Here is a 72,089-nt window from a genome sequence, read left to right as displayed (position 1 = left end):
ACACTTAGATATGAGTCTAGAAGAGCAGGGTTCCAGCAGTAACAACTGTGTGATGTGAATGCTTTGGTTCACCTACATGAGATTGCACAGGACAAACAAAAATGTCATCACTTTGATTTGTTGCTGCATGAGTTACCTTCAAAAGAAAAGTCAAATCACAAGAGAAAATTAAACATTTGTCAAGGAAATGAAGAATCTGGGCCACTAGGATGAATTGGCTGATGATTATTCTTAGAGTTCAGTTCTGAACTAGGTATTGTTGACCCGCTTGCAGACTTGAACAGAAACAGATCATGCTGCTTTATGAGGGTTTCACACTCGCATCTAAAAAGTTGTCTTTACACCCAAGAAGAAGTTCAAACTGACCATAAGCATGCCATATCCTTTATTCTGCTTGCTGTCATCCTACCTGTTACTGTGGACCAAGAAAAATACTCAGCCCTATCTCAGGACAGGGACCTCACTAGGAAACAAAATTTGGCTGTGCCCAAACTTATGGTGGCTGAACAATGACCAAATGTCTGATGTGATGAGCAGGCAGCTATGCCCCCCAAAAAAATGCAGTTATAACATGACCTCAGTTTATTTTTTATATTTTAAAAAAAATCATATTGTTCAAACAAACATAAAGCCATTCAGAAACTGTCTAAATTTGGCTTCCAGACTGTTTCAAATTTTGAATGTCTTGTCACTGCTTCTGAGTGACGTCTAATGGAAATATAAAGGTCAGTGCTATTAGCACTTTGAAAACATTTCCATCCACATCTCCTTCCTAAGATGTTGCATGGGTGACATATCAGCAGGCAACATGTGTCATGAGTATTATCTATGTGTGTCAGAAAACAGTCCCCTGATCAGAAAAAGCAGCTACACTGAGGTTATAGGTATGCATGCACCATTTGTTAAAGGCCAGTCTGGAGCTCAGACACCTCCAACAAATGTGGGGACAACACTGAGTTGGTCTGGGTGCCCAAGTGATAAGCACTTACCTTTTGAGCATCTGGTGGATGGTTACTCCATCAGGCATTCCACATCCCACCCAGGCCTGAGTGCCTGAGCCTCCCTGGCCCTGCTGCTATCGTGAAGAAATCTTGTCATCTTGTTCACAAGACAGCAATGTAGATGGACCATGGGAACTTGCCATGCTTACAGCTGTGGTTTTTGTCCCGTTGTAAGCAAAGCTTCTCAAAGGCAGACAGAAAGTTTCCACAGCACATGTTTATTCTTGCTAGGACTCTAAACTAATCTGCAACTCCCGAAAATCAAAATTTCAGGTGTGGATTAAGATTGAATATTTTTGGCAAGAATATCTAACCTTTGTCAGTCTTTCTCCAGAAGTCATTGGTCATAGCACAATTGTAGCAATAAAGCTGTAAGTTAGGGTGAAGCCAGAGAAAGAAAATTCAAGAAGCTTTGAGACATTTAGATTGTCTTTGAGAAATATCTATCATTTTTTTCAGAATATTAATGAGAATGGGAAGGCTAGAAGTAGCCGTTGGTATAGAGAGAGGGTCAGTGGCCAGGGATGGTTTCTGACAGTAAGAGCAGACATATACTTTCTTAAGGTGCTTGGTACTACTGCATCCTGAAAGATGGAATAAAAAATATTCACCACAAAAGTATCATAGTACTCACCCGCAGGTCTGTCCCAGTGAGGAAACATGTTAGTCCAAATCAAAACTCCTTCCTACATTTCCACACAATGGAACGATGAACATGAACACAGGTCTCTGCTCTAGCAGAAAAATCTGCAAAATCTTACTTTGTGACCAAACATGCAGGCTGTTCAATTTAATTCTGACTAGTTCTTTCCACAAAACTACAAAAAATTTCCCTGCAGGAAGAAGTGCTTGAGTCAGCTTCACAGAGAACAGAACTTTATCCTATTCACTAAGTGGGATGAATCTTCTATTGAGATGCTAAATATTGTTTCATTGCCTTCCATACAGCCCTTCCATAAGATCTAAAGAACTTTTTATGTCACACATATTCACTGTAAGCCTTTTGCCCCGGCTCTCCAGCTGTTTCCTTGCTTACATCCTGAGGCAATAACTGCTGAACTTGGGGAGCAGGAAGACTGAATTATTGGCAGGGATGGTCTACAGAAAATTTTAGAGAGTGTGTACATCTCAGAATTGGTTATGCAGATCTTCCAGGAAAAGGAACAAATCTCAAGAACAGAAGTAATAACCAGCACAGACTGAGAGAACACAGAGAAGTTAAAAGGACCTTTAAAGTGTGAAAGGGCAAGAAACAGGCATAATAGACATTGAGATTTTAATGGTAGATAGCAATGAAGGGTACTGAAGTGAGAACACGAGTCTGGATGCTAGTTAGTGAAGAAAAAAGGAAATTCCTGAAGAAAAGGTGAATGGCTACAGTGATACAATCTTGGAAGTATGGAATAGGAGAGTAGGACACTGAAAAGTAAAGTTTGGGGCAGAGGGAGGCTTTTTGCTATGGAAATGGAAAGGAGAGAGGGATTTTAGAGCTCAGAAAAATGAACAGTATTTTGCAACAGATGAGATGATAAGTGAAGGAGAGAGGAGGCGATGGTGACTGGTTTAAAAGGTTGGGAACAAAGTGATTTGAAAGATTATGGTAAAGAGCAGAGAGGAAAATTTGGAGAGGAGATAAAGACATTTTCTCTCTATCCAATGAATTTAAATTGCCAGTGCAACATCAAGGAGAAGAAAGCCATTCACCAGTGGGTGAGAGGCTGAAAAGAGCAAGATCTCACCAACAGTAAACTGACTACATGGGTGCCAGTGTAGACTTAAGGTACAAGGGGAACATGTTGTGGGAAAAAGAAATCCAGCATTAAAGAGCTAGAAAAAGAAGCAGGAGATTCCGAAGAATTTTATAGTAAGGACTGAGGGGAATGGAAGAAAGGTATTATAGTAACTTTTCAAAATAAAAGCTGATTTGTAATAGCTTTTGATTATTAGAAGATGTTTGTAGCATCTGAGGAATTCAGTCTTTATAAGGAGATGTTTGTTCAGCCTGAGTATTAAGAATGGTATTACTCAAGTCCTGCTTTTAAAAAAAGTGTTAAAAATTAAAATAATTCCTTTATGTACAATAAATAATGACATATGAACAACACCAGAACAACAAAAACAACCCCACAAAAACCAGGTTCAGTCTTCCTTTGCTATCTGCAACTAGAATTTCCTCCTGAGGCACTCAAAACTATGTGCCATTCAACTAAATTTCCTTGATCTGGACATAACAGGAGATCAGAACTAACAATTAGATAACAATTCTATTCCCTCTCCTCCTTTCTGATCCTACACCACACTCAAAATAAGAAAGCTCTGGCTAAGTAAGAGCAGACAACCTTCTTGAATAGAAAGGAGATCAACTTTTCCAAAGCTGTGCTTTCTTTGGATCTGGAGTTCTGCACATGAAGAGAAAGAAGGCAGACAACTTTTGATAGCAATAAAACCTCATGTCATTCCTAGATTTGCTTTATGTGTCAAATCTACTGGAGGGCTTTCTTATCCACAGCATGCTTTCTATTACAGGAGTAAGGTACTAAGGAAAAAGTTACTATTGACCCAACTGCAAGTCTCCAGAAGATTTTATTGCTGTTAGAAATAACTAAAAATTTCATTGTATCCTGAATGTACCCTTAACATTTAAAAACTGATTTTGTTTCATTGCTTTTAAAAAAGCCATTTTCCACCATCCAAAATTTCCCTAATACTATTTTTCATCAATTCTGTTTATGGAAGATGCATATTACAGTAATATTACAGTATTATATAATAGTATAAATAATACAGTAGTATAGTTATTGGCAACACTGGTGTCCTGAGTGCCAGCCCTCTGGTAAACAGAAAGTGGCCTTTTCAGTAATGTCTGAATATACATTCTGGGATCAAATCTAAGATCTCCATATTTTTAGGGATAGAGTCATTGCTAATTGTTATTCTTTTTGAGGGAAACGTAGTTTTTAGACAGAAGAGAAATAAAAAACTTAATTTAAACATTTCCTACAGCTCCATTTTACATGCAGCCTTCCAGGATGAGGTATTTGTGCATAGGTTGAACTGGCCTAGCATAGAGATAGGCAAAGAAGAGTTTATCTTCTTTACTCAAGCTGGGATGGCAGTAGCTGCTGTATGCACCTTGGCCCCAATCTGCTACAGAGATTAGGCATCAGACTAGGATTTAGTTGGCTTTCAGCCCTCTGTACCTAAGAACCCACAATATCCCATTCCCCTCACATCCTTAGGTACCAAATTTCCCCAGTCAAGTGCCTTGAGTACCTATTACTCATGCTTGAAACTGCTTCCAGCTAAGTCACAACCAGCTCTCATCAGGACATGTTTTCTGCCTGAGCTCCCAGAGGAGCTTGGTCCAGGAGACATGCTGAGAGTGTGCTTCTCATTTCCTAAAAGAGTTGAGCTCATCACAAAACACAAAACACAAACGAACTGTCATTCCAAAACACAGCCAGAGAAGGAGGCTAGTCAGAAGTAAGTTTTGTGGTTGTTTCGTCCCTTCTGCCCTCACCAAAACTGTTGCCATTTTCTCAATTTTTCTTTCATAAAATAAAGCAGGAGGGACAGCTCTGGCCAGGATGCCAGACACCTGGGTTCATCGCATGTGAATCTGAGGGAGTTCAGACCTTCCCTTCGCCACCACAAGAAGCCTGCCCTAATTACCAGTTTTGTGTCCTTAAGATATTCAAAGGGACAAATGGTCTCCACTATTCCCGTTGACACTATGCTGCATTGCAGAAAAAACCCAACCCAAACCCCCATCAAACAAGTAAAGAGTAATTAACCAGAGAGGCAGCAAAGTACCCACCATTACAATGTTCACCTGGGAGCAGGAATACCTTGATTTCTGCCCTGTTCTAAGCACTAAAGAGTGCAGGAGCCACATTGTTTAATCCTTGCAATATTGAATAAAAGCAAGAAAGCACATCCACAGTTTCCTTTTTCAAAGCATATCCTAGTCCTTGATGTGTTTTTAAAAGGGATGACTCGGGGTCCTAAATCTAGGAGAGGGCCGTGACTGCAAATCTCAGTCATTCTGCAGTTCAGACTGGGTTTCTCAGTCCTGACAAGGGACGGGGTAAAGCACTCCCTTGGTTGCCAGTCCTCCACTCCTGGATGTGCAGCAGCTTAAGCCAGGCTAAGCCAGAACTGCTGCTCCTCTCTCCGTGCCACATGTAAGTGACCACAGTGAACCAGTTCAGAGAGTTAATCCACCTGACAACCAATCATTTGTTTCCACAGAGTTAGTTTTCTGCCACACCACCTACTTGATTTGGGTTACCATATGGTAGAAATACATCACCAGAAAGCAGGAGTTGAAGGAGCAATGGCTTGGACTTAAGTTGACCAAAGCTGCCAAGGAGCCTCATACTTGGGGTGCTGCCTTTGGGAATTCATTCTGAGGTGTCTCATCCTGTCAAGGTATTGCAGATGCCCAGATATTTTACACAAGACTGTTCCCTTTTAAGAGGGGGGGGGGGGGCGGGGCGGAAATTCCAAACCCCAAACCCCAACCAACCAACCAAACCTCTAAAAGCAAATGGCTCATTGCCTCTTTGTAGTCAGAGTTGTCTGGTCTGGTACCTGCAAGCCAGCTGAGCAGGTCCAGCTCTGGGGAACCCATAGCTGCCCACAGTCCATCAGAAGCCAAAGGAGTATCAGGCTGGCTTTCTCATTTTCTTGTCTTGGTAATAGTGCCCATGTGAATGATGTGATATTTTCTTCTGCTGTTCTAGTTTTATTGGACTCCAGTTCTAACTTTTGGGGTTATGCTTTTGTTTAATATTTTTTGTTATCTTACAAAAATATGATCATGTGCAATAGGACTAATATATAACCAATAACTGAATCAAAAGCTAAAAAAGGTGGTTCAACTTATGAACTGTTATTCAAACAAATGGAAAAATGTAATTAGGGAGCATGTTAAAACCAACAAAGTCTGGGTGCCTACCTGGGACAAAGACTAAACCTACAGTAAATGTTACATGCAACAAATAGCCTGACAAGTTCTCTTCAAAGATCTGCAATTATTATTAAGTGGATGTTCAACCTGGCCGGACATCGTAAAAGGTATTTATACTTGCATAGAAGTTCTGCAGCAATGTGGTTATCTGAAATCCATAACTAGCAAATTAATTTCTTCTCTGCCCCATAGTTTCTCTCTTTTTTTCTATTTATACTATAATATCAAGTCTCCTGAAGCTTCACCTGGGTGAAGATATTGACCAAACCTGGATGGAGAGTACACTGAAGGCAGATCTTTTCTAAGCATTTTTTTCTGATACAGCATTTTGTCTGGGTGCAGATAAGCTCCTCTGGGAGTTGTGTCAGACAATTTTTAAATTGTTGCTTTCTGAAAACAGACCATTTGGTTTTAATCTTTCAAATGCCATGAGGACATCAAACAAGGCTGTAAGAAAATTACTTCCTAGGGTCAGGACCCATGCTGATGGAAGCAGAATGCGGATGGATTTGGGAAACTCCACTTAGCATTTCTGAGTTATCTGTCAGTCCCTGCTCCAGAGACCCATGGAAGAGACAAGAGGCTGTATGTTCCCCTAGTCTGTGAAATTATTAGTATGACAGAAGTCATATATGGGAGATGAAATCTGTTGTTTAAAAGTGATCGTAGGACTGAAACAAATAATGTACAACACTACACCACCTTTGGTAATTCCAGACAAGGTTCCCCTAATACAGACAGGTCCACTATTGTGGCCCCGCACAGTAGCTTAGAGAAATGCAAATAGCAAATTTTTACAAGTTAAAGTTTTTCTGTGGTTATCTACATTTCTTATGTATCTCTCATTACCATGTTGTCCAAGTGCCTCAGAATCTTAAAAATCTATGTCTCGAGTTGTGGTTTAGCCCCAGCCAGCAACTAAGCACCACGCAGCCGCTCGCTCACTCCCCCTACCCTGATGGGATGGGGGAGAGAATCGGAGGAGTAAGAGTGAGAAAACTCCTGGGTTGAGATAAGAACAGTTTAATAATTGAAATAAAGTAAAATAGCAATGATAATAATAACAATATCATAATGATAATAATAATAACAATATACAAAGCAAGTGATGCACGATGCAATTGCTTACCACCCGCCGACCGATACCCAGACAGCTCCCGAGCAGCGATCGCTGCTCCCTGGCCAACCCCCCCCCAGTTTCTATACTGAGCATGACATCATATGGTATGGAATAGCCCTTTGGTCAGTTTGGATCAACTCTTCTGGCTGTGCCCTCTCCCAGTTTCTTGTGCACCTGGCAGAGCATGGGAAGCTGAAAAGTCCTTGACTAGCATAAGCAGTACGTAGCAACTGAAAACATCAGCGTGTTATCAACATTCTTCTCCTACTAAATCCAAAACACAGCACTATGCCTGCTACTAGGAAGAAAATTAACTCTGTCCCAGCCGAAACCAGGACACGAGTCTAAGCTTGACTTTTTGACTGTCTAGTCAAAAAGAAAAGACTCCTTTCTGTTCATCCAATAGTCAATCACTTGTTCTTCCACCTGGATTTAGAAAGCAAGGTTTAAGTTCATGATGAGCAGAAAAGGGACTTATACCTGCATCTCTTGCATCCCCTAGCTTTGTATCTGCTAACAGTTACATCCCCTTTGATGCAACCTACACACAAGTGAGAAGTCTGGAGTCATTCAGAATTGCAAACATTTTAAAATCATGGATATGTTTCATGAAATGGAAAAATTATTTTGTGCATGAATAACTGAAATACATCATTTCACAACCTGTTGTCTCCAACTCCTATTGAAATAAGTAACTTACTAAAAGACAATAAACAACAATTTAGTCAGGCTTCTTAACTTTTAGGATAGCCCTCAGCTACTGGATCATCTTTCCTCTCCAGTTTGTTGACTATCTCTGATCAATTGGGTATGGTGCCTGACTTGGGCACAAGTGGAACTTCCTTTATTAACTATTTATTAAAGTTGTGGTCAATGGCTGTTATAGAAAGTTTAAAGCTATGTACTTCAGTGGAATCTGAACACATACGCTTAAAATGCCTCTGGCTCATCTACTGACACACTGCCAGATGTGAATCATAGCAGGATTGCCTGCTGCCTTCTATGTGGAGTTGGATACACTGAGAAAGTGTCCTCATTTTCATCACCAGATTTTCTAATTAGTTAATGTAAACATTAACTCTGCACTGCTGTTTTTTCCTGAAAGGAATGTCTTGCTTATACACTGTCAGATTTTAGGATATGAGAGAGCAGTGAAGATGAACACTGAAAGACAAATCAAATAAAGAATCAGTGTGGTCTGTTAGGGGAATACAATGGCTTACTGTAAGTGAACACTGTTAAAACCAAAATGCGATAAGAGAGAGGTTTTTATGCTAAATTAAACTTTAATTATCAGGATTGCACCTGGAGCACAGAACTCATTTCTTCAGTTAAAAAGCATGCAGGTGTCTTTCTGTGAGACTAACAGACTGACCAACTTTTTTAGGCCTCCCATGAAAGTGACACAAATGCACAGGAACAGGAATAAATGAATAAATGGGGAAGCAACATTTCTATCCATTCCTGCAATAACTTAGATGGAAAAGGACACACCATTAAAAGAGAAAGGGTGATAAAAGCATATCACTAGACTGCTAAGTTTGCCTTGTACTTTGCTGTAAAAGCTAGGGATCATCAGGCTGAGTGTTCTGAAAGCTTCTCCATTCAGCAGGACTCAAAAACCCCAATTCCTACATTTTGTTATGAGTCAAGCCAGCAAGATGTTTTTAATGGGCTTTCAGGCTTGATTTTGGAAATATCATAGTGTCACTTATGGTAAAACTAGAACAAATAATAGCATCTGTCTTGAATATAGCCATCTCAGCCCCATTACACCATAGCAATGCCATTAGAAGCAAACCAGTTTTCCTGTGCTGTCTGTCTATTAAGTTATCTTCCAAAGTGATAGCATTCTTACCAGGAAAATTTGCCAAGCATGTCTAAAGAATGATTAACTATTTATATATTAATTCAATTTTCCATCTATTGCAGTTTCTGATTTCCTTCGGTTTATGTTTTGAGTATCACAGCAAAAAAAGTAATTTATTGCCCCCATTTGATAAAAATAGCCTTTGTATCTGAAGGAAGCTCATGTTTAGTTTGCATCTAGGTTAGTGTAATGGTAGTTGGGAGATTATAGATTAGTTACTCCAGATTTAGAGAAATTCAGCTTTTCAAGAAGCTGTGGTATGTGAGGTTGGTTGCTGGATTTGGGGTTGGGTTTTTGGTGTGGTTTTTTTTTTAAACATTGTCCTGCTACCTTTCCCAAAGCAAGCATACCAAAGTAACATATGTGAACTGCAAGTATGCTCACAGGGTGATTAATGTCAGCTGTCACTGAAGAAAATGTTCAAGCAAGCAATGGTGTACACCATTTAGCTTGGGATGGAAAACTTTGAATCTCTTTCGTATCCTTTTGGTGACAGAATCTGAGTTGGTGCTGAAGACCAAAGCAGTATTCTCTTGACTGCAGTTTAGCTTCCACAAACTTACTTGAGCTAATGGACTTTCACAGCTAAGCTACTGGAAAGGCATAGCTACAGCAGGAAACCAGACTGAGATTATTCCTGAGATCTGAGGTCAGTCTGTTAAAACTACATGGTTTCTGAATCTCACTGACTCAAATCACAGTTTCCTGACATGATGATAGAGCATAAACCATCTTTCTTTTTGCCAAGTGGCTACAAACTGCCACTAGAGCCCTACAGTAGATATCTCTGCGCTGAAGCATAAGCACTCACTGAGTAGCAGTGAAGCAGTGTAAGAGGGGATGGAGTACAGAGAAAGGGAGCAGAAAAAGCTGAAACAGCTGACAGAACTGCTTTTCTAAGGGAAAACAAGGTGAGCACCTGCAAACTCTTGCATCATGGCATATGTCATCCTCTTGAGCAAGGAGTAGAGAGTAGACCGTCCTCTGCATTTGCCCAGGAGTCATCCTGACTCATTTAGGAAACACAGTGTATCCAAGCTATTGCTTGGCTTTTGATAGAAATAGTCACTTTGCATCTGCTTGTTCTATGGCAATTTGACATCTCAGTCCTCAGTGTCAAGTTTCTTGACTATCAAGCAAATAAGGCAAAAATCTGAGTCCTATACCATTCCCTCAGTTTTCATAGGAGTAAAAAAATGCAAGGGCTATCCATTCTGTGTTAAGAACTTTTTCCCTCATTCCTCCCATCATAACAAGAAAAGAAAAGAGGAAAAAAAAAACAAAGAAAAAAAAGTAGCACTTTAACTGTATCTAATATGAAATGTATACAATTCAAACTGGGGACATCTGAGGGATTCAAGAAAACTTTGTGCTCTAGATCCTCACTTGGTGGTTTCCTGTATAACTCTGCAAAAAATTCCACCAAACCCTTATGCACTTGCTTTTGTGTTTATGTGAGCAGTTTTAGGAAACCAAACTCATCTTCCTTTTCAGGGTTATTTGGGAACATGATTCGTATCTCAGGTGCTTGGAGGCTGATAGAAATTCTATGCAAGTGCATAAAGCTTCTTTCTTTCCAAACAAACTGTGGTTTTACAACAGCTAAGATGGAGTTAAACCAGAAATACATCTAGGCAGATTTATTGGATCACTGGTTAAAATGATTACTCTTTGATGTACACTACAGCTGCTCTTTAAATTATGGGTCTTCTCCAACAGCTCATGTAAAGCTTACTGCTCACTATTCACTTTCTCATTTTAAAATACCAGTTTATATAGCTTTTCCAGTATAAGAGTAAAGGGATGGTAAATGGTGACTAATAATTCCTAGTTGTATTTATGATTCAATGCCCCTAGAAAGCAGCTATGCAAATAATAGATACCTGTCTTGTGAAAGATGTACTAGGGAAATTTCTTAATCTTTGAAGCAGAACTTTTCAGGCAGCAGTCACTGTGTATGACTCAGTTTTGCATCCATGACCCATTCAGTTGTCCAGACATGAAACCTCCCAGACAGTTCATGTGCTGAGGTGCAATCAGGACTAAATACCTTAGTATAATATTCAGTAAACTTGATTGTGGTCACTCAATCTCTGTAGGCATGGGCAAGAGTAATTACATGACAACTTATTGTTCTCACATATAAGATTTTTTTTTGCACAGGTTTACCTTAAACCTCAGGTATTATAATTATTATAATATCAGATACTATAATATTATAATATTGTAATTCTCTGCATACTCTTTGACTATCTGACACTACTTGACTGAGCGAAGCTCTATCCTTTCTTCCCCATTATGCCCAGAGGATCCCATTCCTTCATTTCAATCATCTGCTTGTCTACTGGTGTACTCAAAAGGGGATGAGCTAATTAGGAGAGGTAGCCTAGATGACTGTAACAGAAGAGATTAAATTTTCTAAATTTTTTTTTTTCTTCTCATTGTCAGATACTTAGAATAACCAAGTTGCTTCTAGCTACTATGTATTTGCTTTAGAAAAAAGAGTACAACCCAAAGCCTTTGTATGTACTATTTGACATTTAAGTATAATTGTTTTATTAAGTGGAAAAGCTCTGGCAACCTAAAAAGCTTTTGTTAGTATTTATTTTAAGTTAAATACATATCTTGCTACGAGGGAACATTGTTTTCTGCTGTAAAATAACCAGGTATACCCTACTCAATCAGTAGCAATCAGTTAATTAGAGCCAAATTTAAGGTATTTGTTCACATTGTAAAAAGCAAACAAACATGGTTTGGGTACAAGAAGAACTCTCAATGTATTCTCTAAATATTGGTTTGGTTTTTTCCCAACCAACTATTTGCAAATTCTATAACTTGAGCTCTGATTTCTCCTCTGAATTGTTTTCCCATTTTTAGTCATACCACAGCAGTTTTCCCTATTCATGTGGAAGCAGTCAGGGTTTTTTCAGCACAACTGCTTGAAAACAAGGTAAATTGTATTCCAGAGGAGAATACAACTCTTAAGTCTAGGAAATTAGTGGTTTATAGGCAAGTGCGAAATTGATATTGTCATAAAAGGATTGTATTCTACTTTTAACTTGCTGGGGTCTCTAGGAATGGGTTGACACAGAGTCATGAACAGTTCCAGTCTAGAGGCAGAGACAGAAAGATTTGTCCTGTCCCATGAGCTTCTCTAACATTTTCAAAAATGTTCCTGCCCTGGATAGTGAAAAACAGTCTCTTAAACAGAATAACCCTTCCTAAATAGAAAATGTGGAAATTTGGTTGGATTAATAAAACATTGGGGGTTTGGAATTTCTTTATTTCAATTCCCAATATAAATTGATTAATTTCAAACCAAAGGTTTCTTTAAATGAAAAACCAGCCTCCATTAATACAAAACAAAACAAACCAAAATAAAGCAAAAACAAAACACTTCAGTGAGATACTTTGGCAACTTCCAAACTTTCTTTAAAAGACATTTTTTTTTAAGAGGACATCTGTCAAAAACAATTGCTTCAGCAGTCAGTTTCGGTTTTGACAAACATAGACTTTTCTAATTAATGTTTAATTGAAAAATTCCTGACCAGGCCTATTCTAGACTGACATGGGAATTGGCTAGCAGTTAGACACTGTGTAAAAGAAATATGATATTTACCCAGCCCAACGAAGAAAAGCAAGCTGGGGAGTGAGGGCATAAAATTAAGGTGATGTTATATAAGACGGCTTCTTTCCCAGAAAAATCTCATAGTGAGCAGAAAGCGTTACTGATTTTGTTTGCTGTGACAGCAAGGGGAACTACCATGGCCAAATTGGGATTGCTTCATGCCCTGGCTATGGAAAGCATCTGCACTTATTAATACATCCTCTGCAGGACATAGCAGTAGTATATCAACTGCACAGTGCCAGTGGTTAAAAAGTTGAAATTTCACAGGAAGTGGGAGTCATCAGTATCTCATTTTGATGAAAAAAAGACTAAAATCTAGATTTCCCTTTACTCCTTGAAATAGCCTTTGTGATGGTGATGCCCACTAAACAGCTTATGTTCTGGTAATTGCAGGGCTACAAAAAACTATGTACATGCACACAGTTGCAGAGCTTCATGCTCCTGTTGAAATACCTTAACAGAATGATTACTTTTCCAATTACAAATTAGCCCTGCTTATAAAGCATCTCCACATTTTTAGGCTAAATTTTCAAGAAAAAAAAATGGGGGTGTTCTTTGCTGCTGCCACACGTCCCACCACCGTTGTTACTGCTGCTACTACCACAGCTGCCTTACTAGCAGAGGAGGTGGTAAAGTGCACTGAGACAGCAGTGGTACTGCAATGATAAGAGCAGTATCAAAAGAGTCGGGTACATGTAGGATGAGTGGGAATTTCTGCACTTCTAGGGAGAGGAAATGAGATGCTGGAGAGATTTCAAAACCTTTTTATTCCTCCAAATCAAATCCTCTTTTTTTTTCTGCTAGAGACAACAGGACAATAGTGTTTACAGTCTCCCTGTGCAAGTCCAGCTTTCTAGCCACAGCTATTTTGGGGGCAAATATAATTAATCTTTTCCTCATGCACTTGAGAATGCATCAGGATACTCTCCAAGTCACAGACACCTTTGTTCCCCAGGGGGGATTTATTCACTGCTACAAATCACTCACTTTGAACATCCTAATCGATATGTTTCAAGAGAGTTTGAATAAATGATGTTTGGAAGCTGTGGTGAATAATTCTTCATTTAGAAGAAAACAAACGCTCCTTCAGAGGGAATGCACCATGTATAATTCTGGAGCAGAACTCACAAAATGGACAGAGACCCCCTAGATACCTAATTCACTAAAGCAGCCAGTCTTCAGTGGGAATTTTAGAGAACAATAAAACATAAAAATAGAAGATACTCAGTTTTTTAGTGTAGTGGCAGAAGTTCTTCTTTCAACCATAACAATAAAAATAGTCTCCTCTGCATAGACCTCACTGACATTAAAGCCCTAGACATGCCGAGGACAACAGATCAGTCTCAGCCTCAATAGGTAAATGAGCACTCTGGGTGTTACTACCCTCCTTTCCTGAGGACTTGAGGACGGAAAAAGCACATGAATGTCACTGTTACAGGAATCCCTTGTAATGCCCATAAATTGATTAAAATTCTTCTTTACTTCATCTTGTGTGTATATGTGCCAGTAAGAATAGGGAGGGGAAGGAAGAACACAGGGAGTGTAGTGGCGATAAATTACTTGTCCCAGCTCCAGCTTGATTTACTTCAGCCTACCAAAAGGCTGACTGAAATGGAGACTGTGATCTTGACCTGCTGAATGAGAAGTAGGTAGGCACAGAGAAGGAGTCTTTAGAAGTGCCAGAGTGGCTGGCATTCCTGATTTGTGCAAGAAAACCCAGGCTCACTGACAGCTCTGCAAAGGAAGAACACCTGCAATGGAGTCAATGGAGTAGTCACATTTACCACTAAGTAGGGAGATCAGAATTTGGCCTTTTGTCACTAAAGTGGCAATTCATGAAAACAAATAATTATTTCAATATAGGCAATTAAAATAAGTGATGTGAGTAGGAAAGGACCTAGTCCAGCAAAATTGTTCTTCTGAATTAATTTGAATTTGAAAAGACCACAGAGCTGACAGAAGTGCCAATGGAGTTTTTCAGCCCTTCTTCTGGCTCTAAGACAGAAATTAATGGGCAAAAATGAGAATATCAGTCCCGTGGAAATCTGTCTTAAATATTTGTGTTCATCTCAGATTGAAATAACTGCAAAACTTCTGAACTTTGATTTAGAAATACCAGAACATCATTTGAACAACTCTGATCAAAGTAGTTTAGGCATTAATTGCAGAATAGCACCTTTCTGTTGCATCAAGATCTTTACCCACCATTTTCCATGATGCACTTCCAGTGATGGAACTTCAGTGATACATTATGGGATGTAGGCAGCGAGGGGAAAACAGAGCATTATAGGAGATAAATCTAGCGAATGCTCCCAGCATTTGGGAAATTGATGAATCGTGGCATCAGTGGCAGAAACAGTCTAATGTTGAACTGAACAAATCTGAAAGGGGAGGGCAGGTCCCCCAACCAGAAACCTAGGACATAACCAGCAAAATCTTTCCACAACTACCACACCTCTAAAGCCTGTAATGTTGCAAAAATGCCGTTTTCCAGCAGTCACAGGGAAACTTCGATTAGCCCTTGGCAGAACCAGATTAAATGTTGTTCAGTAATTTGCAGCAAGACACAACTGTTTGTTTCTGCGGAATCTTTTGCATTTTTTAAACTATGTAACTTGAAAATATCTCTGAAGATGTTTGTCTACTATCTGCTATCATCAGCAGCATTTAATTTGAGTATTTTTCTGGGAAAAAAGTGCAATCATAGTTGTGAATATTATTGACTAATTCACAAGCGTTTCAGGATAGAGCAGGTTATTTGGAAGTTTTTTTAATGGATAAATAAATCACAAGTAGGATACCTAGTGACTTCATGAAAGCCTGAACAAGAGTGGCCAGCTACATCACCTGCATAATTTTTCATAAGCCATGTTTTGGTTCAGCTGAATTAGCTTTCATGTTGGAGCACATGGTATCAATGGAGTACACAACTTCTAGGTTCTCATCACTTTCATTAACTACATTCAGATTATCTGTAATGATTAATCAACTTGAAAAAAATTGCCTGGCAACATGCCTTTAACTACTTCCTGCTTGTCTGTCCTTAAAAGCACTGCCTTTACATGGGAGGGAAGGGTGGCAGATGTATTTACATACAAATAGAAAAAACAAATCTCCCTCATGTTGCCATGTTCCTCCTGCAGTAAGAATTGCTTATGGAGTTACCTCAGCCCATACTAGGAGACCTTATTCTTGGGGTTCCCTCTGTAGATCTGCATCCTTAGGAGGGCTGGGGCCAGGGATGGGGCTGCGCGTTCAGCTTGGGGGAGGCAGGTCACGCAGAAGCCTAGGGAGAGATGCCAACCACAGCCAGGCACTGGTTCAGAGCAGCCAAAGTAGTAATGGAAACTGTTACCCCAGCTTCAGGGGAAGAAAGGAGCAGATCATCTTCCACTGAGAGCTGAAACTCTGGAAATGGGGAAGGCTAATGGAGAAGTTTCAGACATTCCTTCATTTTGGCAGGTGTTGGTGCTATCCGAAAATAAAGACAGGCAGAAACATTCATGTTTCTGAAAGTAGATGGTACTGAAGAATCTGTTGGATTTCATTGTTTTTGCTAACTCAAGTAGAGATGGTTAACCACCAGGCTATGTTCAAAATATGAGCAAGGCACAAAAAATGAGCCCCAGAAACAACATGGCTTTTAACAAGATATTACATGCAAGTAAAAATGGAGTTAATGACTGGTCTAGCTCTCAAAGGTAATTTTGGGAAGGTGAGTTACAATACAAAACCAGACTAGGACTGCAATTTGAGGCAAAGCCCTTGGCCTACTGAAAGATCTGGAATTAACTCCTAGCAGTATGTTTATTGATGGGCAAAGGAAGTGCCCCTGCCTGAAGTTTTGAATGATAAACAGGACTTTGATACTGTGGAAAATGAGGACAAACATAAAACACATTTAAAATTAGACCTGAAGTAGAATGGCATTCAGAACTCAAAGTCCACCATAGGCAGCGTCCTGCAAACACCACAAGTATGGCTGCCCAGTGTGGAAAAACTGAAGGCACTGTGTTGGAATATGCCCTTAGGAAGACTCTTCAAACTTCAGGAAAGTCGATGAACAGAGCAATGCTTCCTAACAGTCCAAGACAGCCCTGGAATAAAAGATGACTGGATTATTAACTGCAAATATGTGGAGTGCTCAGTTATCGAATGTTGAATGCTGATGCACAAGTTAGTATAGTGCTGGAAGTGCTGACATTATCTCAGAAAGAAAAGCAACAGACAGTAACAGGTAACCAGGAATAGGGTTTTCAAGGTGACTTTCCCCCCATGAGAGGACAGCTAAATAACAAGTGGAAAAGATAACACCTGCAGCGCTGCTGGGGAAATGTATTCCTGTTAGGGCTAATATCTGTTTATCTTTTCTTCTTCTCTGTAAGCTGTCCTCCCTTCAGAAGAGGCTTCAGATGGCCTCCAGTGGAATGGTAGTACCGAGACCCCCACCCCCACGTGCTCTGTGGGTGCCACGGGTGCCTGCCACATCAGCTTCATTTGTTCCACATCTGTGAGCTCCTCTGTGCAGCACAGGCAATTCTTCTCCATCAGTTGTCTCCAAGCATAACTGAGTAACTCTGCTGAGATTTTTTATTCTTCTTGTCTATAATGTGGAATGAAGCCACTTCAAGAGATGTTTATTAGAACTAGCAAGGTCTGGCAGACTGGCATTAGGCATGCTGATTTGTGTCAAGAGTGCTGGGAAGAAATGCTGAGTTTTGCTTTTTCAGTTGTGCATTCGCTGAATGTGCCAGAACTTTGCAAGAGGCATGAGTCAAATATAAAACATAACATGAAAACATCATTTAGTTTGAGAGCTCTTGAAACAAAGCAGTGGTCTCTTTTATTGAGAAATATTGTGTTTAATGTCCCTCTGTGAAGCCTCTGTTCTTATTTATCATTGCGCTTAGTTGCACACCATTCAGGTATCAACAAGGAAAGACACAGTAGATCTCTGAGGCTGAACAGTTGTGTTAAATATTCATCTTTTGCCTCAAAGGGTAAGAATTTATTTAGCTGTAGCAAGTGTAATGTTTTTTCCTTCATGAAAGAACTAGAATGTCAGAGGAATCTCTGAGTGTGAAAGAGCTGGAATGTCAGAGGAATCTCTGATCCACATCATGCAACCTTAGAAACCACTCATATGAAGCAACCTTATGTCTAATACTTAAAGCACAGGTTTACAGTAAATAAAATTAATTCCATGCAGTTTTCTGTGATTTATGCATTTTTTTAAAGATTCTGTCCCCCAAATCTTTTCTACCTAAGAAGGTTTTAAGAGTAAAAATGTTTCAGAGATGTTCCCCTTCTTCAGAGTGAGAGCTTCATCTTCACTTTGCTTCAAATTAGAGAAGTTTTTAAGAGTTGGTTCAGTGGATGAAGCATATTACAGCCACTGGATGTTTTTGAAGGTCCTATCATACAGAACATGTTGTATTTTTCATAAGAGGAAAGATATGTCTTGGTCCGTAACAAGCTCTGCTTGCTACTAGTATTATGCCCTAATTTCCAGCTTACTCACTCAGAAAGGCTTTATTATTCTTCTGTTGTAAAGGGTTTTGGAAGAAAAGATACTATAAATAACTAGTGTAGAGATTTTAAAGCAACTGATTCAATATTTATTTCTAATAACATATAAGTATTATAGAATGACATACTCTACCCTTTGCCTCAATAGAATCAACTGGGGCAAATAAAAACAGAACATAAAAATTTTGACCTGAAATGGGAGCTAGGTAAGGCCCTTTGGCTGGAATATTTTGAATTTTTATGTCTTATGGGACTAAAAGAAAATGGTCTAAAGAAACCTTCTTTCTAATTGTTGCCTTTTTAAAAAAGAGACTGAAGTAATTTCTAATATGGAACCTCCTCCTTAGCCTGCTACGAAACTTGGTAGCTTCAATCATATTTTCTAGTTTTATTGCATAACATTTTTCCCCTCCTCAAAGCATGTGATAAAGCTGCACAATTGGTGTGACTGGATCTAGCCTAAATACTCCTGATACACAAAATAAAACCACGGTGGGGTCTGGCTTTGCTTTACTCAATATAGCTGGAGTAGAGCGTGAGTACTGCTCTTCTCCTTCTGCACCCTTCCCCAACAACACCCTTCACCCTTTGCCTCAATGACTGAAGATAGCTCCTGGATCACAGCTGTGGCTGGGTGAATGGGAATTTATTATTCAGTGGTGGGCTATTCCAGGCCATATTGCTCAAAGCTCTTCACATTCATCTGGTTTCTGACTTTTTGTTTTGGTTTCCTAAGCTGATGATGCTTGTGACACCTTGCTGTACCTGCCTGTCTGTCCCTCTCCACTAACTTCATATATGTCATCTAATTTCAACCAAACAACAGGTCAAACTTTCAAAGATAATCTCAAAGACAGAAAATTAACCCAAGTGCATGGGAAAAAAACTGGCAGCCAAGTGAAGGAGAGAGGTCCTACTAAAGCTCTTGTGGAGAGAAGGTTTGGTCTGCAAGCTTAACCTTTACTGGCCAACACAGACTTCATATAAACTTTTGCTGCTGGAAGAGTTGCTGTGACAGCTCGCTGAGAAGGTCCTCAGAGAGAATCGGTGTGTGACATCTCAGTACAATTTGGCCTTGTACCCAAGCTTGTTCCCAAGCTTCCCTTGTTCTCCATCCTCTTACAGATCTCACAGCAAGGTCCTACTTTCAAAGAGAGTTTGGGGCAGAAGTCAATGCCCAAGTCACGATACAGTTGAATGGCTGGGAGAGGGCAAATTGTGGGGAATGTGGAGCTGCAGATAGCTGGTTGGACCAGCTGTGCCATGCCCATAGTTCTTTTTAACAGTCAACAGCCTGCCCAGAGCTCTTGTACAGTTCTTTTAAATTAAAAGATTACTGTGCCCTCTTATCATTTTAGACATAATTTTTCTGAAATTCAGCAAGAAAACTACCTAAGTATATTTCAGTGGCTAGAGGAAATATAGCTCTTCATGCAAAGTGCTCTAATTTTTTTTAACATTATGAAATACCGGACAAAAGGATGCTGATGAACTTCCCTCATGGAGCCTATAGTCTGTGTGGCAGTAAACAAGGACATCAGACAGGCTGTGCTGCCAGTGAGCAGAGCGTTTATGGGAAGAGGGGTGATAGAGCAGACATTCACATCAAGCTTCACTCAGTAATCTGTGAAGACAGTGTTCCAAGAGGTCTTGTCTGCTGATCTGCAGGGATCTATTTATCTAAATTAAATCGGTTCACTCTATCCCATTGCATACTCAAGTGGAAGAGCTACTTTAATACCTTGCTATACAGTAATAGAGCTGCTGATTGTAAATCTGTGCTAATGCTCAGCATAAGAGTAGAGAGCTTGTAAATGTACAGATCTGGCTAGACGCAACACTTTCATACCAAAATTTGCATGTTTCCAGAGTTTGCAAAGCTTTCAAGTTTTCACAGCATGTTTTCAGTCCCTTGTGTCTTAGCGGTAGAATTTTTAATATTGATACAATAAATAGACTTGGATTATGAAAAATCATGAAATTTATGTTATGAGGGAGTAGTTTCAAGTTCCATCCTTTAAACTTTATAAAAACGAGGTGTTAAAAATAGACGTTTTATGTAAGACTTTTTTGTAATTCACTTGTAAGTGGTCTTCAAAAGGTTTTTCTGTGTTTGAATGTATTTTGCTCTTTTCTGGGCAGAAAATTTTTGCAATTCTTTCTCTCTTCTTAAGCTTTGAAAAATATGCAATAGCACCACAGCCTTCCCTAAGCATATACTGCTTCAAGTATACCATCATACAAAGAAAACGGGGAACAAATTAACTTCTGGAATATCACTTACTATTGGTGCCTGTCCTCCAAAGTAAAATATCCTTTCCCAGGAGGAAAAATGGTGGATTCTTTCTATGCAAATTTGTATTTGGCATTTGTAGAAATGCTGAAAGAGTTAACTCACGTGCTTGATAGGGTTAAAAAGGAAAAAAAAAGGAAGAAAAACTGCTATATTGTTTTTTAATATGTAAGTTTTCTATAGTGCAATAGCTGTCAGATTCTGCAGGAAGACATATTTTATTCTTTTCTGTTGGTGAATACGAAAGAATACATGTACAGCTCGCTATAAAAATTTGTTTCCTGGGATGGTTGGAAATCTGTATTTTCAAAACTGACACATTAAAAAAATGACCATGGGAGGAGAAAGGAGAAGAAATCATAATTGGTTTTGTTCTCTTTCTCTGAACCTCCATACATCCCTTCCAACACACAACACGCTAACTAGCTTTAGGGACTCACACTAGTTTCAAAACATCTGAAGCCCTCTGCCTCAGTGTGGTATTTTGGGAATCTCTGTGAACTTAGAGATACCACTTTGACTGTTAGGTGTTTTCGGTATAATTCAGACATTTTTGGCTTTCTTTTGCTGCACACTTGCACCATACCTCTATGTTTAGGGGAGAGGGACTGTGCTACAGTTGTCCACTACCTGATGTTATAGTACCAACAGCCACATAAATTTGTGGTAGTTGGAAAGTGACCTGTGAGCAGCTCTGGAGAGACCCGTTCTTCCAGGCAAGCTAACAAACAAGACGCTACTGAGGATTCAGACAGCTGAGGTGGATGCTCAAGTGATGAGGTACACAGAGGAGGCTGCAGCTTTCTACATGGGAATCCTCCCAGCAAGGGAAGGGATAAAACAAGGACAAGGGAAAGGAAAGAAAACCTGCTTTCTCTCACTGAAAAGACAGTGATTAAGTTCTAGAAAACTCTTGTAATGGCAAGGGGATTTAACCTGGAAATCTGATTTTTCTTTTTCTCCACAAATCTCTTTCCTGTGTTGCCTAGTGGCTTTGACAGATGAGTTGTAGCGAGTCTTGCTGCAGCAGCGTTAGACACACATCTGCCTGCCGTATTGCTCTGCAGGTTATCGGTTTCACAGCAGAGCTGACAGACATCTTGGCCAGGAAAAGCCAGTGACCTCAGGAGTGGGAAGGAAAGGACACTGGTGCAAATCTGGAGGAGGCAGATGGTCCCATGAAAATCTGTCACTGGTATCGGCTGAGTGCATTCTGTACCACTGCACTGGGTTGTTGCAGGTGAATGCAAATCAAAGCTCCAAGAGCACAGTGTCATAATTTTTAAAAACTCTGTGATGCTTTTTTCTGCTGTCGGGGAATCTTAGAAGAAAACAGCTTCAGGGTCTAGACCAGTGGCTTCTACTGCCCAGAGATGTGTTAGGCGTGGGGCATGCCTTGACTTTTCCGTGAGATCTAGGTAGAATTTTTATATTTTTGACCAAAATAAATGTTGGTGCTGAAATGTTTACTTCGTTAACATATAAATATGTATAGTTCAAGGCACCCAGGAATTGAAAGCTGTGTGTCTATTCTTCTATATCTCAAAAAAGGCTCCCATTAAAATTTTGAAGCTTTTCAAGCCACATAGCTTGTCACCTCTCTGACATCCACTTCAATTTCTTGCTCCAAAATGGTTAGAACCCAAGATAGTCAGGTAAATCCATGTCTTCTGTCTTCCATATTTGTTTGTTTTCTTCCCATTTTCCCACTGTTTTCAACTGCCCTTTTTATTTCATGCCTGTTATTCCTGGTAACTTGCTGAATAGCAGAAAGGGATAAAAGAGCCCTTGACAGTTCCTTTCTATACTGTCCTGTGCTTGTGGCTGTGATCAGTGACTCCCACCTCTCTCCACACTGGTGAAGCCCCAGCCAGGTCTCAAAACCATCGGTGAGGAACATGGAGCCTGGGGGAGCACCAATTACGGGGATGTGATGAAGCCTTGAGGAAGCATGTGGCCACAGTGCTCACTACAGCACCTCCACAAATCATTCTGCTACTAGAGAAAAAGGTCATGTTCATTTCATAAGTGGGGAACCCTCTCATGTGTCACAGCATGGAGGACATGAAGCTTGGTAGCAGCAGATGGAAAAGTGAGAGTCGCTACATGGGACATGTAACTAACAGGTAGACAAAGCAGCGTCTAACACAGAACAAACAAGTATGACGAGAGAGTCATACCAGTGGAAATGTGGGATTTCAGACAACAAACCTTCTCCAAGCATGGGAACAATAGCTGCTTCTGTAAAAAGAGATGAGGAAATGAAGGTACAGCTTTGTTATGATGAGGGGAGGACAAAGGGGAGATGGAAAGAGACCAAGACATTGATGTCAGGAATAGTGCCTGAAACAGAGAAACAGCAGATACTGAACAGCAGTGCCAGAAAAAAAAGGAAGAGGTTTATTTTGTCTTACTTCTTTTTTGACCTAACATCTAGGAGCACAGAGGGAACAGACTTACACAACAAGACGACTGGCATGAGAACTAATGAGAACCGTGGTAATTTTGGAAATTACTCAAGATTCCATAGTTTAAAAACACACAACTAGGGAACATTTGATTACAATCTGTAGCAAAGATTTGGGTGGGGATAGTAGATTTCATCCTAAAGCTACAGTCTAAAATGTTCATGGCAGCAGAACCACCCAGGAAATTATTAATATATCTACCTAAAGTGAAAATTAATGATCTGTATAGCCCTGATAAAAACATAGCAATTAAATAGAAAGACATACTAAGGAAACTGCAAACCTGGAAGAAGTCAAGAACAAGCCTGTTTGCTTTTAATTATATGAATGACAGAACACATCCCAAAACTGAGCTGGCAATCTGGAAGATACTTAGGCAAAACTATGATTACAAGTTTGTTCTTTTCAAAGTACTCGATGCTTTATGCTCTTACCATATGCAACAATATTACTGCACCATGGCATAGCACCCATCCTGGTACTAGTGAGCACAAATTATCTGTACCGATAGTCACAAAACAATGGAAAGATCTTGTCAGCAATAAAGATAACCAAGATTGACAGAGGATAAAGAATGGATGGAAAGGGATCTCTCCTAAGTCATGCTGAATCATCCCTTGTGCCTTATCAAGTGTTAATTATAACCCTGCACAAACTGATAGGGAAGACCTGCCTATTAGAGTCAAACACATAAGAGAAATGCTTAACAAGACACAGACACCATTATAGGAATGCTAAGGAATAAAAGCGCCACAAATCTGAACCTGTTATGCAGGTGAGCAGATGGCCACCCATAGCGTAGGCAAGAAACCAAAAGCCCAAGTTGCCATGGACTGCAGGTCACTTAAAGACTTGGGGTGGCAGTGGAGGAGAGGGAACCAAAGGCAACTGTGGAGTAGTAGTAGAAAGTGTCTTACACTGACATACAAATCCTGGGGAAACTCTTGAAAACCCTCACTTAACAGCTAAGGAAGAAGTTAGAAGTGATAAGATAAATGTGTTGTCTGGAGATAGCAGCAAGGTAAATGAGCAGAGAAATAGCAAGGTGGAAGAACGAACCTTCCCAACAGCGCAGTGCACTAGAGTCAAGGCTTTAAACTAACTGCTGTTGATCCAAATGCCATCATGGTGGGAAAGAGCACATCCCTTGCACAGAGTAGACACTGGTCTCCTCTCCCTTCCTCAGACGAGCAAGCATTAGCACTAACTAGAGGAACAGAAGTACCAGGAGCTTGCTACGAGTTTAACAGAAGTAGCATAGCTTGTGGGAGGGAAATGGAGATTCATTACTGATGGGTATGTGCCCAGTCTGACCACTATCTGTCAAGGGTAAATATTCCTTTAGTTCTATGGTCATGAAGTTCATAAATATTGTAATGTGAGCAGAGCGTGGTACCTGGACAATCCCTGCCCCTGCCTTTCTTATTGGAAGCAGCTTGGGTTTAGATCAAGCCTATCCACATATTAGTGCTTGGATTAAACTTTTCCCACTATTCCGGCCATCCAAAAAGACCCTAAGCCTGTTTCTACCTTGTGCCACCTTCCACTCCTCTCCCTCTCAAGTTTTACCCTGTTAACCAAATTCCTTCTCCCTGCCACACTAATCTCTTGATTTTGTTTATCAGACTTAATTTTTTTTTTTTTCTTTTGAGGGTGGCTGAGGAAAGGAGGGCTGGAACACACAGAGATCCTGTCAGAGGATACTTCAGAAGTCAGTCAGTGAAACTAAAATCAGCATGATGACCAAATATCCAGTTATTTCAAAAAGCCTATATTAAGGAAGCCTTTCTGAGGCTACTTCTGTCCAAATTTGCGACTTCTATTTCCAGGAGGAATTTGAAAAAAATAAAGTGCCTTGGGAGTAGGTGATGCAAGTCTTCATTTTACAGTGAAGAATGTAGATTCTGTCACTTCAAAGACTAGAACCATGTCCAAAGTGGTTTCAGAAGAGCTGTTCTCACACTAAGACAATTTTCCTAATGGCTGCCTTTGTTTTTCAGCCTGTAGTAGCACGTGTACCATAAACTTGTGTGCATTTATTTGATTAAATGTTGCCATTTCTGCAGATGAAAATTTGCCAGAATGGTCTTATGTGCAGAAAAAGTAGTTCACCAACATTATTAAAGCTTGTTTGATACTTGAATTCGCTTGCAAATCTCTTTACCTTATGTTAGCTACTAATTCTTATGCTGGCCCTATGATTTTTTCTTAAATTTCTGCTGAAATTTGTACAGAATCTGCGCAGTTCGCATAACCCCCGAATGACATCTGCATTTTACACAGAGAAATGGCTTTGAGCACATAGAAACTTATTTAGAAATTACAGTGCTAATGCATGCAGTAAAGCTCTCTGTTCTCAAGAGTCTTCTTAGTGTCTTCTTTATGGGGAATGTCACGGACTTTAACAAACACTTCTTTAATTTTCCAGCAATATGTCAAGATCTGTATTTCCCCCCTGTGAGGAAAGTATCTTTCCAGCTTTCTGAATTGTAGTGGCTTCACGTCTCTAAGTCAGCTGCAGCCATGCTAGCCACAATAAGTAGGTAGGTAGATGTAGTATAAAATGGGATTCTCAGATGTTTCTCAAACACATACAAATAAAACCAATATGCTTTAAAAAGATAAAAGGTTTCCTGATGAGTTTTACATTTTGCTTTTTATAAAATGTTCCTGAAGACTGCAGAGTGCTCTTAATCATAATTTTAGTACAGCTCCTTAAAAGACACATGCAGGCATCTCAAACTTTTCAATAATGCATTACTGTCAGGCTTAATGTTTTGTTACTGAGCAGTAATGTCTGATTCAGAAGTACAAATGCATATCTACTTGATGATGCAGAGATTTAAGCAGGGCTTCCTCAGGATACTAAGTTCACCATAAAATAATAAAAAGAAATCTCAGACATCCTTTATGAGCACAGAAGCTGTCTGGCAAAGTCATAAAAAGAATATTACTGTACACAAGGCAAGGATTTTGTAATGTTCAGCCAAATTGCACAGTTTCAATTTAAATGAGTATTCACGTAGCAGTGTTGTATCCTAATAAAACACTTAATGTCTGAACACTTTCTGCCAAGTGTCCACACAATTTCTTTTTCTTCCTATTCCATCAATGGACGGAATGTCCACTTTGTGACCGCCTCAGGGCTTGCTCTGAAAGACTTCAGAAAGAGTCAAACATCTCCAGAGCAGAAGACCTGACAGGAGAAAGATGTCTGCATGGTAGAGGTGTAGATGTCTCGAAACTCTTTGCTGAGTTGCAGTAACTAATAGAAGAGCAAGATGTTTTGCTGTAGACACTCAAGTCTTCAGTTCCCCAAAAGAAAAATTCAGTAGGTGCAATAACGTGTTCTCTCAGCCAAAAAGTATTCAAAACCTACAATTTCAAAATTTACTACCAAAAGGTGGTCTGCCATTTATACAAGAAGAACGACAGAATGGAGGCCGTGGGCTGTCTTGGGCACTTGAAGCTACTTAGGAGAAATAAATTCCCTCCATGGTTCTGCCACCTTGGTAATCAGTATGGGACCATCAGAGTTAAAAGCAATGGTTCATACAGCTTGATGTAGGCAGCCAGGCTTTTAAAATTAAAAGCTGCAGTACGTGCATGCCCTTTATTGGCTGAACTCAGCACGTAGAACACAGAATCTGTGCAGTGGCCTGTATGGCACATCAACATGGGGGATGTGTGCAATATGAAGGTCTAGTTACAAATACATGAGTGTCGTGGTTTAACCCCAGCCAGCAATTAAGCATCACACAGCTGCTTGGTCACTCCCCCTGCCCTGGTGGGATGGGGGAGAGAATCAGAGAAGGAAGAGTGAGAAAACTCCTGGCTTGAGATAAGAACAGTTTAATAATTGAAATAAAGTAAAATAGTAATAATAATAACAACTATATAATAATAACAGTAGTAAAAATATACCAAGTAAGCGATGCACAATGCAATTGCTCAACACCCACCGACCGATACCCAGACAGTTCCCGAGCAGCGGTCGCTGCTCCCCGGCCAACCCCCCCAGCTTATATACTGAGCATGACGTCATATGGTATGGAATAGCCCTTTGGTCAGTTTGGATCAACTGTCCTGGCTGTGCCCTCTCCCAGTTTCTTGTGCACCTGGCAAAGCATGGGAAACTGAAAAGTCCTTGACTAGCATAAGCAGTCCCTAGCAACAACTAAAACATCAGTGTGTTATCAGCATTCTTCTGATACTAAATTCAAAACACAGCACTATACCAGCTTCTAGGAAGAAAATTAACTCTATCCCAGCTGAAACCAGGACAATGAGTCAACTTCTGTCTTGATTTGGACTTTCTCACTCTTCACAATTTTTTGAACTTAGACATGGTGCAAAATATAGTTTTTGAAGAACCCAGAAAAGCAAATCTGTTAAAACTTGGAGTTATAATTCAAATTCTGACATGACTACTGTTAACCAGAATAGTTTTTAGGAATTGCCTTTTGCATTGATCTTTCCTTCCAAAACACAAATTCTTAAAAGTGCAAACGTTTCAAACTTTCCATACTGCTGCAATTAATTGAAATTTTCCATGTGGGCTATATTTAAATCAATTAAAGTGCAATTAAGGTTCCATTGTTGCCAATAGCTTCTAATTGTTCTGTGATAGACTACAGATACATTGAAATAAGTAAATGGAGCCCAAGGTAACTCCATCACTTCTTCTTCTGGTAGACTTCTTCTTCCCTATTACTTTACATTAATTTATTTGTGAAATACCGAATGGCTTTCAGGACTCAGTGGCAAAAGAGAGAATGTACTCATGTCAAGGTTCCTCTTGGGCAGAGTAACTAGTATGAATGCCATTGCTCTATGAAGACTGCATAAGTGGTCAGCAGCACTTAAAAGGGTGCCCATGGCTCCGCTGTCTTGATTTCACTACTCACTTAGCATTGCAAGGGGTGTATGGAAATCTTTATACCTCACAGACATCTGATAAAATCTGTTGGTCTGTCTTCATTTAGCTTGTGGTACCCTTAAGACATTCCTCTAGATGAATGAAGACAGCACAAATAAAAGATCTGTGTTATGTTAGGGCTGTCTTTGCACTGCAAGAGCAGCACATATATCTGTGAGATTATTTAACTGGCAGGTGCATCCGAGCTGTGTTGCATTGTTTTGGTATGCTAGTAAGTCTGTTCTTAAAAAAACTATGGCTTTAAAACAGATAGCATATCACAGATCATTAGAAATAACATTATGGCATTCTCTGAGGGTTTTTGCTTCGTGTTTTGAGTTGAAAAGTTGTCTCGTATTAAAAATTCAATAAGGCACCTAACTCCTTTAAAAAAATAGTATTTCAGGGATATCTCTGTCACTTCTCCCACTGACTGTTTGAGGAAACTAAAACCCAAGCAACTGATCAAAATCCTGTAAAGATCACTCTGATTATCCCCAAACAACCAGTTAAAAAAATCAAGGAAGTGTTAATGTAACTCTGCGCTCATAAATGTTGAGATTTTCCAAATATGTGGAAAATCTAAAATGATAGTTGGAAGTCTTGAATCCACAGTATACAAAGCCTTCCTCAGTGTATGTTTATTTCTTACAATGAATCCTGAATGAGGTCTTAAATGGGCAGTGTTTACCTTAATGCTTAGAGCTTGAAGGCTTTCAACATCCCTAAACTTAATGACAGTTCTTGTTAGAAATCCATGTACCAAGTGAACACCAGTTAAGACGGTGAAAACATGAAGTATGGTTAAGAGATCAACAGAGTCACATCTGGGGCTGGTATAAACTGCTATAAGGTCTGAATTTATGTAAGCTACACAGTTGAGGTTTTGGTCCTTTATTGGCAAAGTTAAAGGAAGCAAAGCAATGCAGAAGAGCTGATGTGATAGATCACCAAAAAAAAAAAAAAAGAAGTATTTTAAGGGCTAAGTTTCTTGCCTGCAGAGTAAATCATCCTCAATATCCTTAAGTCATTGACTGCTCCTTTCTGATGCAAGGTGATCTTTCTTGCCTATTACAGAAGTTTGAATAAAGACAGATTACTGTAGCTGATTCTGCTCCAATTCTGTCCTGAAAGCTAAGCCATTATGTGTCCTACCTGCAACGAAAGACATAATGCCACTTGCCTGCTCTATAAAATGGTGGTGTGTGTTTATCTGCATCCTTATATGATATCTCTCTTTCAAAACAGCCATTAGGGAATGGCTCTAGAAGATAAGATGAAAATTTCTCAATCCCTAATGGAGTTTCAGGATGTTTCTATGACTTCCTAGTGCATGAGCTTCTCCAGGGAATGCCCTCTTGATCCTGAGAGGGGAACAGAAATGCTTACCGGAAGGTCACGTGCATGGGGAAGCTCCAAAATGAGCAGAGGAGGCTGGATGGCACAGTGCCAAAGTTCAGATAATTTGCGGGTCAGTAACAACAGGCTTTTGAGGCCTGGAAAAAAAAAAAAGGGGAAAAAAAAAAAGGTTGCTCTTGCTTCATCAGAGTATAGACATGAATAGAGCCACTGAAATGACTGAAATGATGCAGCCTGTGTTTTGTGCCATGTCCAACACCTTTGGAATTTCTATGGAAAACACTCTAAAACCTTAGTACAAGTCCTGCAGGAGGTGGAGAGTCAGGGAGGTGCAACTGTTCAGAAATTACCTTCTTTTCATCTTCTAGAGGCACTCCGTGGAATTTGAAATGACTGTAGTCAGTATTCAATAGAGCTGCTTAGGTATAAATGTAATAAACCAAAGGTTCTTCCATCAATTATTCCTTTTTGAGCTCTCTTCCCAAGATACTGCTCTGTGCACAAGGGGATTTCTGTAATAATTACCCCTGAGTACCCAGTGGAGTAAGTAGTAATTACACTGTCTAAACATAGAAATAGATCCTTGTGCCATCACTTCACGACTGACAGGAAGCCTTACTCCAAATTTCTAAGGGTTTTTTTAGTTTTCGTATTCCTCTATCACTGCAAGATTGAAGATACACACCGGGTTGTATAGACTTCCTTGCTCTGCAGCTTATATGAACTACCTGTCTTGTAACTTGTATAATAAACAGCTGCTGTACCCTTGGGTTCCTTTCCTCAGCTGCAGAGTAGGGACAGCAGATGTTCTGCAAAATTAAATCCTTCGTGATTATGGGATTGCTCAGAGGGCCATAATACCTACCCACCCCCAAGAGAATGAGTCAGTCAAACAAAATAGAATATTATTCCTATTTCCCATCAGCACAAAAGGAAATCATAACACTTAGTAAACCATGCCACCAAATGGAGGCAAAGAACCAGATGCAAAACTGGCAGAAGAAGCTTATACCTGTGTTGTGATGGTCTGAGAGATCATATAGAGTACCAAGGAGAAATATTATTTCTATTGGACGAAGGCCAACCTTCACCACCCAGCATTTTTGCCAAACTAGAGGGTCTCAGGAAGAATGAAAATGTTGAAAAAGCTAAAAGGCAAACTGAGATCTTGGAGAGCGTATGTGCAATTTGTACCACTATCCTAGAAGGTCTGCTCAATATCAGTTCGCAATATTCTACTCCTTCACAGTTATGTACTAACTTTCACACTTAATTACAGAAAAATAATTTATCTCATGAGACTGAGTTGCTGAATTAAAGATTCTAAATTTCTTTTTCATGCCTTGGACTAAGGCACCAAATATAAACCCTCTGTCTACAGTCAGTCTCTAAATATAGCCAGGAATTAAGATATTCCTGCTTCTGCATCCTAAATAATCTAATGGAATCAATTACGGTTTTGCGTAGATGACATCTGGTATTTGCAAATACAACATGAAACATGAAATCCAACCAAAATAAGCATGAAACTAAAATTTCCACCCATCCTACTTCATCCTTAGTAAACATATTATTGTTTTCATCATGGGCCGGATATTTCATATTTCTTACAGACTTCAGCTTAGAAGCTGTACAAGAGAATGTAACACTTGCAAAAGAAAAGGGCTGATAACCTTGACTTCAGCCAGTGGTTAAGCCAGATGAGTGAACATCATTCATGTATTCACTGAGAACACGCTCTCATTGCTTGGATTTTCAGCCTTGCACTTTTATTGATCAGCATGCCAGTTGCACCAAGCTAAATAACAGCCTGCATTGTCAGATACAGAAAGGTTCAGAGTGAACACCAACATCAGCTGTGGAAAGGACAGAATCTGAAATGGATTAAATACAACTCTGTCCCATTGTGCCAGTAAGTTCTTTGCCCATTATAACTGGAAGCTAAGGATAGTCCCACTACACAGTATCCATGTTATCAACCCATTTCAAAATATAACCCCTTGCAGCACTCTCCTAGCATCGTAATTAATGCTTTAGCCTCAAGTAGCCAAACATACTGTATGAGGACTAGAATGCAAACTATCCCTGGATGTAAGTACACAGGGTTTGGGGGGTAGTGGGATTTTTTTCTTTTTTTTTTTCTCCTTTCAAATACAGCCTAAATAGATAAATGTAACTGTACCTGCAATCAAGGACTGCCCTCTTCCTCCTCCAAATAATGCACAGTCAGGAAAGGGATGGGTCATGTCCCTCCCCATATTCCAGAGCAGAGTCAGAGCATAGCAAAGCAAGCAGTCCCACTCTAAACTAGCCTGTGGGCTCTGAGCAGCCTTGGAGGAAACCATGCTTCCTGAAATGCTCTACAACGAAGACCTATGTTTCCTCACAACTCCTGTTGCTACCATGTACTGCCAGACTTGCAAACCTCTGAAACAGTTGGCCATGGTAGTCCATACCGAAAGGTGAATGCTGGAGAATTTTCAGTGGTAGAAGTTGCTGGGCAGGGCTGAGGATGTGGACCGTTACTGTGAAACCACACTTCTGACTCTGCTGCCCAGACATGCCATGTGCTGTGTGTTGGGAATTACAGTCGCAGATTTTACCTTTCCGCAGCTGAGCAACTCCCATCCGTTCCACTATCAGTTCCTGCCAGCACGAGCAGGGACTGAAGGAAGTGGTCCCCACGTTCCCCTCGCCTGCCTGGTGTTCATGCTATACTGTTCTGTTTCTTCCCTTGCTCTGGCACAAGCGCTCACATCTTCCCAAGGTGAATGAGACTGGGACTTGAACCAATTTTATTTTTTCCTTCCCCTCTGGATTAATTTTAAGTCATGCCTACTCTTTTATGCAATTCAGCAAGTATCTGCACAAAGGCTGCTGCCAGTACAGAGAAGGGGACAGCTCAGGTGAGGGAATGAGTGACTGTGAGCTATGCAGGAGAAAAGGGAGAGAGGCATTTATTTCAGTGGCACAGCAGCTTGTGCTGTGTTAAAGTTATTGTGAAATTACAGCAAAGTCACAAACTGTCATCACCATGTCTGAATGGATAATCTTCATCCTGCCCCCTTGTATTTGTAGTGCAACAAATTCTAGCCGTAGTACATTTTTATATATAGCTAAAATTGTGTAGGAAATGCATAATTTTAAGTACCCAGGTGGAATGCATGGGATGGTTTCATTCCAAGATTACAGCCCTACAAATACCTAAGTATGGGTAATTTCACCAGTGTCTGAAACAAATAAATTTTGTGATTTTGTACAAATGTTTCTAGAATCTCTATCTTTCTTACAAGAAGCAAACACTCCCTGTGAAAATATCTGGCTTTATTTTCTTTAACCATAGTCATTGCCCTTGCTGAAGCAAGTACCATTCACAGCATGACACAGCTATCTATGAAATAATTTAACTGCATCATGCACAGTCAGCAGTTCTGTAATTTAGAGAAAGTGACTCCATACTGTCACTTACTGTCTGAGCTACAAATTATGCAGCAACACTTTTCCTTTTCTTCCTATCTATCATAAAAATATGGGCATCTTTCCCATTATGTCAAAGTATCCCTTGTTAACAACACGTTTACATTCGATAAAAAAGGTGTGGGTTTTTTTAATATGTCATTTTAATCGTCAGGAGTTCAGCAACTATAAACCATAAGTAGTAGTATCAATAGCATAAGCAGGTGCCCTCACCACAGGTAGTTAAATGGTTCTTCATTGTTTAATTTGACCAAACACTTCAGAAATGACTTGATTCTATTTCAGTGACAGTGTACATGGAAAAGTTAGCTATGCAAGAAGCTGAAATAATCACCAACCTTGAGCTTTGCAGCATGAGACACTATTACAGAAGAAGAACTTCAGGAGTTTTAGCAACCATGTAAATGCAAACTTTCACAGCTGCTGCTTGAATGCGTGTAGATGGAGTAACACATCTCTTGGTTGTCTGTGCATGATGTATCCAGGTGGCAAATCAACCAGAGCCTGCCTTTCCCCAGCACTCCTGGCTGCAGCAGGATGCCCTGGGGGTGTGGAGCACAGCATGTGTTGCTCACACCAGGTCATCTTCCACCTGCTTCTGTTTTAAACTGGGCTCCTCCCCACAGTAATCCGTATTTTTTCAAAGGCGAAAGTACTAAATCTTTTCTAATTTACATATGTTTGTAATATCCATGATGTTGGGAAACTTATAGTTGTTGTACAGAGATGTGAACCATTAGAAGGATCCTGACATCTAAACCTTCCTAAACAACATAATTTAGTAATAAATGTTTTAACTTCTTTTGAAAACTAAGTAATGCATGGAATATTGCTTCTAGCTGCATATTGCAAGTCAACTGGAAAGAAAAATATCTTAGCCTAATAAAACCTAGGAAGGAATGGCAATGAGCAAGAGAAAATCTTCTGTGACCAGAAAATAGTCCCAAAGTTGGAAACGTATTTTGCAAATGCATATTTATTCATTTTATTTACAGAGAATAACTCTTAAGTAGCAAACCTCCCAGTTATGACACTTATAATAATCTTGGCTCTTAACAGACAGCTACTAGTACCCATGATATAGTATCACTTATATCAATTTCATTGGTCCAGCATTGACCAGAGAAGTCAAAAAGTAAAAAAGATCGTTTTCCAGCTCATGTTTAAAGTGAATAACCATCCTGCTGTATTTGTAGTACAATGGAAAGAGCTGTGGTAGTCATACGGTAAGGAACAACTCAGTCTCTACCAAATGCTACACAAGCTGTGTAGCTTGCTGTTCAAAAGGGTAATAAACAGTCCTTTTAGTCCAGCCAAAGTGATATGAATAGACATGATTCAATGGCACGGTAGCGTAAGTGTGTCACTAGAAAGTGGCCTTCTGGAATCTGCCTTTAACACAATAGAACTATTACTTGGCCAGCACAGTTGATGGCCATGTGCTTGTGTTGCCATGAGCTGTTAGAATCTGTAGAATCAGAGACTGCTGTAGGAATGTGAATGTACTTTATGATGGTCTGTAGTAATTCTGTACATCTCTTATGTCTGTGTTCTTATAGCCACTTGGGCACTGAAGTAGCTGAAATGAGAAAGAGGCAGCAGTCACAAAATGAAGGAACATCAGCTGTGTCTCAAGCACCTGGAAACCAAAGGCCCAACAACACATGTTGCTTTTGTTGGTGCTGTTGCTGCAGCTGTTCATGGTATGTCCTGTAGTATATTTGGTTCCATATCCATCACAGGTAAACGATGAGAATGGAAAGTGCCAAGCACTGGGAACATGCAAACTTCTGGGAGAGGATTGCTGCCAAGAGGCACAATTTAACATTTCGCTTAAAAATTTGATTAAACAATTCCCCAATTTGGTTGGACATCTTGTGAGGGGGAAGAGGAGAGAATAGTAAATTCAAGCTATATTTATCCTACTTAAACCATAACTAAATGAGGAAATTTCAGTTGTAAAACTAGTATGTGTGAATGAGAGACTTGATACTGAACATTTTATAATTTGCATTCAAAACATTTTTCTTTCTGCTTGTACTTTTGATATTACAGTTCTCTGCATTCAGAGGGTAAAAGGGAGATGGTCATAAATGTGAATATATGGTGACCTGTTTTACTACCTAGTTGTTGTATAATATGTATTGTAAATCTGAAAACACAAGCCTTAAATTCCACTTTATCTTTTAACTGGTGTGGTGTAATTTTAGTGGAAAAAAGGCTCAAAAATTGTGGCTGCTTGTCTCTTCCTAAACCAAGAGTTCACTTGGAAAGTCAAAGAATTAAAACCAGTTTCAGAAATAGCTTTAAATTCTCAGTGTCTTGAGATGCATCAGGTCTTTATTTCTTATTTTCATGAACACAGTTAGTGTTGAAATATAAAGTAATTGACTTGCAGTACTGTTCGGACCCTGTGCATCCTGTTACATACACAGCTCAGTCTTTTTGGAGTGACCATTCCTCTGTGTTATTGTCACTTGAATCAGCCATCTGGCCTCAATCTAAAATCTGAGGCTATTTGCCCCCGATATATTTAAAAATACATACCACAATGTATGCACCAGGCATCAAATGTGACAGCTTTTTCCAAGATGCCACATCCCGGAGGCAGTACCAGGGTGGACCTGCCTTGGCTGTTACTTCCAATTTCAGCTGGAGGCAGAGGATATGTGGAGCAAGGATGAGTGAGAGCTCATGCTTTTACAAAGTTACTTTGCAATGTGTTCCATCCATACAGCAAAGAGGTGGAAGTGTATTAAAAGGGGAGAAAAGGGAGGATGTTTTGCCACTGTTATCTCTGTTTTGTGACAAGGACACAATGTAAGATATAGTAATGATATGTAAGATATTAGCTATACTGTTACAGACCAGAGGTTCATTTAGCTCAGTGTCCTATTTCAGGAAGTGACCTGTAGCAGATGCCACAAGGAATGGGTAAAACAAGTGGACATGCACCTCTCAACCTACCCACACCAAAACTCCTCATAACTTCTGGCAATCTGCAACTTACGGACTTCCTGGCCCAGAGGTTATCTCTGTGTGGTTTATAGCCCTTAATGGAATTATCTTTCATTAATTTGTCAAACCATTTTTTGAAGCGACTTCCTGAACTCATCTAAACTTTTGGCATCCAGAGTTTCCCATAGCAATAAATTCTACAACAGACCTGCGCACTCTGTGAACTAATACTCCCTTTTATTTGTTTTAACCTACTAGATATTAATTTCATTTGATGCCTCCTTGTTCTTATGATTGTGAAGAACAGTGAATAGTTGTTCCCAGGATGATCAAGATTTTATAGAGGTCTCTCATATCCCCCTTCAGCTGTCTTTTCTTCCAGTCTTCTCTATTTTAATCTCTGTGATACAGAAACTGACCCAGACCATGGTTTATCCTTATCTCTCTGTTCTATCTACCTTGTGTCTCTCTATGTACCTTTCCTATTCTACCACCTCCTGTCTGAGATGTGTGACTAGATCTGTTGCAGTAGTCAAGACACGGGTGCACCATGTTTTGTGTTTGCTGTTGATTTCTTATTATTAATAACTACCACTCTGCTTGCTTTTTAACAACCCCTGAGATGTTTTCATAGAACTATCCACCATGACTACAACACGTCTTTACTGAACAAAATAAAGCCCATCATTGTGCACATACAGCTAGGGTTGGCTTTTGCCTTGCATACTGGAACACTAAGGGCCATACAAGTATCACTCTAATCTCTAAAACTTAAAGACAACTGATTTTATTTTTTAAGCATGCTATACCTCAAGAAGTCTTATTTGACAACTGTACTCTCTTCTGAAGCTTTCATGAGCTTTGTGGCCCTTGGAGTGCCTCCATTCCTTAGAATGCAATACCATTATGTATTTGAACAGCTTATGCATATTAAACCTAAATTAGAGCAATTATTGTTTTAAAATGTAGGATGTCCTTTTCACTGATTTAGTAATTGTTTTTGCTGTTAATATCCTGTCTTTCGGGGGTTGAGGGGGTTTTTTTTGGTAAAGTAGATTAGTATGAGCATGGACAAATCCTGTCAAATTGAGCTAGTTTTCAGGATTAAGTCAAAGAATGGGTCAAAGAGGATAGTGACATCACTTGCTTTTTCTAAAATCAAAAAGGTAGAACAGATGATATAATAAGTCAATTCCAGCTCTATCTTCTGTGATTCCATAGTGGAAACTCCATTAGAGGAGAGATCATAGAATCATAGAGTCATAGAATTGTTTAGGTTGGAAAAGACCTTTAAGATCATCCAGTCCAACCATTAACCTAACACTACCAAGTCCAACACTAAACCAATTAAGGGTAGAGTAATAATTTCATGTTTCCTGGCTTGGTGGATGGATTATTTTTTAATGAAAGTAAAAACTAGGAATCATTAAGGTTGGAAAGGATCTCTACGATCATCAGTCCAACCATCAACCCAACACCACCATGCCCACTAAACCATGTCACAAAGTGCCACATCTACCCGTTTTTTGAACACTTCCAGGGATGGTGACTCCACCACCTCTCTGGGCACCTTGTTCCAATGCTTGACTACTCTTTCCGTGAAGAAATTTCTCCTAATATCCAATCTAAACCTGGCGCAGCTTAAGCCCATTTCCTCTTGTCCTATCGCTAACTACGTGGGAGAAGAGACCAACACCCACCTCACTACAACCTCCTTTCAGGTAGTTGTAGAGAGCGATAAGGTCTCCCCTGAGCCTCCTCTTCTGCAGGTTAAATAATCCCAGTTCCCTCAGCCACTCCTCATAAGGCCTGTGCTCCAGACCCTTCACCAGCTTCATTGCCCTTCTCTGAACACGCTCCAGCACCTCAATATCTTTCTTGTATTGAGGGGCCCAAAACTGGACACAGGATTCCAGGTGCAGCCTCACCAGTGCTGAGTACAGGGGGACAATTACCTCCCTGCTCCTGCTGGCCACACTATTCCTGATACAAGCCAGGATGCTGTTGGCCTTCTTGGCCACCTGGGCACACTGCTGGATCATGTTCAGCCGGCTGTCGACCAACACCCCCAGGTCCTTTCCGCCAGGCAGCTTTCCAGCCACTCTTCCCCAAGCCTGTAGCATTGCATGGGGTTGTTGTGACCCAAGTGCAGCACCCAGCACTTGGCCTTGTTGAACCTCATACAGTTGGCCTCAGCCCATTGGTCCAGCCTGTCCAGGTCCCTCTGCAGAGCCATCCTACCCTCCAGCAGATCGACACTCCCACCCAATTTGGTGTCATCTGCAAACTTACTGAGGGTGCACTCACTCTCCTCATCTAGATCGCTGATAAAGATATTAAACAAGACTGGCCCCAACACTGAGCCCTGGGGAACACCACTTGTGACCCGTCACCAACTGGATTTAAGTCCATTCACAACTCTCTGGGCTCGTTCACCCAACCAGTTTTTTATCCAGTGAATATGCGACAAAACTTTGAAAAATGTGATATGAAATGTTTCAGAATCTCAGTTAAAATGAAGTAATTGGTTCTGGTGCCAAATTTGTTTGGTAAATTTGAACTGTCCAGGTAGAGTATGAATTACTGTTCTTGCCTCAGTTGTGTACCCTAAAAAACTTCAAAAATAATTTAAAATATTACATAACAGAATTTACTAGTCACTCATTATATAGGGGATTCTAGGTAGGTAATTGTCTAGGGTAATTCTCTGTAATAGGAAAGCCTAATAGATAATTGTAACAGGTTCTCTGGACCTAATGTAATTACATGCTTTCCCTAGTTCCACAGGTCTTTGTATTTGAGCTCTGTGAATTTCTCAAGAGATACCTGTCTGGAAATGTCACTGGATTTATTAATGGTGATGACAATGCTTTAACTGTCAATATCAAGATCAGGAGACTTTTCTTCTGTTTTTTTCCACCAGCCTGTGTGACTGAGGCCAGCTCTAACATCACTAATCTCTTAGTGCCTCAACTTCCTCACCATTCATAGAAATGGGGGCAGGGGTGTGGTATGTGCGGCTTTTATCTGTTTGAAGAGTTAGTTCAATAGTTCATATATCCAAACAAATCATTAGAATTCTAAAAATATCTTTTGTGAATCATGTGATGTTTGTTTTCTTCTGTTCAACCCTGTGTTAAAATCAGAATAGGCATTAAGTCTCTGTTTGCGTAACAGCATAGGCAAATATTCACACCTTTCTTTGGGGGAAATAGTACCTTTCCTAATAGAGATTTGTTAACAGCAGAAAGTTAGATCAAAAAATTAATCAATACATCTTGTGGGTTGAGATAAAGACAGTTTAATAGATAAAGTAAAGCTGGGTACACAAGTAAAGCAAAATAAGGAATTCATTCATTGCTTCCCATCGGCAGTCAGGTGTTCAGCCATTTCTAGGAAAGCAGGGCTCCATCACATGTAACAGTTACTTGGGAGGACAGATGTTACAATGCTGAACCTCCCTCCTTCTTCCTTCTTCCACAGCTTTTATTGCTGAGCATGAGGTCATATGGTGTGGACTATCCCTTTGGTCAGTTGGGGTCAGCTGTCCCAGCTGTGTCCCCTCCCAACTTCTGGTGCACCCCCAGCCTACCTGCTGACAGAGCAGCGTGAGAAACAGAGAAATCCTTGATGCTGTGCAAGCACTGTTCAGCAACAACTAGAACATTGATGTGTTATCAGCACACAACTGTCAGGACAGTAAATTGCTCAGTTTACAAGGACAAAGCAGGGCTGATTACCAAGGTTTGCTCAGACTGGAAAAGATGGAAGATAAACAGGCTCCTTAAGTTGTCCATTATATTGTGATAGGTATGGCCAGGATGTTGCCCAACTAGCTTAAGCCCTGAACTGGTGCCTGAACATCAGTAGCGAAGGAAGCAGTCCTCCTCAGTGGAGAAAATAAAGTGCTTCTGAAGTTCCCAACAGGAAAAGCTTGTCCACATACCACAGAGGCAGATGGAAGAGTGGGTGGAAAGCTGCCTGGCCGAAAAGGATCTGGGGGTGTTGGTCAACAGCCAGCTGGACATGATCCAGCAGTGTGCCCAGGTGGCCAAGAAGGCCAACAGCATCCTGGCTTGTATCAGGAATAGTGTGGCCAGCAGGAGCAGGGAGGTAATTGTCCCCCTGTACTCAGCACTGGTGAGGCTGCACCTGGAATCCTGTGTCCAGTTTTGGGCCCCTCAATACCAGAAAGATATTGAGGTGCTGGAGTGTTTTCAGAGAAGGGCAATGAAGCTGGTGAAGGGTCTGGAGCACAGGCCTTATGAGGAGTGGCTGAGGAAATTGGGATTGTTTAACCTGGAGAAAAGGAGGCTCAGGGGAGACCTTATCACTCTCTACAGCTACCTGAAAGGAGGTTGTAGTGAGGTGGGTGTTGGTCTCTTCTCCCAAGTAGTTAGCGATAGGACAAGAGGAAATGGGCTTAAGCTGCGCCAGGTTTAGATTGGATATTAGGAGAAATTTCTTCACGGAAAGAGTAGTCAAGCATTGGAACAAGGTGCCCAGAGAGGTGGTGGAGTCACCATCCCTGGAAGTGTTCAAAAAACGGGTAGATGTGGCACTTTGTGACATGGTTTAGTGGGCATGGTGGTGTTGGGTTGATGGTTGGACTGATGATCGTAGAGATCCTTTCCAACCTTAATGATTCCTAGTTTTTACTTTCGTTAAAAAATAATCCATCCACCAAGCCAGGAAACATGAAATTATTACTCTACCCTTAATTGGTTTAGTGTTGGACTTGGTAGTGTTAGGTTAATGGTTGGACTGGATGATCTTAAAGGTCTTTTCTAACCTAAACAATTCTATGACTCTATGATTCTATATATCCCTCTAGAGATCTTCTATAGGACCTTTCTCTCTCCCCTGACCAGATATAGACATTAGGTGCTTACTTCAGAAAGGCTGCCTCACTAAAAGCATCTAACAGATAAGTACCAGTCAGGTAGCTAAGGTGCTGGACTGAATCTCACCCTGTGTCTTAAGCTTCCACAAAACACCATTCCCATAGAGGAGAGAAGAAAAGGCTTCCTTACTAGATGTAATTTCAATGACTCAGGTAGCCTGAGAGTTGCAAAATTTGCAGTAAGACTCCTAAGATGACAGCCTATAATTTCCTCAATTACACTTTCTCCAGAGTTGCACATTTAGTATTTAGTGCTATGGCTTTACAGTTTTGAGTTCATGTTGGTGAGGTAAGGGTAGAAGCCTGCTATTTCACCTCCCCAACCTTATTTAGCAATCCGTTACTCCAGCTTCCTGAGCAGACATGAAGCCAGTCATTCTCATGCAAACACTTGTAAATGACATTCTTCAAAAAAACTCTCAAGATGCTAGCACAGGGAGGTTGGCTATTCTGTCAATTTTATTGTGCTTCCTCTTTTGTCTCCCACCCAGAGCAGGAGTCATATCTTTTTATCCTCTCTTCCTTTCATAAGGTGCTCAGTGAATTTTAAAGCTGTGGGACACTCTGATGCCTGATAATCCCTCTCCTTTTACCACACACAGAAGGCTCCGAAGGCATCTAACACCTGCCCTGCAAGAGGCTTTAGTAGTACAGGAGTCTTGGGGGACATGAAAAGGCTTCCAGGGGTTAAGTGAAGATGATCACACAACTTCACTTGGTTCTGTAGCTCAATTCAAATGTGTGAGCTGGAAGGCCTTTACCTTAAAGGGAACCAGTAAAACAACTGCTGAAGACTCTTGTGGAAGAGGGGAAGGGACTCGTGTCCACCAGCTGTGCCCTGTACAAAAGCTATGCCTGCCATTTGATTTCTTGTGACCCTCCTATGACTAGTTTCCCACACCCAAGAGATGCCAAGGAAGATAGGGTATTTGCCAGCTTGGCAGTAAACAAGAGTTGCTCTTGGCAAGAAACCTCTCCTACAGTTCTTATAACTTGCCTATGACTGCTGTGAGTTACATCTGAAACTTCTTCCTGATGACCTTGTTACATAAATACTTTATTAAAGGGAACGTTTTCCTTGCATGGGTTTAGCAGTTTTCTTGGGCCAACAAGAAGATATTTCTGTCACTTGTGCCATGAATATGAGATGACAGATACAGTTCTAAGGACAATTTTAAATTATATTAATATTTTTTCTCTATGGGCTTCAACACTTTCCTCCCCCTAACAAACAGATAGTGTGCATGGTACTCTAAATGAAAAAAACAAACCAAACCAATTTTTTTTGTACTTCCCACCTCTCTAGTGCTTTGAGATGAATAATTTTTTTCTGGCACATTCAGTGTTAGTTTGCCATCAAAAAATTGTGTCTAAGCTTTGCATGATAAGATAATCCCCGGGGGTCATAGTCATGGCTGCTTTATCTTATTTAACTATGGTAGAAAGTTTGGAGGAGAGGGAAGCAAAAAAAGGATGAAAAGAAAAAACAACTTAATGGAATAAATTATAGCCACATGTTCTGCAGTATGTGGAAAACAAAATCCATATTCTGCTTCCCATGCCTGTCTGCAGCAGAACTTTTATATTAGTAGACTAGAGGTGGGCTGGTACACAAAGAGTCAACCAGGCTCCAGGATTTTGTTAAAACTTTCAGCAAGTAAAGAAAACCTTTATCTTTGAAGCAAAAGCACTCCTTTTGAAAAATATTTTTGGCTTTAAATTGTATTTTTTTTACAAACCTGATTTTTAAATTCTTCTTTTCCTCCCTGAACAACACATCTGAAACAGGTGTACTCAGCTCTCTGCATTTTACCTTTTCAAAACATCACACCTGAGAAAAGCAAATATGGAAAAGTGCATTGGGAGTTATTGTACTCTAGTGCAGAATACGGAAGTGCAGGCTACTGAACTCTATCAGGTTGCCCAGAGAGGTAGTGGAGGCCCCATCCTTAGAAACATTGAAGGTCAGGTTGGACGGGGCTCTGAGCAACCTGATCTGGTTAAAGCTGTCCCTGCTCATGGCAGGGGGGTTGGGCTAGATGACCTCTAAAGGTCCCTTCCAACCCAAAGCACTCTATGATTCTATGATTCTATGATTTTACTGAAATAGAAGGTGATACTTTTAAAAATATGTAATGGGAAAAGATGTTCCATTCTGAGCCTTTTTATACTTTAAAACATCACAGGACTTCATTATGTTTTTATCATTTCCTGATACAGAGGTCAAATATGAAAACATTCCCTCTCTTTCCTGGAGAATAATTTATTCTGAGGGATAGTAGGCTCAGGTAGCATGCGAACTCGTGCTTTATGCTTCTATGGGACAGTATCATCTGTATTATCACACAATGGGCAGCACTGGTACTATCTTAGGAAAGGAGCACCAGTTCTTCTGACAGGTAGAATTAAAGCTGGATAAAATCCATTATATCACCTGTCACACAAGCTACCGAATGTGATATTCTAGAAAATCAGCCTTAAATCACCTTGTCTTTAAGTCCACATATCCTCAGTGCTGAGGCCATGAGAGAAAGCTGCCTGGCAGACATTCCTGTTGTCACTGGAATGCACCATGGGTGAGTGTGGGGTAAGGATTTAAATACTTAGTCCTCAGAAATGGGCCTCTCAAGGTTCCCTGAGCTACTTAAAATAAGAAATTTAAATTCTCAGCATTTGGAAAAACAAGCAGAAGACACTCTAAAAATAAATAGCTTGTCAAGTATTTTTTCATACTTTTGTAAGTTATGTTAACAGTACTTATTAAATAATACCCAAGTAAAGCATTTCTTTTCCCTTTAAAGCAAAAGAAAGGGATGATCTCTAAAGTTAAAAAAATCAGAGAGGAGAAGCATGTCTTGCTAATGGGCATGATATTTAATAGGCTCACTCTGCTTTATAATTCAGACAGGGCAAGTGATTTTGCTGGAGTTTCATGGATGTTTAGGTCCTCAGCGCAGGCTGGGGACAGGTGGCTCCGTGCATGCTTGTTTACACAACTCTCCCAGGGCATCACAGCCTGACTTGCCAACCCCTGGGCTTGCGCCCTTCTGTGACACTGGGCCAGATTGTCCGTGTTAGCCTAATAATTCCTGGAAGTCTGCCCTCTCCTTGAGCCAGAACACAAATATACCTCAGATGTGATTCAGTGCATGGCTTATCCCAGAGCTCCAGAGGTGGCAAGTAAGGGCAGCTTTCACCAGTTCCTGCACCTCCCAGTGAAGCAGATGTGAAATGCTACCATTTTAAAAGAGGGGAGCACATTTCTTCTACGTAAAGGATGCCACAAGGTGCAAATGTATGCTAGATGAGGTCTCAGGTATACTAACTCCAGTGAACTACTTCTCCATAATTTTTCCTGCGTCTACTTCTAAAGAGTAAGATGCAAATCATAGAATCATAGAATCATAGAATCGTTTAGGTTGGAAAAGACCTTTAAGATCATCCAGTCCAACCATTAACCTACACTACCAAGTCTACTCTAAGCCAATCAAGGGTAGACTAGACTAAACCATGTCCCGAAGTGCCACATCTACCCATTTTTTGAACACTTCCAGGGATGGTGACTCCACCACCTCTCTGGGCAGCCTCTTCCAATTCTTGACCACCCTTTCCTTAAAGAAATTTTTCCTAATTTCCAACCTAAACCTCCCCTGGCGCAGCTTAAGCCCATTTCCTCTCGTCCTAATGCAGGAAATCAAAATGTTACTGGCAAACCTAAAAGACTATAGAAATAAAATTTACAAAAAGCAAAACTGAATGTAAAAACAACTAAAGGAAGCTTAAAGGCAACTTGTTAAATCTCATGAGAGCCTGCCTTGGTCACTGTGGGGCCCTGTTTTAAATTAATCAAATACATCTCATCTTCCCTCGTCAAAAAGCAGTCCAGAAATCCCTATTTCCAAGCTCATCCACCACCTCTTGTCTTCCTCCTTTCTTCTTCTCAGCCCCCTGCCACCTACCTCCAAAGCCCTGTGGAAGCACAAGGTCTTGCGCAGCCTTGGAGCAGGGGCAGGAACTGTGAGCCACCAGCTCCCACAGCAGCAACAGGTTTCCACAGGTCATTTGCCATGCAGAAGCAGCTTTGGTGCAGGTCATTGCTTTGTGGGACATGCAAAGTAAATAAAAATCATGCAGTTCTCTAGGAGAAAGCTGTAAGCTACACACTGCATTTATTTCAGCAAGTGTCTGCAAAGTGGTAGTCACTAAGGCACTGGTGGCCTACCATGAGATCATGGTGGAAGCACAAAGATACACAAGACACTACAGCACTGAACAGACGTTCAGCATATAGAAATCATTTTAAACTAATTTGCAACCAAGAACTCTGGTTTGAAAAAACCTTTAACACTGTAAACTGAGTCTAACTCCATGTAAACAGATAAATGTTTCTATTTTCAAAGGTATGAGGTAAACTTGTTCCTCCCCATAATAAAATAGAAGTCTAAGGTGAAGAGTGGAGCAATAGCTTCTTATGCAGCCAGTCTGTTAACTTTGATCACAAGCCAGTGGTAGAATTCTCATTAACATCAAAACCAGCCCTGGGCTCTCTGGGCCAAGCTTTCCTAGTACAGGATTTTATCCTTAATATTTTAAACTTTGAAAGTTCATTTCATTTTGAGGAACAGGTGGAGGCTCATGTATTTACTGACTTTTTTACCCATCCATGATAACAAGCAGGTTAGAGAATAGGTAGAAAATAAACATAATATATTAGCAAATTTTTAATAAATGTTTCTGAAGCTTCACAAACTGGATGCATTGATTCCTATGTGTATAATACTGCTAAGATAACAAATCCTCATCAAACTGCAGAAAATAGTCTTATTTCAAGAAAAAAATTCTGTAAAGAAAATTGGAACGATAAAAAACCAAAAAAAATCAGAACTGCAATCCTCCTAAATTGAAGAATAAATACATGCTCAGAGGGGATTTGGGATTACACAAGGCTCATTCTAATTCACCCGTGCATAAGATGCTGACAGTAGCTCCTTAGAAGGAGATAGCAGACTAAATCTAGTTAACTTTAGAAAATGTTCTTGATTCTGCCCTGGCACAGCACACAGAGTGTATTCAGGGACAGCTGCTCTTGAGGAGCCTAGAGGGAGAGAAAGCCATGGCAGAAACACCTCCACTGGGGTAAAGCAGCTTGATATCTCCTCAGAGGCTGTTTAAGAGCTGGATCGCTTCAGAGCATCAGCATCTTGGCTCTCCCTTGCCACTCATGCCCATTTCCCACCTGCCTGTGCCAAAATGCTGTTCAGCTTGGTGTCTGCGGAACAGTGGCTGAAGGAAGATTCGTAATGTCATCACAGATTTTCTGTCACCAGTGCACAGCTCGACTGTTGCTGTGGAAAAAAGAAAAATCAAAAAACCCAAGAGTGCTGAGGATGCCTGAGTCCGGTTTATGCTGTGATTTTCAGCTGATAGGAGTTTGGAGCCTTTGAAATCTCTCCTGATAGGGTTTGGGCTGGGTTTTTTTGTTTCCTTATTGTAAATTTGGCAATTATGTATTTATACAAAGATGCATTAACTCAGGAGTCTGTGGAAAACCACAGAAATGGAGAAGTGTGTCAAAGGTCAAAATGGGTCTGAGATCAAAATATAAGCTGAAGTAAGGCATATTGATAGATAGTGTCATTTTAAAGGCGCCAAGGCAGCCTTGCAAATCCCCCAAACTTTATTCATCATGGAGTATAATAAAAACTTAAATATTTGACATGCAAAAACAACAACAAAAAATCTTATCCAAATTAAACACACTGGATGTTTCTATACTAGTAAACTAAGGGCTCAAGCAATCAGCTGTACAGTTAAATTGTTAGCACGTGTTAACTCCCTGCCAGAGTTTTGGCCAGTGCCAAAGTGCACAGTCTCAGGCAATGACTTGTTGCAGGTGCAGAAGCCCTGTTTTGGGTATGGGCTTTATGGACTGGGGCTACATGGTGCCAGTCAGCCTCAGGGACAAAGAACTCTCCCAGCCCATTTTATCTGCAAGAATAAATGCAGTCTGTAGTTCCAAGCCAAAAGGGAAAAAAATTAGGCTACTTAAATCTGTTAGCAGCAAAATTTCCATCTTACAAAGGTTTATTTTTTAACCATGTATCATTCCAAATCGGTTTAAAATGTCAGTTAAAACAGGAATAAATGTCTAGCGCTTTAAAGAGAAAAAATGAGAGAACGTATCATGGAAATGAGTCTGAACCCCTACTAGGTAACACTTGTAAGATGGAGATCCTCTCACTAGAAAAGTGGGTCAGACATTCATTATGTGAGGCAGAAAGGCAAAGGAGATGCAAATCTTGTCTAGTCACCCTTAGTAATTCCATAGCACATAAATTTGTCTAGGTGGCAACTCTGGCTCTTTTGAAGTAGCTGACTGAGAGCCTGGTACTGGCAGATGCTGACCACCCAATATGGAGCAATGGATATCTTCAGTTCCTGTTGACATCCATGTTGAAAGTGCTTCCCAGCTCAGGGCCTTGTCTAACAAAATCTGGAAAACAGCAGTTAACTTCCATCAAAACAGATGCCTGTAATATATACAGACTGGCATGGTGGATCTCAATCCTGTTTCTTGGCTGGACAGATGTTAAGTAGAAGATCCCTCATCTTGCCTGACTGTAACGTGGGTAAGCGTAAACTAGTTTGGTCCAGGCTAATTTCATAAAATACGGTGTTCATAAACATCATGGTAGGAATTATACTTTACAAATACATAAAGCCCTCTTTAATTGAAGAACTTTACACCACCTTATGAAACGAAAAAATGTGAATTTAGTATGAGTGTTCCGAGGTATCTCTTCCCATTTGGAAACTGCAACTAAATATATGGAATCAAAGGAGTGACCCTAATCAGGCTCCATTCTTTACTGTTGCTGCTAATTTTCAACTCTGCAAACAAAGAATAATAAAAAAAGCCACTATGGAAACTAAGACTAGGCCCACTTATCAGAATTAATTGAGACCATTAGGCTTGCTTGCTAGTGGATTGGAGGGCTTTTATTCATCCAGTTACCCTTTCAAAGAATACAATTTCTGTTTCTTTCAACACTAGACAACTGCCACTTTTAATTGTCTCAAATATATGAAGGAATTGCTTGCAAAATAGCTGTAGCCAGGAGTAAGGACACTGCGGATTGTCTAGTAATTAGATGTATCCATTGTACAAGATGAAATATGGATAGTAATATTATTCTGAAGGAAGGAATGAAGCTGACAGCCAGACTAGTGATCTGTTGGGTGACCTGACAAGAGAAATACGCCCTTGAGCTGAATTTAGCCTAAAGCAGAACCAGCTCTACAGTAATGAAACAAAGCTAGAGTAACTCCATTAGGAATCATTGGAAAGCAAACTTTGGCAAGACATGGATTTCTTACCTATACAGAAATTACATTCCACATTTGAGAACAAAAATCTCAAAAATTTGTCCTAGGAAGGACTAAAAGTTCCCAGAAGCTGTAATAGCTTCTGGTGTGGCTATCATTATGTAAACGTAATATAATCTCTTTAGTAGAATCCAGCAGAAAACATATTTTCTTACAGATTTTCAGAAGAACAAAATACATCTGAGAAAAAGGAGAGTTTAGGAACGTCAGATTGCTTTAAATCACTAGTTCTTTCCTCTCTTGCACAGTTAGAACTTTTGCTCGGTGCTAGACTAAGTTTGAGGGAGATACTGTGCTTTATTTCAGAAGTCCAAATACAGTGCACACTGGTAGTTTCCATCTGCCTTTGGATGCCTGCTGAGCTGCAATATCTGTAGCTAGGCAGTTTAAATCAGTCACACAAGAACAGAGTGGGAAAGCAAGTTCAGCAAGGCTGTCCATTAAAAGGACCAGTCTCCTTTCATGTACCTTTTAGCCTGCACTGACCTTGACAACATTTCCCTCATTCACCCTGAAGTCATCCTGAAGTATAAATACCATTATTTTTTTTTTTAAGTAGCCCCCAAAAATATTCTTCAGTCGCAGTCTTTCATTAAATATGATTGTAGTAAATGTGTTGGTTGTGGCACTGGTGGTCACACCTGGAGTACTGTCTCCAGTTCTGGGCTCTTCATTGCAAGAGACCTGGACATACTGGAGAGAGTCCAGCAAAGGGCCACTAAAACGATTAGGGGACTGGAGCACCTCTCCTGTGAGGAGAGGCTGAGAGAGCTGGGACTACTCCACCTGGAGAAGAGAAGGCTCAGGGGGATCTTATCAATGTGTATAAATACCTGAAGGGAAGGTGTGAAGAAGACGGAGCCAGGCTCTTCTCAGTGGTGCCCAATGACAGGACCAGAGACAATGGGCACAAGCTGAAACACAGGAGGTTCCCTCTGAACATCAGGAAACACTTTTTCACTGTGAGGGTGACTGAGCACTGTCACAGGTTGCCCAGAAAGGCTGTGGAGTGTCCATCCTTGGAGATACTCAAAACCCATCTGTATATGACCCTAGGCAGCCTGCTTTAAGTGGCCCTGCTTGAGCAGGGGGGGTGGACAAGATGACCTCCAGAGTTCTGTCCCTTCCAACCTCAAACATTCTGTGTTTCTGTGATTCTGCGTTCAACTTGGCAAAGACTAAACTCAGATCTTAAATGTCTGCAAAACATTTCTGGATATATTTGTGGGTATCTTAGGAGAATGTCCCTTCTGTCAGGGGGTTTGCAGCAGGTTAGTTTTTCCACTATCAATCTGCTTCTGAACATTTTCTAAAAGAAGAAAGAATCAATATAAAAATTTCATCAAAGATCACATTGCAAATAGCAATCTATTGTGGAAGATATATTGACGTGGATTTTTGATTCTACAAGGCTTTGCTTTCAAATTCTTCATGGGGTCCAAAAGCAAAACACAGAGTTTGGACAAACTCGAAAGCTTGTCTGCCAAATGTACACTGAATTCAACTTTTATGGAAAATACAGCAGGAGAATATAACTCATGGCTTTAAAAAGAGACTGTTAGTCCACCTGTCCCTTCTGAACAGAAAAGGTTACCAGATTTCAGAACTGTTCCATTTTAAATTGTTAAATATACAGGAAAGGGAATAGAGTGGAACACTGCAGAATTGCTAAAACCTTTTTAGGTACCTGCTTCACTGAGCACGTCCCTCCATGACTTACTTTAGCTTAGCATTCATATTTCAGTAAGGATGATCTACCTTCACAGTGGCATGTGGGATGCAATTTAATAACCTTATATAATGATCTTACATAAACTCCAAAATCTTGGCCAAGACTTCCCATTAACAAAGAGATGATTATACTCTTAAGCACTAGATCACTTGGATTCAATTCTGCTTTTACTTAAGCTGAGGAGTAGCACAACATAAGTAAGACTATCAGGACAGAGCTAAATGTCTTAACTCGCTAGACCTTAATAGCCTGAGATGCTCCAGATATCTTAAACCTTAATTTCCACCAACGTCCTTTTTGGTTTATGGTTTGTAGTTGAATCTGTAATAACTTTGACCATTTATGCTGAATCCAGCACAGTATTATGAAAGCACTGCAATTGAAAAGCAGTAAAAATTCAGCCTGCTCTCCCCCACCTTCAAAGTATGGCAGAAACATATAATCTCAGATGCGCTGAGAAGTTTCTTATTTTTCACGGGGAAGTTCACAACTCTGAACAATTATGAGCTGGCCTTATCATAAGCTTTTGAATAAAAGAATTCACAGATCTTAGTCCAGGTTTTCACAAGGAAGAAAGGTAGGACCCTGTTCATCCATAGTGTTTTTAAGTGTATTTCCTTCTCTAAACTCTCAAATATCTGACAGGGCTAAAAGCTATTCCTTCACACAGAAAAGTCTAAATAGCACTGCAAGAGCAGTGCTACAGAACAAACACAGGAGAATTGTCAGCAATTCCTTCAGTCACCCCTGGATTGCTGCTACAGCGTAGGTGTCAGAAATACGGCAGTGAACAGGCCAAGATACCTGTGTGTAGGCATAGGGGGTTTTGACCACATCTCTTTATTCCTACGTCCACACACTCCACAGCCGTATGTGTGTCATCAATGCCACTCTTCTAGAAATCTCAAGACTGGTTAAGGGAAGTGAGGATACTTCAAAATAACCCAGAAAACAAATGCAGGTTTTGCTGTGCTTTAAGATTTTGATGCTGTAAGGCATTGCTCTTCAAGCTTCTCTCCACAGTTCTTAGTATAATTGTGACTCTGAGTGAAAGGTGGGGCTGCTAACTGTTTGCAGAACTCTGAGAGATGAGGTTCTAATAAACTCCAGGTATCATGAAGTTAAAGAGTTATAGCTGCTGGATTTCCTGATGAACTGTTTTCTTATTAGAAAATCTCTTTTCTTGTCATCAGAAAGCTTACTGGGAAAAACATCTACTATGACAGAATGTCATTTTTCTAAAGAGCTTTTCAAAGTTAAGCATAATATTTCATTTAAATCTATTATTTGATTACATTAACTAGAATTACTTACAAAAGTCTAGTTAGAATAATGGTTACTAACAAAGAATGAAACAAAGACAACTGATTATTTCATTTTAAAATGTAATGATAATTATTTTTAAAACCATCAAAACAAATTATGAAATTTCATTAATCTTAAACTTTTCCACAAACACTATTGTGTGGAAAATCCAATTCAGAAGTAAAGTATCTTTAACTGTCAAATCTGTGCGGAACACAAACTCAGTTCCAGTCAGCTGCATTCTCTATAAAACCCCAGTAGAAGGGCATGTGAAACAGCTTCTGCACCTATCCTGGGTAGCAAAAATCAGCCCAGAAAATTTCCACCTTGGGCTCCTGCTTGGCCCACAGGATTTATGGTACGCAGAAAGGTGCATATGGAAGCCAGAAGTCTGCCTGCATTTACTATTACTGGATCCTGAGCAGACATTAAGCTTTTCAGTTGAAAGCACATTCACAGCACACACAAGTGCCCAACCGTCTGTTACAGACTGTTTCTCAGCTGTATGCTCTTCAGACAAAGAGATAGAAAAAAGGGAAAAAATCTGAAGTACACCACACTACAACACAGCAAACTGAATCGAGGGTAAAAAATACCACCCAGGAAAACTGGAAAGGAAGAAATTGAATGTTTTCTAGCCATTGGAAGAGACAAAGTATCTGTTTTATCATTTCTTTCATTTTTATTTTACTTTTTGTGACCTATGAGAAGAAAAAAAAAAACTGTCATCACTGTGGCTTTTATGGTTACAGGTCAAAATGATGAGACCATGAACAAAGACCTGAGAGGTCTGTGACTCCACATTCCTTCCCCCCTCTGAAGCTTTGAAATATTGGAGGATTTTTAGCTGTAATACAAAATCTCCAGGATGCTAACCTTGCAAATACTTGCATTATTTAAAAAAAAAAAAAAAAACAAAAACAAACAAACAAAAAACCCCAAAATATTAGTTTGGGGTTTTTTCTTACATGAGGTAAGACTTGCAGAATCAGACCTCAAGTTTATAAATTCTCCCTGCAAACACATTTTTTTTCACTCTAAAACAGCTGAGTCCAAGCTGGAGTCTATGCTTGCTTGTTTTTTCTTTTAAAAACAATTTGGATTATACATGTCTCTTGCACCATCTTTTCACCTAAGGCAAATGTAACTCTGGCACTCAGGAAACTTAGCACCACAGGTACCTGGACTTTTTGAAAGGAGTTTATAGTTTCAGTGGACACTGCCAAGTAGGCTGATTATAGCCTTATGGTAATTGTTGGCTTTTCCCCAACAGACTGCTTTCCTGTGTCAGTCTACTAAACACAATCTCCCTCATTTCGTTTTAAGCACAAGACAATTCATTTTTTCCTCAGAGAAGTATGTATCTATTAACTATGTATCTAACTAAATCTATGTGTCTAACTAAAATTCTAACTTGTTTTCAATATCAAATTTTACTTCCTACATTTCTTTACTGAATTCAGTGAAGATCTGTAAATCTTATCTCATTAAAGAACTAGGATGGACACTAATTAAAAAAAAATTCTTCACATTTTTTTGATCTGTTTCTTCTTTGGAACAAAAATTATCATGTTCTGCTGACCGAGTTAAGACCAGATTCTGATCAATTTAGGCAAATTACTCCAAAGGCTCTTGACCACCGTTCCACTCCAAAGTTTCTCACAGACAACCAATGCAGACATGTGGAAATACCAAGTTTGCAATTTTTACTGTTTCACATCTTTCTGTGGATGAACTGCACATCGCTTATGCTGGCCTTGCAGACCTCCAGGGGTCTACGCAAGCCTCCACTGTAGAATTCATTTAGTGCCACTAATTTGACTTAAGTTTGCACTTCTATGCTTTGCATATACTGGTATTATTACAACAGTCTAAGTGCTTTAGTCTGTCTTGCTATTCTTACAAGGAGATAAATTCTCAGAGGTCAGAGATAAGAGACCACAATGCATGGCTTTGATGGCTGATGCATCCCCTTTCTTTCAGCCAGGAGCCTGAAGGATATAATGTAAGTTTATCTGAGCCTATGAAAATATCTAGTGCAAGGCATCACTTCCTCATAAAAATCATGACTCTAGCTTTCTTTTTTCTCAGAATTCTGGATGTTACTTGCTTATTGTAACAAAAAGTTAATTCTTTTCCTAACTGTGATAGAAGCAGGTTTTTTACCCTTTACTCAGCTTAAAAAAAAAAAAAAAAAAAAAGACTTATCCTTAGATAATATTGTTCATGTAACATTTCATTCTCATGGATGCCTATTTTTGTGCCATTAAAAGGGAGATAGAAGATAGCATTACTGACTCTAAGTGATTTTGAGATTAGCATAGCTGTATTGTTCTTTATGAATGCATCACGATAATATTGCAGTTATTTTTCATTATTATTGCTTTGTACTGTATAGCAAAATCATCATGCTCCTCTGTTCATAAACAAGCACAGCCCTAACTAGTTTTCACTGCTGTCAGGCTTAAATATTCCAGCTGTCAGAAAAACAAGGTGTCAGAAAATAATTTTTTCTTTGGTTTCATAAAAGAAATTAGAGAGACAGTATAGTTGTCTGTTGCATTATCATACAGCATACGAGGACCACATCCACCTCTGACTTTTACCAGAGCCTGCCTCAGCATGTAGGAGTGAACTTGTGAACGGAGCTGTGCAAATAAGTGATTTTTCAATGACTGACTGTTGAACCACAGTATTGAAGACAGTCTGGTCAGATTGAACAACAACCAAAAATGAAAAAGATATTGGCATGCACTTTTTCTGCATCCAAAATATAACCAGGAAAAATAAGTTTCTGTTCATATAGATGTTTTAAGCCAGACAGTTATAATAAAAGTAAAGGAATCAAAGAGCTTGGAGACAGGCAGGGGCACAACCACTTTGTATTGACGAGTGAAGGTATTTACCCAGCTGGTGAAAGATCTAGGGTTGGTGCCCATCTTTGTCTCAGAGTTTTAAAAACCACCTTCCCCTCACTTCAGGAAAATGCATTAATCATATGTTCTTGTTTTCAGGCTCTCTCTTCAATGAGATATAAAATACTGTACTTTATATAAAATGCTTAAAAGTATTCACTACATGATGATTTGCCATTAAGAGTCTCCTGTTTCTGTCTTGTGTAATGAGTGTTCTATTATTTCACCAAAGTGGAATAGCAGAACAGCTTGAAAGACACCTGCCCCACCGTAGTCCCACAGGAAGGGTGTTTCAAATCCTGAATGAGTGCATTAACCTGCGTGTATAAAAGAGGACTTTTCCTGCTCCAAATGACCCTGAAAAAATATTTCTTATCTGAACCTATTTGGTAAATTCAACCTGTGTTTGTCAATATTTTAGGTGAATGGCCATTTTACATCAGGGGAATTTTAAAATCACAATTAAATATTGATCTCTTGTGGCTTTTTGGGGGAGGGAGTTGTGGTTTTGTAAGAAAGCTTCCATTTAATCTACATCTACTAAATCCCCATTATTTAAGTTACGGCAGTCCTGCCTGTAGCTCGCTTGCACTGGAAGCTGGACTCAAGCGTCAAAAAAATACTTCTTGGATTTTGGACCTATGAAGTAAAAAAATATTTTGTCTCTTGATCTGATAATAATAAAAATTCCTAGGAGTAGGATAGGGTGAAGAGTGGTGCCAGTGAGATACACTCTTTCAAAGGGTAGATCAGTGAAAGAAACAGAACAGAACATCTGTTACCCAGAGGATCTTAAATGAATATCGATTTTAATCTGAAAACCAAATTCAACCTTTAGATTTTGTATGTGCAACTGACTTCATGTGGCCTTTGGGCTGGAATAAGGAAGGTTTTTGTGTTACAGTGGTGGCTAGAGGGCTTGTGGCCCTACCGTGTGACGTACACAGGTTCAGCCTAAAATGTAATCATTGCCCTGCAGGGCCTAGCATCTACAAACTTCAGCCAAGAAGTAGGAATTGAGCACACAGATCTCCTGAATGGCAACTCAATAGCCTATCAACTGGTTCACAGTGTCCCAGTTTGACTTCTACTCCTTATCTTCACGGCAGAACAAAAAACACCACTAGGGCAAGAGGCTTTAATCACCACATTGTCTTCAATGCCAGACATAATTGCAAAATACTGTGATGATGTCCTGCATTTGATGCACATAACAGAAAATACCTGAGTGAATAGTAACTGGTGTTAGCCATGCATGGGCAGAATGTTAATCTTAGTGCTTGTCACAATGGCATAGTTTTCTTGCCACAGTGATAACAGCAATTTCACTGATTCACCAGATTTAGGCTGCTGGCTACACAAGAATCTGACCCTTGGGAAGCAATTAAAGACTATTTGTTTACTGGATATACAGAGAATGAAAGATCAGGTCCAAGCTCTAAATGATTTTCAGTTTCTTAATGGTGGTAGAAGGTAAGTGCAGCAGTAGGGATAATAAGCAACTTTTAAAAAAGGCTAAAACCACCAAGTGGAAACACCTGGAGGAAGAGTCAGTGAGATTTTTGCTCTTGAATTAGTCCAACTCTCTTGATAATTTTATCCAATTAGCTTGGCTTTTTTACCTTACCATGCACCAGTGGCCTGCAATACTGGTTTAGCTTAGTAATTACTCAACAGAACAATTATTTAATTGCTGAACATGAATATTAACAGCTAAGTTATAGTAGCTAAATAAATAAAGATTGGTTTTCTGCATCCCAGTCGTTCCTCCAGAAACACATCAGCTAGGAACCTGCACCAGCTTAACCTTATATGTGGTAATTTGTTCAATTTGTATACTTCTTTAAGTAGTCCCTGGTCATTAACATTTTTACTTATAAAGCCTGTGAACTTGCAAAATAGAAATGCACTCACTCCAAAGAAAAATTACTCATAATAATACTGTTGCAGTAGTTAAAGAAACTATCATTTTTTAAGAAGTCAGGAATCCAAGATACATTTGATAGGTACATTGAGTTCAGGCCACTTGGGTTTACTGAAGTACTTTTTACCATAATCTGGAGATTATAAAAAGAGCAATAAAATCAGCATAAAAGTGGGCAGAACAAACCTTCCATAGGAACAGAAAACAAACCAGTGCTTGTGCTTTCCACTTAAACTCTACCTTTAGTCACCCCAAACTCTCTCTTTTTAAGGCATTAGCAGTTTTGTTGTGCTTTTATCATGGGTAATTTACATCTCTAAATTTTAAAGATATCTGCTGGATGTACTCCAACTAATAAATAACAATGGCACCATATATGTTAATTTACATCAGACGTCTCTCTAGAACACCTCCCTTTCATTTAACTACTTTTTGATAAGGCATATCAGCAATTTCCTCTTCTTAAAGCCTTAACTAAGATCATTTTGTTAATATTTATCCTGTTACTTTTACTCTCTTTAGTTTTACACTATTCAGCATAATTCTTCTGACATAATCAGCTAGCTTCCATGGTGGAGTAATGTATCAAGGACACCAACTCCAGGTATGCAGGGTGCCTTTGCTGCTGAGGACTGCTTGAATTCCACAGACATATGTGAGCAGATAGGGTATTTTCAACTGAAGATAGCAACATAGCAAATAGCAATGCAGTGTTGTCATTTTGAGGTAAAAGGTAGCAATCTGTTACTGTGATCAGAGTTATTTAAAGGCTGCTTTCAAATTAGCTTTGCAGTCACAAATGTGTAAATATTTAATTTTTTTTCTAAGCAAACCTGTTCCTTGAGTGAAAGCAGAACATGTCTGAATTGAATGTACTTCTGTATAAAAATGATGGTTTCTTTCACAGGAAAAACATATCAAAAGTAATGTATCCAATGGAACTTCAGCCTTGACAGATGTAGATAAATAGAAGTTGAAATGTAGTGCTAGTGTTTGTCACTGGAAACATAATGCAGAATTTAGGCCAAGATGTATCATAAATTTAGCACAGTTTTGAATACAATACCCAAACTTGAGAAATTATTCCAACCAAGTATAACACTTCTTTCTTTAGAGTCTTCCCTGTTTTGCAACTCTGACTAACTTCAGCCATTGAACTCCAGCTCTGAATGGTGAGATGAAGGAATTAGGGCCAAGTGTGTACCTCGCATTGTCACTCTGGTACAGATACCAGACAACCGCACGCTGTATTCTGGGCCCACCATCTCAACTTTTTACTGAGATGTAGTCTTGTGGAATATCAAAACAGAAAGGGCCTATCCATTACTCCTTTGATTAAAAAAGTGCAATGAAGTCAAGATGGCTTTCTTGTCCGTTTTCCTATTTCTCTTTCTTACTCACCACTCACTCCTTGTATTCCACCTTCATCAGCCCATGTTGTTTTTCCTAAGTTTAGCAGACATTTTGCATGAGCAAAAAAACCAGTATTTGACCCCAGACATCAAATTAAATTAGCAGTGTAGATTAACTGCTCTCAGATGAGTCACATTCTACTTCCAGTAAGACTCTGCATCCAAACTTTGGATGTCTACTGCCTGACAAGTAAATTATCTCAGTACAGCTTAGCTGCTGCTCATGTGGTGGAGGAAAGAAAATGGGCAGCTTCATTCTCTTTTGGACGGACTCAGGTGAACACCCTGTTACACTCCCAACCTACACAAGCTGTTTTCCATGGTGTTACTCTTCCATGGAACCAAAGGACACTCAGTTCTCTGCACCCAGCAGAGAAGACAAATGCTGCTCTACCTATAGACTGCAAAGGAGGGAGGGAGGGAGGGAGGGAGAGAGAGAAGCTTTGTGCCTTCCCTGCTTCTCCCTCACCCCAACTATGTGCTCCAGCCAGATGCAAGGTGACTCTAAGCAGTTACATGTGTGGACTTAAAGATTACAAGACAGAAAGTGGATGGTCCCTTTTTTTTCTCCTCCTGTATACGGAACTCCCATTGGCTTTCCTGGGTGCTCCCTCTATAGACTGATGAGCAACAGGTCAGAGGAGACGAAAGGCTTTTTACCTGCCAACCCCAGAGTTCAGGATGTGTTGTTTCTCCTGCAGCAGTTGATGACACCCTAACACCTTAGCAGCACTGGAGCTGCATTCCTACGCTGTAACAGGGGAAGCAGGACCAAAGGCCTGAACTAAGGTCTTGGCAGGTAAGTGAAGGAGCAACCAGTATCAAACAGCTTCGTTTGAAAGTGTACGTCTTTGTAATGTTTAAGTCTTAATATGTGCTCTGCTTTACCTGGGAGCTTAAACTTCCAGTTTTCAGAAGAGTATTTGAGATCACCTTATTAACTCTGCCAAACGTTTGAAAAAATGTTGAAGAAACTCATAAATGCAGAGGGGCTAGAAAGAAAGGTTATTTGTGCTGAAAATGTCTAAAAGCTGGGATTTCTTCTTAGAGCTGAGCAGAAGTTATTCAGATTAGTGGGGGAGGGAGAAGCTTTATGCTACCAACATATTTTTGTATATCACCACTTAGGATGACTGAAAGCATCATTGTATGGTGAATACTCAAGATTTGAAATATGAGCTGTCTTGGGATTGGGAGGGGGCATTTTTTGCTTGGTTGCCTGTTTTTTCTTAATTGGACACATAGGCAACAGTGGATAAAGGGAAATCTCCATCTCCTTACTACAGTCCACTTCTTAGGCTTAAATATTGGAACCAGGTTTCTTATATGAATATTTATATAATTCAAAATGTGTTTTATTTCAGTAGTTATCAAGAATTGTGGTTTTGCTGGCAATACCATGTTCCAGAACATTCATAGAGAGCACACACAGAGGAAGTCACTACCACTAAAGCAAATCTGATTAAAAAGATATTTACAGAAAAATAAGTGATGCTAGTTACCAGGTCAAAAAAGAAGAAAAAAAAAATCAAAAACATCCTTACATAGAGGAAGTCTTTCTTTTCCTTGCTTGTGATAATATGAGGGTAATAGATGCCTTTCTGTTGAGAGGCCAGTAAGTTTTACTTTTTGGAATGAAAATCAAATTTAGGTCAGAGGAGGAAATCATAAGAAGCTGCCACACGCTAAGTTCTGTATCTGAGACATCTACTGCCACCGTATCCTGGAGATAAAAAAGGGAACGTTCATAAAGAATGAACAACCATCCAGAACTGGTGGGGCACCAAAGCCTCATCAATGTCCAACTCATATATTCTTATCCCCCTTACCCTTATTGTTACTAACATTCTCAAGGTACTAAGTGAAATCACTCCAAAAGTGACCTCTAAGTTTGTATCCATCTTTCAGTGGATAAACTGTGAGCTTGTAAAAAATTACACATGCTAATAGCAACTGTTAATTAATATTCATCAGAATTAAAGGGAAAAGTCATTATCAAAAATTCCTCTCCAAAATTTTTGGGGCAAGAGTGAAAAATGACATTTTACATAGGTTTATAACTTTTAAAAGTTTGCATTACTATATTCATTGTTTTAAATTAACTTCCTCTAGACAAAATAAAGTGTTGTACTACATTGCAGCCTCACTGTTAGGAATGAAGATAGAGGAGACAATGCAGGAAGGCCAACACATACGACCAAAATGGAGAGTATCCAAGTCATAGAAGAATGGTAAGTTGGTCAAACTGTTGTCCAGTAAATGTTTTTAATTTGCCTATAACTAGTATCAAGAATTGCCTTGGTTTTTATGCTCTGGGAATGTCCTTTTAATTACTTTTCCTCCAAAAAAATTTGATAAAAAAGGAAGGAAAATCTGTCCTGACAATGAAATGCCAGCAGAGACATTCATAAGTCAGGCTTACTTACAGTTTCTTATTTGTGGGGAAGAACTGTGGGGAGGAATGGAAGGTGCATGGATGGTTCCATAGACCTGTGGGTCTCTATAAGAAGCCTCTGCTACCTGTGGGATCATTTTCTTCTGTTTATCCAGACAAGAAGAAAAACTAACGGGCACAAGTGTACTTACAGTCAGATTTTTAACATGGCTACCTTTCATAAAACAACTCAGACTATGTTTTCACTGGAATTAACCAAGGAAACACATACCTTGAAAAACGGGCTAACACACACTGAGAGTGAGCTGCTGTTTCTGTCTAAAGCTTGGGCCCATGTTTATTGTGTTGGGAAAAAAGCTAACCTATGAGTGGCCTTGAGTTCTCTAATCCCATAAAAAGTAAATTAAAACTTAACTCTAGAGGATATGATTGATGGTAGAAGCAACCCAAACAACTCATTGTCTTCTTTGCTACTCGTGGTCATTTATGAAAGGACAATGTCAGAAATTTCCATAAAATACTGTAGCAAAGAGAGCTTCCCAACAGACAATGAGGGAGCACAGGTTGCTTGTCAGCTCCCTCCACCTCAGCAGGTTCTTTTCACTGTCCTCAGAGAGAGCACTTTTCACCTTCAAATCTGTATGTTCATACTTTTTGGTTCAGATTACAATTATTTTGCTGGATAGTTTAAATGTTAAACACTTTCTCATTTATTAGATCTTTTGGACTGCTGACAAGCTATCACAAATAGCTTCCCATCATCCAGTCTGACTTGCATGCAGAGTAGGAGTTGATAAATGGACCTGAAGAGAAATCATACAGACAAATGTCACTTATTGTGCAACAGGATTACACAGAAGCTTTAAACAACAGCTAGTAAAGCTTTTGTGTTGGATCCTATCAAGGAGGGGAGGGTGAGCACTCAGAATTAAGTTTGAAACCATATTTAATTGCTGTTAAGTAACTTGGAGTATTATTTTCTCAAGCTACTCATAGGTACATTAATGGATTAGTGTCACAAGTTAGTCTTCTGATCGCTTGCCCAGTGTGTCCACTGCTACAAGCCACTAATAGTTTCCTTCAGAAAATGGGAATAAGGACTTTTTCCCATTTCTTCTCTCTCCAGTTTTGCTAGCAACATCCATCACATCTTGTGCCAATAGATCATAATTCAGGTCAATAGCACCAAACAGAGGGAAGCTTAGCAACCCTTAGGTACAAGCACAGGGAAATATGCTAATTTAAAAGGTCTCTGAATAACTATTTTGTTGGGCCTCATTAGTATGCTCTTGGCTGCCAAGGGCCTTTTGTTTTTCTTGTCCTTCCTGAACTAAATCGTGTGGCAGCCAGCGATTGGCCAAACACCATCAGAAGCAGGCAGGGACATCAGGTGTCATCTAAACCCCTCATGAAAGAGAGTCTATTGCCAGCTCCCTGAAATCACATCTTTTTTAACTGCAGAGGCAGGAATTCAATGCTGTTGTGGGATTTTTGTCTTTGAGCCTGATGGCTAACAACACTAGTAGAAAACTCTCAGAAAGCCAAGTGCATGTCTCATAACATTAAGCATGTTTAGTGGGCTATTGAGATAATGAATGCACAAGTGAAGAGTGAGCAAAATTCCCCTGTCACTGCTGAAGCCTTGTTGCTTCCAGTTTTCACTCTGGACTGAAGTGCAGTTGAAAGGAGAATTTTTGGATGAATGTATGAAAACACTGTTACAAAAATAGAAGCATATTTGTAATGATACTTTGCTTTTGCAGCCAAAACCCTACTGCAGATGAAATTTTGTCTTGGGCTCAGAATTTTGACAAGATGATGAAAACACCAGCTGGGAGGAACCTTTTCAGAGAGTTTCTTCGAACAGAGTATAGTGAGGAGAACCTGCTTTTCTGGCTTGCATGTGAAGATCTAAAGAAGGAACAGAACAAGAAAGTTATTGAAGAAAAAGCAAGACTTATATATGAAGATTACATTTCTATACTATCACCAAAAGAGGTAAAGCTGTAAATGTTACATTTGCGTTTTTCATTTCCAGAGCAGAAATGTTATACCCTGGATTGCCAGATGGGAGTCTGGAAGCCTGCCTGATCTGTCAGATGAAAGTCTTCGTATGGATATAAGATCAGGAAAGGAAGGGACAGAAAAAGTAGAGACACAGGTGCTGGGCCATTTAGCATCACTGGCCACAACACCTCAAAGCTCTCTGTAAGACTCAAGAAACTCCAGTAAGAGAAGGCTGAGAAATATGTTGCTTTAGTAATGCTACATGCCTGCCAGAGAGAGGAAGTAAATAATGCAAATGGATTTCTGGAGAAAAGGCACCAAAATTAAGGAATTTAAATCAGAATCATTATAGATTTATCTACTGCAACAGCTGTCTGGGAGAAAATCCACATTTGCACTGGTTCTTCCTATGTAAAAGCCCAGGAATGGAGACCATGTATTTTCTCTAATGAAAGGTATGATAATATCTAGGAAATTATATAAGATTTTCTTCAACCCTTAAACTGAAATAGACAAATTCTGAAGTGATCTTCACCTGGAGTAAAGAAAAAGCATCCCCTATCAAACCATGTTTTGGAATAGAGAGATATATGACTATATAAGTACTATAGAACAGTCTGTCTTAGGCTACGTCATGTACCTTTAGCTCCTTTGCCTTGTCTCTGTGCATTGCATCTGACTTTATACTCAATGGCGTTATGCTAATTTATGCTCAATGTGGACCTTGCTTCCTACATTTTATTTCTGCACTGCATTCAGTAATAATTAGCAACCTCATTCATATGAATGAAGCCAAAGGCAATTTATAGCTCCATTATCTTCTCTTGTGCCATAGTGTATACTTTTGCTTTGGAGTGAGATAACTGCCAGTACAGCAAGCTAATAATGAAGTTTTCTTATAATATATCTCTAGTATATATATGTGCTGAATGCTCAGTTGTCTTTTTAAGCTAAGATCAACCAGCAGTTAAAATTCAAACACTAAGTGTTGTTTGACTTACGGTTTAACAAAACTACTCACAAACTTGATGTACTGGACATGTGTGGATGCCATCAATCCAGTTGCTCCTGTCCCTACTGGAAATCTTATGAGGCAAATGAGAACTGTTTGCAATGCTTTAGATCAGCACAGGAGCTGAAAAGATCTTGTTCATCCAGGCATCCCATTCCAGATGTTATCTTTTGGCATAAGAGCTGAAATATTTAGCATTACTTGTTCAGGGATGAAGTTATAGAGGCAGAAGGTCTTAGTGTTCCAAACAGATACCTTGTATTCATCTGTTTAGCAAGGAAATACCTTTAGAAATTCCAACTAGTTTTGCCATCTGGCTTTAGTGAGTCACTGAAAAACTACAATGTAAATTAATAGTTCCATTTTTTTTTCATTCTATAAGTGCAATTAACTTTTACTATATTCGATGGCACAAAACCCCACCATCCTGCCAAATTTGAGCTTTTTATCCCAGCTATATTTGATGATGAAGAACCAATTAGCTAGCTGCACAAACTGGTTTTGCTAAGATACATGCGTGTGCATGCTCTCTACAACCACCTGAAAGGAGGTTGTAGTGAGGTGGGTGTTGGTCTCTTCTCCCAAGTAGGTAGCAATAGGACAGGAGGAAATGGGCTCAAGCTGCACCAGGGGAGGTTTAGATTGGATATTAGGAAAAATTTCTTTACGGAAGGGGTAGTCAAGCATTGGAACAGGCTGCCCAGAGAGGTGGTGGAGTCACCATCCCTGGAAGCGTTCAAAAAACAGGTAGACGTGGCACTTTGGGACATGGTTTAGTCTAGTCTACCCTTAATTGGTTTAGTGTGGACTTGGTAGTGTAGGTTAATGGTTGGACTGGATGATCTTAAAGGTCTTTTCCAACCTAGACATTTCTATGATTCCATGATTCTATGATTCTATGTGTGTCAGGGGGACAATCGCTTACATCTTAGTGTGTCATTTCTGTGCTACAGAAATGCAATGGTCTAGGACTGAAAACTATTCAAATAAATTCTGAAGATGCATGGCTGCAACACTGCTGCTCAAGACTAGCATATCACTATACCCCTGCATGCTGTTGTGTCTAAAAAAGCAGGTAGTCACTGGCCAAGCCGTCACACTGGTCTCTTCATTCCTGCTGTGCAGTCCAGCCTGCTTGCACAGCTACGTTAGTTAGACATCGAATTCAATCAGAAAAATGCCTGGGTTGAAAAACAGCCCAAAAAAGAAATGCCACTTTCAGATTGATCAATTCCTTAACTCAGCTAGCTGCAGGGCTGCCCAGAGAGCCCTGCCAGCACAAGGGAGGGGAAGCACCAGGGTGGGAAAGGGGGAAGGCTGTTCATGGCAGCCAGCACAGCACTGCTACCCATCCGTAAGGGAGGAGTACAGCAGGGTCTGCTGCTGCACCCCGGGGTGCTGCATGCAGGCGTAGCAATGAGCGCTTAGATGGAGGGCGTGCATTAAGCAGGCAAAATGGATGTTCTGCAGAGATAGCGTACTTGAGTAATAGGTACCATTTGCTAGCATGAATAGGCAACAGTTTGCTCGCAGTTAGGCTGCATCATAGTTGTGCCTTGTGACCGATAACCAAGTAACAGCAAATATTGGAGGAGAAAGAGCTTGCCTGCTGTGGCAGGAACATACTCCAATATGCCAACAAGCCAACAATGCCAGAGTCTACAGCTGGTACTGAAGATATAATGAAAATGTATATTTACTCCTCAGTACCATACCATACCACTGTATTTCAAAGACTTTACTTCACCACATATAGAAATGCACAAGCTCACACATCCACACATGTTCCGAGTTTTCATCTCGGTTAGCATTCCTCACATATTAAGGTATCTTGGTACGTGGAGCTTTCCAGGGTTGAACTCAATCCTTCAGACAATATGAATATCTATTTATATGGTTGCAGAGTAGTAGGGTCAGATTGCAACCTGGTGCAAATCACAGTAGCTTAAGTGACCTATGCTTGGTATTTCTCTACTCAGTGTTTTAGCCTTTTTCTTCTTAGCTGACTAAGCCCTTGCTGGCCCCAGTGGGCTTTCCTGCTACTGCCATTTCATTTAATCCAGAAGGCATTAATTTTACTGGGTTTAGAGCATTTTGTGGATAAGCTGTACATTCACTCAAATTTCTAAATGATATTCTAAAATCATCTGTGCATTCATCCCAAGCATAATATGCTCTTTTCTGCCTAGGCACAGGAGTTCGTTACAAATGGAAAGTAAATGAGAAGCTAAAATTGAAACTTGCTAACAACTTCAATACGGACATATGATATCCTGAAAGTATAAATTACCAGATGTTAAAGAGTCTTGAAAAGAAGAACAAATCTGAAATAGTTAATATTAATGGGGAGATTAACACAATAAAAATGATAAAAAGCTCTGGGTAATTTGTGAGTAACAAGTGTAGTGCCTGAAAAAAAGGGGAAGAAAATATGTAGGGCAGCCAGATGAAAATGCTGATTAGAAAGCTTCTAAAGTTTTAATCACAAATGGTCAGGAAAAAACCATTTCAGCTCTCTGAATCAGAGTCATTCAACATTCATTTCATTGACATTTAAATATGTAAAAATCTTTTTTTAAGGTAAAATAACATATTTTGGGAAATCCAGGTTACTGCAGAACTTTATTTAGTTGCACTGTATTTATTCTGCTATGCAGCTGCATTTCATCTTAAAGATCTTGAGATGGATGCAAAGACCAAGTCAAAACTGAAATAGAGTCAATGGTCTCAGTCTGTAATTGTGTGGTGGCTCTGAAAGAAGCACAGAGCATTACCTGAATAAACTGATAAACTCAGCATGTTCCATGGAGCCCTGAGAAATAAAGATACATATAACAGCCTTTCCAGTATTACTGTTTAATGTTAATCTGTTCTCATCTTCTTCAGGTTAGTCTTGATTCCCGGGTGAGAGAAGTGATCAACAGAAATTTGTTGGATCCCAGCCCTCACATGTATGAAGATGCCCAGCTCCAGATATACACGCTAATGCACAGAGACTCTTTTCCAAGGTTTTTGAACTCTCAGATTTATAAGTCTCTTGTTGAAAGTATTACAGGCTCCACTTCTGAAACTTAGTTTTAATTTTCAAACAAAATAACTTGATTCTTTTTGGGTGGGTGGGATGGAAGAAAAGTAGTTTAATAACATCTGGAGCTGGGTTCCTGGAGAACTACAGTTTAGCACTACTCAGGCTACTGTGAAGAAAACAAATACATATTATGGTCTCTGTCTACATTTTTACCAAGGTCCTCCTTGCTCAAGATGGCGTGGGAGGGGAACAATGGATTTGCCAAAATACATTTGTTTCACACTCCTTTCACCCTACCGCAGTCAAGATTGCAATGATGTATTTGTAGTTTTATGAACAGTCTCCTTGTGTATCCTCACACTGCATGTGCAAGGTAAAACTGCTTCACTTACCACTTAGTTGTTGCAATATTTAATCCAATAACATAAATTATATCTGTATTTAAGAACTTTTTTTGTGCAATACAGTCTTATGGTACATAGAAACAATTGCAGCAAACCAGAAAGAGGCTTGCATTTTTTAACATCACTAACTGAAAAAAGCCAATTTTTAAGGTGTAGCATTACTCAACATGCTCTACTGAGTACAATACACTGACTTTTTGAAGCCAATATTTCTGTACAGAAAAAAGAGCTATTTATCACTGTTTATTTAAAATAAATCAAGCAGAGGATTCCTCTGGTTGTTCACTGCCAAAATTGTGGCATTTTCATTACAGAGTTTGCAATGTCAAAAAAAGAAAACAAAAAAAAAGAAGGAAAAAAAAAAGCACAAACCACTTAAAGGGATCCGTATCTGGGTGACACAATCTATGCGCTGATGTTGTTTAATTGTTAAAAGAACAAAGATTTTCAATGTACATTTCAGATGTCAGATACTGTAATTGATTTATTAAAGACTGGCTATCCAGTTCTAACACTGTTGTATAATGTTATGTACTTCAGCAAAAACAAAAAAAAAACAAAAACAAAAAAAACCGAAAAGCTTGATAATTTAGTTTTTTGAATAAAGAAATTTAATAAAAGATTGCCTACATGTAGCATTTTAGAGCATTTTAGAACATTTTGATGAATTGCATCTGTCCTGTAAGATTATTTTTTTTGAACGCTAAATCCAGTAAAAAATGTTTTTAAACAAAGTAATGTTTTACAAGGTGGTGGGTTAAAGAAGACTTATCTGAGCTTCTAGCCTCATTGTTTTTGAGTAAATCCTTGAAAAAAAGGGGTTTGGAGAGTAATATTAAACCAAACTTCAAGGGCTCATAAACCTACAGTCCTTACCCAAGCAAAATGCCTACGGAAATGCAATGGGTGTCTTTCCTGGGTAAAGAATCCTGTACTGAGCCCTTAATCAGAGCTAAGGCAGCATGGTACTCCCATCACTTGGCTGCCATGGTGTTTTTAATAGGTGTTTGCTTGGCCTTTTTATCAAAAAATGTCCAATTTTAGGATGCATTTTGATGTTTAAAGAGACAGTGACTTGGAACTTAAAAAACCCCATCTTCATACCTCCCATATACAAGCAAAATGAGTGTTAGCATCCCTTACAAACTGCTAAAGGTATACCAAGAAATGGCTTTGAATACTTGTTAAATATATATATATATATATGTATGTATGTGTATATATATATTTAATACTGACAACTCTGGTCTTATAGTAAGACTTAAAAGGCAAGGTTCTTCTCACTTACATAGGACTAAACATGGCATAAGCCCGTTGCTTTCGACGGGACTGGAAGGTCTGGCAGTTGTGTCCTTGAGTGGAATCTAGCCCCAACACACCTTGGCTCCAACCACCCAGTTACTCCTTGCAGGCAGCCTCCGGTGCCGGCTCTGGCTGGAGCTGCTGCTGCCGAGGCGGGTCTGCTGCTATACAGTAACTGCTAGGATGCAGGTCTTAGTTTATCTTCTGAGGCTTATTTTTTTCCTTTGTTTTACTACCTCTCATTTTTTTAATTTATTGAACATGCTTCAAATAGCAAGTCTGGGGAATTTTTTAATCATTCTTTTTACTTGAAACCTGTGTGCTTTTTTTGGATATATATAAAAGAACAATTTAACTAACTGTTTCTTAAACTCATTTGGTTTTGTAATTTATATAGAATTCAGGAGATGATTAAAAGGGCTATTCTCTATTCCCTATGCAAATATTTTAACTGTTGTAGTGTTTGACAAAATGGGATCTAAAAAAAAAATCTGCAAAGTGGAAAACAAATCTGTTTACAGTGGCGTTGCTGACTATCCTACCATATTCAGCACTTTTAAATATTGTTATTTATGAAAATGTAGTTTAAAATGCAAGACAAAATATTTATAAATGTTTCTTTTAATAAATACCTGTTTTGTCTGAAAGTGTTATTGTGTTATGACAACTTTATTCATGTTGGTTAGCTACTTACCATTATGAATAAAATATTCAATTGTTATACTGATAGAATAATAGCTATGATGTTTACAAATCCTGAGGGGGGGAAATTCAGTGAGAAAGGACTGCCTCCCTCTACTGTGAAATACTGTTAGAAAAAAAATTATTTTTTCTGGCTTTTTTTCTTAATTGGAATTTAACTATGGTCCTACATATGTCTAGTATCATTTGATTACAGTTATATTTACTGTGGTACTAAACATATACAGCATCATATATGTATATATTTACATAGTGTAGTTTCAAGTTTGTTGGTGTTTGAGGCACAATACATTTAGTCCACACATCTAAACAATGTGTAAGAGACAAAACTGCATGCATAAGTCTTTACAAATGTAGACTTGAATATTCTTAATGTTACTATATGATGGTGACCTGCTAGTCATAAGCCATCTTTATAAGATATTTCACACAGGTAGAAGTTCTTGTCAACCAGACAAGTCATCCTTTCAAGGACAGTCTTAAAGCTAAATGTGCAGGCCCTGAAATATTATCTTGATTTCTACCATAAGATTCCAAAATCTGTGTTTGGAAACTGTTACATTGTTTTGAAAAATATTACACCAATCTTCAGTGTAATACTGCAATGAAATCACGTTCAAAATTGCTTGTCTTAAATCCTCTATTTAGAGGGATTTAAAAATTTAACGTATCATGTGAAGTTTCTTTCTTGGCGCAAATGCTCATATTAAAATGTTTAATATACATTTCATCTATCAGTTTGGGTTTCCCAAATTTTTTTATGAAAAAATGGATACGGTCCAAATGCACAACAAGCCATGCCATAACATGATCTCATTGCCTATCATACAGTTCTTTGAACACAAATTGTAAAACAGTCAAGCTATTAAACTGATTTATTGTGCATGCACCGTACAATACACTTTGAAAAACTGCCTAGATACACTTATTCTATAGCCTGGAATAAAATAAGTATGTATTTAACTCGTATTTCAGTTTTTCATGAGAATGTATATAGCAAGTGCACTACAGAGAGTGAGTTATGTTTTTGTCACTTTTGCCCAATGTTTAATCTTTTCTGTCAAATAGAGCCTAATGCCAAATAGCCACAAATAAGCTGAGCACTTGTGTACACTCCTGACCTTTAGGTTTCAAAGAAACTGAGTGTATATTGTATTATGCATGTGTTCAACTTAGCTGTTTACAGTCAACTTCCACATAACTGAGCTGAAAGTAGTTTGGGATACCCAGGATAAAAGAAAACCCGCAGGTAGTATCAAGAGTATTTAAATTAGACTGAAGGCACATATGGTATGAAGGAGACTAAAGGTATGATGGAGAAAAGACAGGTCAGTGACACAGGTGGCTGGGCTGCATGTTAACCAGCTGCGTCTAGGCAGCACAGTACTGTGGAAATCTGGCCATAGCACTTACAGGTCCACAGCCCATCCACAATTCGCTTGAGCACCTGTGGACTCCACATAGTCCACTCGCAGGACAACAGAAAGTGGACAAAACCCAGCCTTATGCTAGTAATAGCTCTGTTTAAAAGCATGCTAAAGTGTCTGCCAGGCTGCGGTCTAAACCAAGCAAATAGAGGAGACCTACATTCTACCTTAAACAGCCAGGGTTTAAGCTGTCACCCGATGCCAAACTTGCTCCCCTAGGCAGCAAATTCGATCACAAGGAGCATCTGCCTGTGGAAACAGTATCTAAAAAAGGTGGGGGGCTCTTTCAGTAAGAGCAGCTTGCTGGACTGACCACACCATCAGCCCACTCAGGAACCTGCAGCTTCTGTATGCAGTAAGTGCTTGTGAAAGCCATTTAGCATAAGTATTCCACAACGTCAAAAGCAATCAAAGCTGATACGAGAAAGTCTTTTAACTTCAGCGACTCTCTACACCACAAGGAGTAAAGCTCACACCTCTACAATGTCTGTGAGCCTGCTCCCGGCAGCGTTAACCCAGCCAACAGCCTGAGTCCTTATCTAATCCAGTGAAGCAAAAAATTAAGGTTGCAATGTCTGCTCCAAGTTGATTGGAACCATGTCTAACTACCAACTTCAAAACAGGTTTTTTTCTCAGCCCATAATGCTGTTATTTTTGGAGAGACCCAGAAGTAGCACTGTAGCACGTCCTGGGACGCTGCTGCAGTGAAAAAGGTCCAGTCCTGTTCACAAATACCCTGAGTACGTTTGCAGTGACAAAACATCAGCCCGATTCACACAGGTCCTGAATACTTCTGCCAACAGTAGCAGTGACATTTGTGGGATGAAGGAACAAAGCAATAATGGTGCCAAAATCAACTGGAAAAAAAACTGACATAAAGATTGTCTGCATATTACTTTAACGTTATACCAAAAGCCAGATTTTGCCCCTTCCTTTATCCATAAACTCAAAGGCTGACCATCAGTCATTGATTCACACTACCTTTCTTAGTGCTCAAAAGCTTTACATTAAGTCACCCCTTACTCCATATTTCCTGAGTTCTGCATACTTCTCTCACAAGCAGGGTTCACACAGCTGTTAAGACTCTCATAATTTCTTTCATTGTTACAGAACACGAAAATATTTGGTCAATTAAATGCATAAATGTTATCATTTTTCCTTGACCCTGCTGAAAGAAGGCTTCAGGAAGCTTCACAGGCAGGCAGCAGTGAGTGCAAGGGAAGCTTTCGGTGGGTGAGATTTCACAAGCAACGGCCTGTGTTTCTCAGCACCAGACTAGCCGCACAGACTGTATATTCTCCACAAAGCTTTTCAGTGTGATTTCACTTATAAATTATTGCTACAGTGTATTTTGCCAATAAACCTTATTCAATGTGGCGCATTTACAATCATAGGAAAACGTTTTTATCCAAATGTTCATTTTAATGTTTAATATTCCGAATAACAAATTCTCACGTTGACCGTATTGCCTTTGGATTTCCACAATGGAACAAAATTTCCAAGTTTTCATTTCTGACTACCAAAACTACTTAGGTGTGCAAGCTTTACTCTTGCTTTTGATACCACGTTCATGAAAACAACAATTTACTAATGTATCATATGGAAGTTACTGTTATTGCACCAGTGTAATTTAGCTGTAAAGTGTGATTACCTAGTTCTGTTAAGACACGAACAAGGACAGAACAACAGCAAAGACTCAACTTTGACTCCTCCAAAGATTGTAATGTAAAATACTGCCTAATAAAGTTTTATGGATAGTTGCACATTTTTATAATAAAGTATGTTCTTCAAACTGTTTTGAGTTTAGCCAAGAATCTCATTAATGTTATCTGAAACAAGGTTACTATGCCACCCTGTCTGCATACTGAGGGGATTTGTCAAGATCAGCCCACAACATCCATCACATCACACTTACTAAATAACTGCATCTTCGCTGCCTTCCAGTTTAAAATTTTGACGTTAAGACACTGTACTTGGACCTGTATTTCCCTGATGCTAAGGCTCTTTCAGTCGCCCTTTTTTATTCCTCTGACAATGCATTTCTTTTCCTCTAAACATGCAGTTTTGCACCTGCTTTTGCAAGTGCAAGCAAGAACCACAAGCAGGTTCCCCCTCCTCCTCCTCAGGGTATATCAATTCTGAAAATTTCTTCTGGATTGAGAGGAAAAGACCTATAAGAGTAACCTGGATATCCAAATCGGAAGCTTCCAAAACTGGAACTTCCCGCGTTCCCTGCCACATAGCCAACCTTGGAGGTCGGCCGCAGTGCGGACGCTGAACCGCCCCAGTGAAAGCCCCAGCACCCCCGCGGGCTCTTACACCGGGACCCCCGCTTTAAACTTGGGCTGTGGAGCATTTGGCGAGGTTTGGGGTTTGGGGGCGCTTTTTTTTTGTCAGAATGAATAAAAAAACCCACCCAAATGTCACCGCCTGCACCGGCAGGAACGCCCTGGGCCTGCCCTGAGGCCCGCCCTGAGGCCCGCGGCGGCGCACAGCCCCGCCCCTGCGGCACCGCGGTGGAGCCCCGCTGCCGCCGGGCCCCGCCCCTTGGCGGCGCTGGCCAATCAGAGCGCGCCTGCCCCAGGGCACCGCCCCGCCAGCCGAAGGGAGCCGAACCCCTTCGTCGGTTTCCGCCTCTCCGA

At 39.7% G+C, this 72,089-nt stretch overlaps 1 protein-coding gene across 2 annotated transcripts; it reads left to right on the top strand.

Annotated features, from left to right (window-relative positions):
- Positions 1-31,543: 31,543 nt before the first annotated feature.
- RGS17 (regulator of G protein signaling 17) lies at positions 31,544-65,659 on the top strand. 2 transcript variants are annotated; one of them, XM_075707816.1, is made up of 5 exons: positions 31,544-31,620; positions 34,195-34,338; positions 59,312-59,401; positions 61,329-61,563; positions 65,471-65,659. In XM_075707816.1, the coding sequence occupies exons 1-5, from the start codon at positions 31,562-31,564 to the stop codon at positions 65,657-65,659; spliced, it is 717 nt and encodes a 238-aa protein (XP_075563931.1). In that variant the 5' UTR covers positions 31,544-31,561. The 2 variants fall into 2 exon arrangements, with proteins under 2 accessions (XP_075563931.1, XP_075563930.1); XM_075707815.1 differs by lacking the exon at positions 31,544-31,620 and having other exon boundaries at positions 34,220-34,338; positions 59,324-59,401.
- Positions 65,660-72,089: the final 6,430 nt, after the last annotated feature.

Source organism: Pelecanus crispus, chromosome 3, assembly GCF_030463565.1.
Source record: "Pelecanus crispus isolate bPelCri1 chromosome 3, bPelCri1.pri, whole genome shotgun sequence".
Taxonomy (NCBI): Eukaryota; Metazoa; Chordata; class Aves; order Pelecaniformes; family Pelecanidae; genus Pelecanus; species Pelecanus crispus.
The sequence above is the reverse complement of the archived record's forward strand: the minus strand, read 5'-3'. Positions and strand labels throughout refer to the sequence as shown.

Coding starts and splice junctions, on each gene's coding strand:
- RGS17 (XM_075707816.1), top strand. CDS start 31,562: ATGTACTGCCAGACTTGCAAACCTCTGAAACAGTTGGCCATGGTAGTC. Junction 31,621..34,194: donor ATGGTAGTCCATACCGAAAG/GTGAATGCTGGA, acceptor GTGTTCTTATAG/CCACTTGGGCACTGAAGTAG. Junction 59,402..61,328: donor ATCCAAGTCATAGAAGAATG/GTAAGTTGGTCA, acceptor TTGCTTTTGCAG/CCAAAACCCTACTGCAGATG.